Source organism: Bidens hawaiensis, unplaced genomic scaffold (genome assembly GCF_021521415.1).
Source record: "Bidens hawaiensis isolate Kalapana, Puna unplaced genomic scaffold, B.hawaiensis_p1.1 tig00026011_1, whole genome shotgun sequence".
Classification (NCBI taxonomy): domain Eukaryota; kingdom Viridiplantae; phylum Streptophyta; class Magnoliopsida; order Asterales; family Asteraceae; genus Bidens; species Bidens hawaiensis.
The window spans coordinates 65302-129512 of record NW_027494189.1 but is presented as its reverse complement, the minus strand read 5'-3'; the positions used below and the strand labels follow the sequence as shown (position 1 = coordinate 129512).

At 35.2% G+C, this 64211-nt stretch overlaps 4 protein-coding genes and 2 pseudogenes across 5 annotated transcripts; 3 read left to right on the top strand and 3 right to left on the bottom strand.

Annotated features, from left to right (window-relative positions):
* Positions 1 to 10523: 10523 nt before the first annotated feature.
* On the bottom strand, positions 10524 to 12345 carry LOC143572790 (uncharacterized; annotated as a pseudogene). The gene is made up of 3 exons (XR_013142323.1): positions 11998 to 12345; positions 10985 to 11214; positions 10524 to 10838 (listed from the first exon to the last, which is right to left on the bottom strand). The product of XR_013142323.1 is annotated as an uncharacterized LOC143572790 (transcript).
* A 3030-nt stretch (positions 12346 to 15375) lies between these two features.
* LOC143572789 (uncharacterized) lies at positions 15376 to 17972 on the bottom strand. The gene is made up of 3 exons (XM_077057846.1): positions 17612 to 17972; positions 15755 to 15984; positions 15376 to 15666 (listed from the first exon to the last, which is right to left on the bottom strand). The coding sequence occupies exons 1-3, from the start codon at positions 17970 to 17972 to the stop codon at positions 15388 to 15390; spliced, it is 870 nt and encodes a 289-aa protein (XP_076913961.1). The 3' UTR covers positions 15376 to 15387.
* A 2861-nt stretch (positions 17973 to 20833) lies between these two features.
* Positions 20834 to 22701, top strand: LOC143572800 (T-complex protein 1 subunit delta pseudogene; annotated as a pseudogene).
* Positions 22702 to 37128: 14427 nt separating this feature from the next.
* Positions 37129 to 41538, top strand: LOC143572798 (CDPK-related kinase 7-like). The gene is made up of 11 exons (XM_077057852.1): positions 37129 to 37752; positions 38566 to 38696; positions 38775 to 38816; positions 38892 to 39000; positions 39093 to 39171; positions 39269 to 39565; positions 40165 to 40277; positions 40385 to 40492; positions 40561 to 40623; positions 40715 to 40882; positions 41345 to 41538. Exons 1-11 carry the CDS (start codon positions 37264 to 37266, stop codon positions 41480 to 41482), a joined length of 1737 nt encoding a protein of 578 aa, XP_076913967.1. The 5' UTR covers positions 37129 to 37263; the 3' UTR covers positions 41483 to 41538.
* A 2739-nt stretch (positions 41539 to 44277) lies between these two features.
* Positions 44278 to 46847, top strand: LOC143572799 (uncharacterized protein C24B11.05-like). The gene is made up of 7 exons (XM_077057853.1): positions 44278 to 44520; positions 44685 to 44750; positions 45237 to 45334; positions 45630 to 45755; positions 45823 to 46068; positions 46241 to 46306; positions 46680 to 46847. Exons 1-7 carry the CDS (start codon positions 44469 to 44471, stop codon positions 46830 to 46832), a joined length of 807 nt encoding a protein of 268 aa, XP_076913968.1. The 5' UTR covers positions 44278 to 44468; the 3' UTR covers positions 46833 to 46847.
* A 1263-nt stretch (positions 46848 to 48110) lies between these two features.
* LOC143572788 (chaperone protein dnaJ 15-like) lies at positions 48111 to 54758 on the bottom strand. The gene is made up of 8 exons (XM_077057845.1): positions 54546 to 54758; positions 50106 to 50229; positions 49776 to 49858; positions 49593 to 49704; positions 49345 to 49500; positions 48788 to 48901; positions 48595 to 48703; positions 48111 to 48281 (listed from the first exon to the last, which is right to left on the bottom strand). The coding sequence occupies exons 1-8, from the start codon at positions 54701 to 54703 to the stop codon at positions 48115 to 48117; spliced, it is 1023 nt and encodes a 340-aa protein (XP_076913960.1). The 5' UTR covers positions 54704 to 54758; the 3' UTR covers positions 48111 to 48114.
* Positions 54759 to 64211: the final 9453 nt, after the last annotated feature.

Here is a 64211-nt window from a genome sequence, read left to right as displayed (position 1 = left end):
GGCTTAAGCCTTAAGTCGAGGATATACTCGATACCTCGATAAAAGAAAAGAAAAGAAAGATAACATAACAAAGAAATGAATAAAAGATTGTGTATTGAATATTGTGATTACATATATATGTGTGTAAGTATATATGTATATATAATATTTGTTATGAAAATATTATTTAATGAATAATGAGTATTCTTAAATAATAAAAGAAAATGATTACGTTTCTTGGAGAAGAAGAAACGTCGGGTTTTTAATATAAACTAAAGGTTTATAATTTTCTTTTAAACTAAAGGTTTTCAAGTAAATAAGAATTGAGCTAAAGGTTCAATAGAGGATTGAGATATAAGACTAAAGGTCTTAATCCGGATCGTGTATCCGACTAACAAAAGTTATACTCGTACTATAGGTGCGAGATAATAAAGAAGAGGGAAAGACCCTCGGACAGTGTATTGAAGCTGATCCAAAAGAGAAGGCTATACTCGTACTATAGGTGCGAGATAGCAAGGGAAAGACCCTTGGACGGTGAGTGAAGCCGATCCGGGGCGAGAAGGTGAATACGCCCCCAAACTTTTACTTAATTTAAAATGAGTCAACTTGTTTTGTGAAATCGTTTACAAGGAACTTTGTGTTCCTAAAACCGTTATAAATAAAGGGTATAAACCTAGCCCTCAGGCTGTGGTATACGTATGTATGGATCCTTACATAGGTGGTACTATGCGATGTATGGGCATGATCGCACCACCCTTGGTCGTAGGACGCTCTCCTGCAGGGAGTACGACCTTATGTGTATATTTACGGGTACTTAACTAAGTCGAACGCTGTTGTGTTTGCTGAGGTGACCTAGCGTAGAGGCTCATATTTATAATGTGTTATTTGACTTTGTTATTCCTAAGCCACGTTGGGCCGAGGCAGGCGTAGTCTCGAGGGGTAATAAAGTAAAAGAAATATTTTTTTTTGCGTCAGCGTGTTCACCAGCATTCGTTGCTGACGTATTTTATTACATTTTTGCAGGTGAACAAAGTTAGAGCTCGGAGATGACGAAGTACTAATATCCGATGGCTCGGATAAATTTTGTATAAGTTTAATATGGTGGTTTTGTAAACAAAAACAAATAATCTTTTGTTAACTTAAACGGATGTTTATAATTTCGTCTTTTATCTAAATATTATACTTTTGATCCTTACAGTTTTATAAGTCTTCCGCAAATTAACGTAACTCTGATTTATTTACAAACACGATACCAAACTTAAGTGTCGCACTCCTAGGCCCTAGATGGGGGTGTGACAGGCTTGGTATCAGAGCCATCGATCTTAGCGAATTGGGTATCATAAAACAATACCCAAGCTTCGATCCAAGTATAGGAAACTATTTGATTAATTGTTTTAAGGATAAGATAGGCTGGTAACCTTTCTATCCCTCTCTACATTCTAAACCAACCAAATTGATAGATGTCATTCAAAGCCCTTATGGAGAATTTTGTTCGCAAGGCTAAGGAAGCCGGTATAGCCGAACCGTACCCCAAAGACAACATGAGCGATGGATACTACGAAGCGTTCTTTGATCAAGACGTGGAACGAGACTTGTCCAAACCCCTGTACTATCCCGGAAGTAGGCACTACCCGATCGACATCCCCGATAGTCCACCGAATCCAAGTATTGAGGCACCGAGGCATTCAAGCTATCATCCACCGACTCTACCAATGTATCAACCGTCAGAAATACCAACATACCACCCAACGGAGATCCCAACCTATCAACCCACGGAGGTACCACAATATTTCCCAACTGGTTATGTACCGCCAAATCCACATCCGTCATACGCCTTTCTGTCAAACTTACCTATTAAGGAGGAACCACGAAGCCCATCCTCCGACTGGATGCAGTGTCATTCCGACCCATGTCGATGGTTTACCGGAAGCTCCACCATGAATGAAGTTAGCTCCCAACCAAAGAATAACGAAGGGTCGTCCCTCAAGCAAAAAATGAGGGTAATAATGCCCTACGAAACAATCAAGATGCCCTCAATGGAGTACGAAACTGTACAACCAATGGAGGAAGATGAACCAGAGGAAGAAGAACCGGAGGAAGAAGAACCCACCGAAGAGGAGGATCCCGATGAGGAAGAAGATGATGAGGACCCTGTAGAGGAGTCCGAGGAAGAAATGGAAGAAGAGCATCCTGAGAACCCGAACGAAATGACAAGCTCAATAAATGGATCACTCACTTCCAATTCAAGCTACGGTTCCGTCGATCCGTATATTCAATATTTGGAGCAACTAAGGAATCAAGCTTCGTCAAGCTTCCCGCCATTTCAAGGGAGGATTCCCTCGATTCAAGAACAAGCCGATGAAATTCGCGAGCAGAACCAAGCTGCCAAGACCTACCTCTACCTTGCATCTGATCAGACTTATGTGCCATATCCTGAACCGCGGAACCATTATGAGATGGTAACATTGGGTTATCGCGACCCACCTCCGCAGTACGGATATCCCAACATAGTCCCGCAATCGTACGAAATACATCTGGATTGTGCATTGCATGAGACCGACGACTGGAGGAAGAAGGTAGATGAGAAAGAGAAGGAAAAGTAGAAAGTTGGAAAAGCACTCCTTCGTAAATGCAAAAAACTCACGAAGGTTGTGAAGAAGTTCTTAAAGGACTGAAGACGGTGGTGTGGGATGTGAAGACTTTTACGTGTAAAATAGTCTGTGTATGCTATGTGTATAAATAAAGAACGTATGAAACGTTCTGATAGGACAAATTATATATATCGTTGTAACGATATATATAAGTATGTGTAATAGAAATGTAACATCCTAAAATATTATAATGCTAAATAAAGAAAGTTACGTTTAGTGATTTCGCGTTATTAATTAATATCGAGTAAAGAACGGATCATGGACTTAGATTAATTAAGGTGGGTTAAATGGGAATGGGCCTTAGGTCCATGGGCTTTAAGGGATATAAATATCCCCTAAACCAACCTAAAACCCTAAACCCTCATTCATTTCCATCTTAATCTCTACACACTCAAAAACACACACATACACTTACACCTATATACGGCCGAGAGCGAGAGTGAGATCCAAGGCCATGTAAACGAGATTCTTGATAGATCCTTCATTACGCAAGATAAACACAAGATCTATGGTCCGTGACTAAGCCAAACAAACACGAAAAGGTACGTTTTGATCTTAAAGTTTACGTTTTTATAAACGTTTAGCATTGAAACTTAGAACGAGAGTAGATCGGGTATAAACGAAACATAAAGTTGTAAACTTGATGATAAATACGAGTGTAATGAACCCTAAAATGGAAACAGCTCGGTTAATGAACCCTTAACACTAGTATTGAACGTTTTTGAACTTAAAGGTCCAAACTTTACGTGTTTTCGGGTCAAACCATATCCAAAAACGACCATAGGAATGACCGCGGGCTAGTCAAATACCATACCCATGGATTTCTCGGTAAAACGATGATGATTTTGGGGATTAAAGATGAACAGCGGCGGCTGCCGACAACTTCGCCTACAAGCGAACTTCGCCTGCAAGCAAGTTCGCTTGCAAGCAAGTTCGCCTAATTGATAGCTTCGCCTAAGGCTAAGTTCGCCTAATTGATAACTTCGCCTAAGGCTAAGTTCGCCTAATTGAAGCAACGGTTCCGTCGATCCGTATATTCAATATTTGGAGCAACTAAGGAATCAAGCTTCGTCAAGCTTCCCGCCATTTCAAGGGAGGATTCCCTCGATTCAAGAACAAGCCGATGAAATTCGCTAGCAGAACCAAGCTGCCAAGACCTACCTCTACCTTGCATCTGATCAGACTTATGTGCCATATCCTGAACCGTGGAACCATTATGAGATGGTAACACTGGGTTATCGCGACCCACCTCCGCAGTACGGATATCCCAACATAGTCCCGCAATCGTACGAAATACATCTGGATCGTGCATTGCATAAGACCGACGACTGGAGGAAGAAGGTAGATGAGAAAGAGAAGGAAAAGTAGAAAGTTGGAAAAGCACTCCTTCGTAAATGCAAAAAACTCACGAAGGTTGTGAAGAAGTTCTTAAAGGACTGAAGACGGTGGTGTGGGATGTGAAGACTTTTACGTGTAAAATAGTCTGTGTATGCTATGTGTATAAATAAAGAACGTATGAAACGTTATGATAGGACAAATTATATATATCGTTGTAACGATATATATAAGTATGTGTAATAGAAAATATATATATATATATATATATATATATCTTTTATGGTATATATATATGTATAATAAATAAAAGTGTGTTTTAAAGAAAAATATTGTTAAAATTTCAGACTGAATTGAAAAAGATAAAAGAAAATGTCTGAACAAAGCAATAATAACGAGAATGCTCGTAAATAAAAAGAAATAAAAGACAAGGGGAAAAGCCCCGAAAACGAGCAAGAGGAAGAAATCCCTGAAAAATACATGAATAAAATCCATAAGATGATTAAAGATGCTGTTAGGGAAGAATCCGCGTTTAGATCTCAATCTAGACAATCTCGACATTCTCGAACTGCAAATCCTTCCGTTCATCCCTCTCGAAAAATCGAAAAATCTCGTCCGAACCCGTCTCGAGTTGAAGAGAGTGTGCATGAGTCTAATGCCGATTGCGGAGTTAGACATGAGTTCAAGAAACTCAAGATAAGCGGTTGTTCGTTTAAAGATTTCAAGTACTATGGACCAAAAGAGTTCCATGGTGACAAGGGAGCCATTTCAACCGTGAGGTGGCTCGAGGAGATGGAAACAATCGTAATCACAAGTAAGTGTTCCGAGGTTGAGAAAATTCAGTATTCAACCCTTATGTTTAAGGGTGAAGTGTTGGAATGGTGGAATGCTCTATTAATGAGCAAAGGAATAGATGTTATGTATGGTTTGAGTTGGGAAGATTTTAAAGCCTTATTGATGGCTAAGTTCTGTCCCATGCATGAGACTGATCAGATTCAAACGAAATTTTTGAATCTCAAGGTCATTGGGACAAACCTCCGCGAATACAATACCAAGTTCCATGAGTATTGTCGCCTTGTTCCCCAGCTGGTCCGAACTGAAACGAACTGAAAAATTGCTTAAACGAGCTGTTACGCGCTGAAACGAACCGAAAAATCGCTTAAATGAGCTGTTACGCGCTGAAACGAACTGAAAAATCGATTAAACGAGCTGTTACGTGCTGAAACGAACTGAAAAATCGCTTAAACGAGCTGTTACGCGATGAAACGAACAGAAAAATCACTTAAACGAGCTGTTAAGAGCTGAAACGAACTGAAAAATCGCTTAAACGAGCTGTTACGCGCTGAAACGCACTGAAAAATCGCTTAAACGAGCTATTACGCGCTGAAACACACTGAAAAATCGCTTAAGCGAGCTGTTACGCACTGAAAAATCGCTTAAGTGAGCTGTTACACGCTGAAACGCACTGAAAAATCGCTTAAGCGAGCTGTTACGCGTTGAAACGAACTGAAAAATCGCTTAAACGAGCTGTTACGCGCTGAAACGAACTGAAAAATCGCTTAAACGAGCTGTTACTCGCGGAAACGAACTGAAAAATCGCTTAAACGAGCTGTTACGTGCTGAAAAGAACAGAAAAATCACTTAAAAGAGCTGTTACGCGCTAAAACGAACTGAAAAATTGCTTAAACGAGCTGTTACACGCTGAAACGCACTGAAAAATCGCTAAGCGAACTGTTACGCACTGAAAAATCGCTTAAACGAGCTTTTACGCGCTGAAACGAACTGAAAAATCGCTTAAATGAGTTGTTACACGCTGAAACGCACTGAAAAATCGCTTAAGCGAGCTGTTACGCGCTGAAACGCACTGAAAAATCGCTTAAGTGTACTGTTACGTGCTGAAACGAACAGAAAAATCGCTTAAACGAGCTGTTACTCGCTGAAACAAAATGAAAAATCGCTTAAACAAGTTGTTACGCGCTGAAACGAACTGAAAAATTGCTTAAACGAGCTGTTACACGCTGAAACGAACTGAAAAATCGCTTAAACGAGCTGTTACACGCTGAAACGCACTGAAAAATCGCTTAAGCGAGCTGTTACGCGCTGAAACGAACTAAAAAATTGCTTAAACGAGCTGTTACGCGATTAAACGAACTGAAAAATCGCTTAAACGAGCTGTTATGCGCTAAAACGAACTGAAAAATCGCTTAAACGAGCTGAAACGCACTGAAAAATCGCTTAAGCGAGCTGTTACGCGCTGAAACGGACTGAAAAATCGCTTAAACGAGTTGTTACGCGCTGAAACGAACTGAAAAATCGCTTAAACGAGCTGTTACTCGCTGAAACGAAGTGAAAAATCACTTAAACGTGTTTTGACCCAAACCCTTTTTGACCCGTTCCAACCTTGACCCGTTCTAACCCGAACCTGTTGACCCTAACCCGTTCCGACCCGAACCAAAACAACCATTTTTTTAAGTGACCCGTTTCGACCATAACCCGTTCCGACCCATGACCCGTTTCGACCCAACCCAACTCATTTACCACCTCTATTTTATGTCCACTAGTTATGGACTCCCATAACTCTTGTTCTAAGTCATATATATAGCTGATTTTGAAATTGATTAAATTTTCACGTATTACCTCTGAATAAAAGAACTAAAAGTTTATATAACTTGAATTTGAATAATCATGTCTATTCATTTCGAAAGTTGTATATTTAACTTTAATTTGGTTAAAGACTTGATTCAAATACTCAAAACCTAAATTACTTGAAGTAATTCGAGTCGGATATTTTCGAGTCTGACTCGAATAAAATTAACCACATAACATGCCAATTGGTTAGGTGCTATTGCGCTAAACTATTACTCATTATTAGTTTGGTGCATTTTTTATAGGCTCTAGCAAAGGTTTGGATTTTTCGAGTCTGATTCGAATAAAATTAACTACATAACATACCAATTAGTTAGGTGCTGTGAGATTTTATAGAAATTAACATATTTTAGTAAATACTTTTGAAATTTCAAAATCTATATTGGTAAATACTTTTTGTAGCAATCTCACTTAAAAAAAACTCTATATGCTATTTTGAATAGGTAGCATTCACAAGTTGCCAACCATATCACTTCAAAAATAGGTAAGTAGGTGAAGCCACCCTGTTTGAATGGAACTTTTATGAGCAATGCTTAGAAGGTCGAATCCTCCCAACCAGTTAAACCGAAAACTTTTGATGTCGCCTGCTCGGTTGTGAGATAATTGACCAGGTATAAATGAATCTAAGAGGTGCGAAACACCCTACCTCGCACTCGTATGTCAGTGCCACAGTTCTCCAGCAAAATGGGGTGCAACCTAATGTCCCGGATCGAATTAAACACGATAATATATTTGGCACAACTCACCAATTTTATTAATCAAGAAAATAACTCAAAACTTGATCAATTCTCTCTTAACCCTTACATGAATTCTTTGGGGTTATATAGAGGCTCGATTACAATTAGAGTAAAACACAAACTCCTATTTATCTATTAAATAAAATTCCATCTCTATATAATAAATAAAATAGATAATTATCTCTAATTGCAATAATTAAATAATTAATGAGATCGATCCATTGGCTCGAACCTCCCCACCATCCCGACCCATAACTCGGTTCGGGAATTAACTCCAACAATCACCCCCTTAATTTCCGAACCAAAATAGGCGGACCTTTAACCTCAAACATATCTCTTTTGTTCTGTTTAAGTTGACCCACGATCTTGACCTTCTCGGCTTTCACAACCATATTGGTCCTCATATTCTTGGTCTTCACTTCTTGGAACTTCTCTTGATCCATGACTTTGTTCTTTCGGCTCTCCCGAACTCGACCTCCTTTATGACCTTGTCCCCGACCATTCCCTCGGCCGCATGAACTCGCATAACCGCTCATTTGGTTGCGATTCTTGTCATCTAATCGAGCGAATAACAGTTTTCCTTGATCCCCTTTTGTTCCCAAATCTTTTAACTTAATTTGAATCGACGTGGATTTCTTAACATAACCCGGAACTCCCACGGTTAATTTAATCGTGTATAGCCGGCTTCTCGTTCGAAACGCCTTCATCATAAGTTTACCCTCGTTATCGTACAAGAGCAAATAATCTTCCTTCATATGAAGATTACACCCGTTCTCCGTTGCTTGACCGAGACTTATTATATTATCTTTCAAACTTGGTATAAAATAAACATCGGATAAAACCCGATCACCTCTGGTTTTCAATTTTAACAAAATATTTCCTTTACCGCATATATCAACACATGACCCATCCCCGAATTTTACCTTACCCGTTATATTTTTGTTGAGTTCGGAAAAATACGACCGGTTACCTGTCATGTGGTTCGACGCTCCGTTGTCGAGATACCAAGTGTCCTTTTCCACTTTCTCGGCTTCTAGCCTTTTCGGGTTAACTCGTTCTTCGTTTAAGTAAACCGTCTCATGAAGATTTAAATAACCTGCCAGATCACGATCAGCTGGTTCATTCGTTTGAGTGAGATTTGCTTCCTGATTTTCTCGTCTTCGTTCCGGACACGAGGACGCAAAGTGTCCTATCTTGTCACACCGAAAATATTTAATCTGGGAGCGGTCTTTCCTTTCTCTTACCCGTCCTTCGGTTTGGTACGATCCTTTTCCTCCGGTATCCCGACCTCTTCCACGTTCCCTTGAACTCGACCCACCTCTACCCCGGTTACCGGACTGATCATACGATTTACCTTTGTAACTACCTTCTAATCGATTGAAAAGTAACTGACTTTGAGACTCAGAAGCGCGCTCTCTTCCTCGTAAACGTTCCTCAAACGCTTTAAGTCTTCCTATAGCATCTTCAAACCTCATACTATCGAGATCAACCGTTTGCTCGATTGAAGCTACCAGATTGAAGTATTTGTCTGGAATCGCGTCGAGTAACTTTTTCACCAAAACATCTTGCTCGAATATGTGACCAAGACCCGTTGCCTTTGAAACCATACCGGTTATTTTTCCCGCAAACTGATCAACAGTCTCATCTTCCGCCATCTTGAGTTTCTCAAATTCACTTTTCAACGTTAGGAGTCGAGCCTTTTGGACTCGCTCGGCCCCAACAAACTGTGCCTTCAAAGCCGCCCATATTTCTCGAGCATTCTTGTATTGAGCAACCTAAAGAAGAATATTACCTTCCATAATTTGGAACAAAAACGACCTTGCCGTTTTATTCTTCTTCACATCAATAGCCGCGCCCTCTTCCGGTTGAACGACTTCCCATAATCCTTGATCGTCCAAAATCGCTTCCACCACAATCGCCCATGTGATGTAATTTGTTCCTTTCAGCTTTGTAACCTGCACTGATATCCCCCCATTCGCTTTGGGTGGGATTATCGGTCTTTCTTCAGCATCTGCCATTAACGCCTTTTTTCTCTTCCGTTGGTAAACACTTAACGGTGTCGAACTCCCTTGCTCCAGTCTGTTGGAACAAACACAAACAAATCAGTCCTGAACTACTTTTCAGAACCGAACTCGTTTTGCTCGAAAAACCTCAGACACGCTTACCTCTTGAAAAAGAACAAATCTTATGCAACAAAAATAATTGCACCAAAATATTATGTTCTTTATCTCGTGACCTCTGCAACCCAATTCAACAATAACCTTTGTTGACTTTACTTTGCATAAAACAAACAATTCACTTTTCTGTTTGAAGTTAGAACTCAACACAAAAGTCAAACAAAACCCCCGAACAAAAATAAAGCCTGTTGATCGGAAAATTGAACCGACAACTCAAAAGCACCAACCACGTATCGATGCTCCCGTTGACGAACACTCCTTAGCCTGTTGCAGAAACAAGCCCTCGTTCTTGAACAACAAATTTCAACGCCTTCCTTGCTTGAACAGGACCTGCAAAACCTGTTGGAACCACACAAACCCGAACAAATCCCTTCTGTTCGATCTACAACCCTCGTCTCGCCGCTCGAACACAAACCCGGTAGTTCTTGGTCTGCTCCTCCTGCGATCTTTAGGCTATTCAATCCTTGCTCTGATACCAATTAATGTCCCGGATCGAATTAAACACGATAATATATTTGGCACAACTCACCAATTTTATTAATCAAGAAAAATAACTCAAAACTTGATCAATTCTCTCTTAACCCTTACATGAATTCTTTGGGGTTATATAGAGGCTCGATTACAATTAGAGTAAAACACAAACTCCTATTTATCTATTAAATAAAATTCCATCTCTATCTAATAAATGAAATAGATAATTTATCTCTAATTGCAATAATTAAATAATTAATGAGATCGATCCATTGGCTCGAACCGCCCCACCATCCCGACCCATAACTCGGTTCGGGAATTAACTCCAACACAACCAGCAATTAGATTTACACAAAAACAAACCTTTTATTAATGAGCACATTGGAAGTCTAAAGTTCAAAACAAAATTTACAAGAGCTAAACTAATGGATTCCTACAATTTGTGTGAACTAACAACGAATAACGCAAATGATCAAATCGATTAAATAGGTTTAAATGTCTGAATGAGTCAAGAAATGACGATAAAGTGGTACATAAACAAACAACAAAAACTATAAATAACTTTAAAGTGACGAATAAAGTGGTACACCAGGTAAAGTATGTCCTGAATCAACAATAAAAATGTTACCCGTCACATAATTTGACGAGCAATGGATTAAGTACCTAACGAGTGAAGTCAAGGCCGGATCAGTGGTGCCAAAGTCTTGTAATGGCACTATTTTATAAGCCACATTCTTGAGCCATTTCTTTTGCATAATTTCACTGGTTATTTCGGATTTAAAAAGACTTGGGCATATTGAGTTTACCCTTATTTTGTGTTTTCCATGTTCCATTGCCATTACCTACGAGAGATTATTAAACAAATAAACAAATCATGTCAGTCATGTTTGCGGGCCCGAAAATTTGACACGAACTAAAAAAAATATGTCGAACAACTCGATTGGTTGACCCGAATAGTGAAAACCTTATCTGTTGTCTTTGTTGTTACCTTTGTCATGGTATTAAGAGCTGATTTTGAAGATGCATATGCAACAGCTCCATGTGGAATCATACGATTAAGACCTGCAATCGAAGATATGTTGATTATGGATCCTTGTAGATTAAAGTTAATCATGTGTTTGCTAACATGCTTTGATACCAACCATGTTCCTCGTACATTTGTATTAAATGTTTTATCCCATTCTTCTTCTTCCAAATCTAGTGATCTTTTATAAGGACCTAAATGCACAATTCAACATAAGAACAAATTCATATGCATATTGTAAAGCGCACATGGTAGGTGTAAACAAGTTGATCCGAGCCCCAAGTTCGCCTAAGCTTGAAGTCGGCTCGTTTCAAGTTATTTTTCTAAAGTTCGAGTTGAGCTTGGAATTATTATGTTTATTATTTTTTATACATAGTACTAAGTATTTATATACATATATGTTTAAAATTAATTATACCTTTTATTATAACTCCATATTATAAATTGTCTAGTAATTTGACTTATTTCTATTATAACTTTATATATAATAATAAATAAATATTATGTGTGTATACTTAATATTTAAAAAAATATATAAATGATATGCACATATAGTCTCGTGAACCTACCGAGCTCGATAAGTGAAACTTGAGACACGTTTAAGCTCAACTTAACTCGATAAGTGAAACTTGAGACACGTTTAAGCCTAAAAAAAAAAAACAAACAAACTTTATTTGTGGCTTAAAAGATTCAAACTTTAAACGAGCCGGTCTCACAAATCACTCACAAGCGAACTGGCTCGTTTATGCCCTCTATATGGGCTATATACCATGTAAGGAAAATTTGATAATATAGTAAAATGCACGGATAACCATACAAATGCGTGTAAAAGTTACAATATGTTAAAAAATTATATAAATAATAGGCTCGTTTCTTAATTAAACAGGCATATTTTTAAGCCCGGTCTCAATCTAAGAGGCGTTAAAGCTTGATTCGAACTTTTTAACACCCCAGACCATAGTTGATACAAAAACTACCTCTAACACCGGCATTATTAATTAAAGCATTGATACGGCCAAAGGCATGCCACGCCTTTCTCACCGAGTCTTCAACGACTGGACCGTCAGCGCTAACGTCAAGCTACACCGCCACCGCAATGACAGGACCATCACATTTCCTAGCATTGATAATTTCGTCACATAGGGACTTTAGCAGGTCGGTTTGACGCGCAGTGGCAATTATCCTGCAACCCGATTTGGCTAGGTCGATGCAAAACTCCCTGCCTATGCCCGAAGATGCACCCGTGACCATCACGACCGTCCCGGTTAGATCTTGCCACGGTTGCAACTGATGGTTTGTTGCTTGTTGAGTAGAAATAGTCATTTAAGTAATGTTAATGTTTGTTACTAGCTTAGTGTCACTTCATGTGCTCAGCAAGACCTTGGTATTTATGTTGGGTCACAATACATAGAATAATATTATAATTGAGAACGTCGGTCATACACAGATAAATTGATGTTCCTTTATGTACGCATACTTGGTTTGTATCCCTTGCTAAATATGTTCTTTGTACCTTTTTACTTTAATAATTTACTCTTGATACGTGGCTACTTGCTCTTGATACGTGGCTTACTATCAACTCTAAGCTCACCACATATGTTTCTCCTTCCCATTCCGGCAATATATCCCCACCACCCTAGGGCTATGTGTAGTGAAAGAGCTACAAAATAAGATGTTTTGTGTCATGTGACGTTCAATCAGTAAATTATGAGTTTTTGTTTTAAGGTTGTAGTGGTGTTGTAGCTCAATATATATAGATATATATCACACACACAAAATAATAATAATAATAATAATAATAAACCAACACCACTAGGCGACATGCAGTTGTGCCCCCCACCTCACACACACACACATTTCGCCCATTTGTAGCATGGGGATGGTGTTCTCGCCCCAAAACCACACTTGTCGCCCCACCCACTACATAAATCCTAAAGCCTAATATCCTTCATATAATAGGAAACTTAAGATGCTACAGTAGTAATTTCCTTTGTGCATATTTAGCCCACCTGAATGTATATGTTAGCATATTAGGTCTCTATAGTTTGCTTTTTCTTATCGGTGTATGCCAAGTGTTATCATAGTCTTATTTTTGGCTTTTACCACGTACAATATAGCTTTTAAGTTTCAAACTTGGAATCCCAATACACTTTTATGTTTCGATTTCACAGAGATTCCAACGAACAAACCAAGAAAAGGTTCTAATTCTTAACAATATTTTTTATCTGGTTGTAGTTGACTTATATCTTAACCTTCTAATTAGCTCAAAATACTTCTATAAACAAATAGCAACTTTAATCTGTTATGTTGTAATATCCTTACAACACGGCGCAACTTTAATCTGTCATCTCACCACAACAACTAGATCAGTTCGAAGCTCACCAAGAAGGCAATGGCGGTTTACTTTTTGAGGTATCGATCTATTTTGTTCTATATAAGTTCGAATGCAGTTGCAAATTAGTGTTATTGACCGTGTTTATAAGATTTCATTGTTTTAACTGTAATTCATGGTTGGTTAATTTCATTGTTTTTGTTTATGAAACTATGTGTTTGGTACCTTCCTTTCAATATTCTTGAAAACTTCACACGCATCATAACAAAATACACGTACATAAATTCTAACTTTCAACTTATGTGACAACATAACTTTACCATTTTGGATTAGTCAATAATAACTTGAAGTGAAAACACAATCTAAAAATCAATGGTGGCATCTTATCGACATAGAACTACATAGAGCTAAACTCATTTGTTGCGACGAGGTCTAAAAACTAGTTAAATTTATAATTTATAAATTATAAAAGTCACGTTATTTGCAATGTTTGACTCAGTCAAAAGAGGTGGATTTAGTGTTGCAAATATTGTGATTTGAGTAAAATGTGACTATTATGCAACCCTAAAGTGACAATTTAGCGGTAAAAGGCTTAAAAAGATAAAATTTTAGTGCTTGATCCTCCCTTGAACCGTACGGTGACACATCATTACGAATATTGTTACTTTAAATCAACTATTCGCAATCAGTGACGGATCCAGAATTTTTACCCAACCAAATATAAAATTAGATATAATTGAAACTGTAAACAACAAACGTCATTAAAATACATACCAAAACAAATGCTCTTAATTTCAATAGATTAGGGCCGGCCCATAGGGGTGGCGGGGTGGTCGACAGTCACAGGCCCGACACCCCGTTAGGCCCGATTTTTTTTAAATTATATTTATTTTTATTAAGAACAATATGTATATTTAATGTTTAAACTCAATTACATGACCACTAGTTTGGCCTAGTGGCAAAGTGGTATTACTCTTAACCAAAAGATTATGGTTTCTAGTAGACATTTTTAATCCTATTTTTATACAATTTTTTTACACAACCCAAATTATAACCAAGTAAACCCATATAAAAATTTAATTGTTTAAACTAATAAAATACGTCATTTTAAATTAAGGTCCAAAAAAAATTTCGCCTTCGGCCCAAAACTTTTTTTGCTTTCTCGGAGCCGGACCTGCAATAGATTATATCTTTTAACTACATACGGAAGTTAGCATATCTAAGTATCTAACATATAATTTACTATAAAACGATTACAATAAAGTGGCAGGCAAACGGGCAACAAGCTGCGCCGCAACCCCCTTTTGAACAGCAAAGCCAATCCTGCTAAAAACGAAGCTTTGAGACCTAGAAGCTGAAGAGGTTCCGTGTATGACGCGCTGAACCCTACTCAAAAATTTCACAGCCTCTGGAGCCAGAAAACCAAATGTATCAAAGGCAAATGGTAGAAAGACATGTTGATTATCAAAACAAGCTTTCTGGTGTTTAACAACTTTGCCCGATTCAGCCTTCAACGCAGCCTGACCCACAACAAACCCACGGTCCCTGAGCCCAACAAGAGGAGACACTCCTGTAAGATCCACACAGACGTGTTTCCCCCCTGCCCACCCGAACACAAGAATATCAGCTGGTCGTAAAGTAGACCTCCCTTCAATAGGATCCGTGAGAAAGTTAACAGGGGCCTCCTTTTTAGCAGAAATCCCTGCCCGTTTAAGAACATCACACAGAACATCCCTAACCAGATCATGTCTGTATTTAAAGCCAGGCAATTCTTTGCAATGCACCGCATGGTCACCAAAAGAATCCAAACAGACCTTGCGACAAATTGGGCAAGGTTCATCCGTCGGGAACATAGGGATCATTAACCGGTACTTAAGGATAGCCCGATACTCCAAACCCGACATACGTTGGCCTAATCCTTCAATGGGGATAGCCCGTTAGCATATATATGTCATGTATGGTAATATTACAAATAAGTTGGTAATTATTAGAGCATATAGTAGTTAGCATGCCATTACATAATTTGATAACAAGTTCAAAGTGAAGAATATAGTGGTACACCAGATAATGAACCTCCCGAGTCGACAATGAATATGTTACCCGTAACATAATTTGACGAGCCATGGATTAGAAATCTAACCAATGACGTTATGGCTGGATCAGTTTTCCCAAATTCCTTTAATGGAATCGTTTTCAAAGCCACATTCTTGAGCCATTTTTTTTGCATGAGTTCCTTTGTAATCTCAGATTTAAAAAGTCCGAGAGCTATTGAGTTCACTCTTATTTTATGTTTTCCTAGTTCCATTGCCATTACCTACACATGATTATTTTGCAAGTATATAACTATTAAAACCAAAAGCATAAGTTGTAACAACCAGTAAATGTAGGAAGTTTCGCTTTACTTTTGTTACGGTATCAAGGGCTGATTTCGATGAACAATATGCAACCTTTCGGTGTGGATGAACACGACCAAGACCAGCAACAGAAGAAATATTGATTATGGATCCTTCACAATTAAAAGCGCACATTCGATGGCAAACATACTTTGACACTAACCATGGTCCTCTTATATTGGTTTTGTAAGTTGTTTCCCAATCTTCTTGTGACAAATCCAATGAAATTTGTAGAGGACCTGCAAATTGGAGTTTCCGTTAAGTTTGTGATGTGTTGAGATATTTGTAAAGAAAAAAAAACAGGGTTATATCACTTTTCTAAAACTCTATGGAATATAGTTCGGCTAGTTTTTCACGTTACATTACGTATTTTAATCGAAATACTAGCTAAGACATTATTTAGAGATTGGAAACATGCATCATAAATTGTGGACACCCTAGGGTCAAATCATGACACCATGTATGTTGTCTACGATTTATATGATATATTCACAACGAACATTCACACACACACACACAACTATATATAATCTATAGTTGCATCTCCATCAGGTTCTCTATCTGACTTATATACATATATATATATATATATATATATATATATATATATATATATATGGTAGGGTTAATGTAAAAAACAATATTTTTGTGAGAAAAATAAGAATAGATCTAGGCCCTTGGATCTATGATTTAGTGGTTGAGATTAGTAGTTTCTAAATAATTGTATTGTTTCATATTTACATTGTATAGTGTCATATTTAGATGGTTTGTTTTATTTTAAAGTTCTTCTCACACTTCTCACAAAACACTTGTTTTTTTATTTGAACTCTTTTCTCTCTCTCTCTCTCTCTCTATATATATATATATATATATTATTGTTTAATGAATAGTAAATCTCTAAACAGAAAGATGTACTATTCATCACATTTATAAATATTTGTGAGTCTATAAGAATTAAGAAAGATAAAAAATAATAAATATAAGTGTTAAGTGAGATAAAATAAAGACACGTAGTGTAGCATGGTAAATAAAATTATTATATATATTAAAAAGAAGATTCAATTATACTCATAATTTCACTATTTAATTTACTATTTAATATTTTTAATATTTTATTAATTATAACAACTAAATTATTAGCCTTAATTCCATAGAAAAAATTAATGGTTTTTATTTTTTTTATTTTACTTTTTGTAAGTAAATGAAATATTTACAAATTATATTTTTAAACATTACACTAGTGCAAGTGTCGGCTTTACATGTTTTATTTGCCGGTTGGTTTAACGATGTTTTCAAACTTTGTTTTCCTATTATTCATAGTTCGTATTTAAAATGATCGAAACTTTTTTCATGATTTAAAAATATCCCATCGTCTCATGATTTTATAACCGCATTTCAACGTTTGATACCTCGCCTTAAACTATTTTTTTTGGCTTACTAATTTATGTTTACAAATTTATGTTGGTACCGCTGATACTAACCGAATTTGTGTTAGTTTACAGTTGTAACGTGTCAGTTTTTTTAGTTCTGCATATGATATAATTTGTTGTATTTTGGCATTGGATTTATTTCTTTTGTTTAGTTTCGATGTAGTAACTTGACACAGACTGACTTCGTGTCGACTTGCAACGAGTTTATAGTTTAACTCTTTTACTTATGGTTTTTTGTTCGACTTAACGGTCGCGTCGCGAAGCGTGGGGTCCTAAATCCTAGTTTAGAGATAAATTTAAAGAATTGTGGTATTTGATTCATATTGTATATTGTAGAGATGAAGATAAAGAAGTTGATGTGAATGTTCAAAGAACATTATTATTGTATTAAGGTGTTACTATACAATCATCTTAATGCGCACACTTAGTTATGTACCTGTAATACCAGCATTGTTGATTAAAGCATCTATGCGCCCAAAAGCACCCCAAGCCTTGTGAACGGATGCTTGAATGGTTTGGCTGTCAACACTGACATCAAGTTCCACCGCCACCACCAATATGTCGCTTTGATTCGCATGGCAACCGTGGATTTCCAAACTGTAGATTTCATCACACAGAGCCTTGAGGCGGTCCATTCGACGAGCTGCCTCAATGATCCTACAGCCAGATTTGGAAACGTCGATACACAATTCCCATCCAATGCCAGAAGATGCACCGGTAACCATCACGACCTTGCCTCTGAGGTCTCTCCATGGTTCGGGTTCAAGATTTGCTTTCTGTTTAGAAGAAACCATCATTGATGTTTTAGATTTTGATTACTAAAATTTCATACGAGTAATGAGATGTTGTTTTTAATAGGATGGGCAGCATAGCATGGAAAAGTCAATAATGGATGTTTATCTAATTTAGGTCCACAAACTCACGCCTAAGTGAGAACTATAGACAATAAATTATCACAAAGGTTTACTTAAATGTTCATTTTTACATAATTTAAAACTTAAAAGTAATAGTGTTTGACATGTGTATTTTTCAAGGATAACCCACGACTCTTTAATCAAACTTTTTACATTACACATTCTAAATGACCACATCATGAAAACACAAAGTCTTATCCAACTTTTTGATACCGTTACATCAAATACGTCTTAGGTAATAGTTTTTTATATTCATTCCATTTTCTAATTAATCCTTCTTGACAACCCCAATTCTCTTCATTTTTTTCCCACAAACCATAACTAGAATTATATGGTCATATATCCCATCAAAATAGATTAAAAAAAACGTAAATGTGTTGTATTGTCGTTTAATCAGGATTAGATCGAAAAAGGGTCAACTAAGGAGATGAGTGATTAAGCCTTTATGGGGAAGATCGTTGTTACACATCATCCAAACATTTTTCAGGGGAAAAATGGCCTAGCCCGAAAGTTTTCAGGGGAAAAATAACCTGTTGGGCTGTTGTGGGCCTAACCTTCTTCTTTTGTCTAAAAGTTAGTTACATTGTTGAGCTGGGGCACAGAAGATTTTTCACGATACAAGAAACAATAAGTAGTTAAGTACTTAAGTACACCAATTTAGTTAGTAACAAAGTACTTATTTATTGCAAACTGTTATATCAATTTTTTTATAACTAGTTTGATTTGTTATAAATATTATTTTAGTACGAAATATAACTTAAAAAGTGATATTATATGAAAGTATAAAGACTTGTAAAATTTTTTGTATGATTGAAAAGAAAATGTATGCCTTTTGAAGTATTAGTTACAAGAGTTCAAATGTAAGAAAAGAGGGGACATAGAATTAAGGAGAGAAAATAAAATGAGAGAAAGAGAAAATATATTGTGATTTTGTGTTATGAAGTTTGAAGAAAATAAAAAGAAATTAATGTTTTTATGTGTTCTCAAGTTGAAATAAAGAGAAAAGAATGAGTTTATGTGAGTTTTTAATAATTAGTTGATGATAATTTGAGAATTTTTAAAGAGTTTAAGTTTGATAAGTACTTGATCACTGTTTTAAGAATTTTCTAAGAGTTAAATTTTGTTGGATTCATTTTTTTCAAAATCTCTTCAAATTGAAAGAATGCATCGCTTAGAGCATGTATAGGCTCATTAATGTTAGACGCCAATAAGTTTTTAATTTCTTTAATATCTAATCTAACTATACTAATCAAAGAAAATAATGAGGATGATGTGATAATCACACATTCATTGTAGGCTTAATCTCTCTTCTCATTCATCCTATCTATTCATGGGTTATGGAGCAAAACTATATTGACAAATGAGTTATAATTTTCTTTCTAATTATCTAATTTATCATCTCATTCATCTCAACTATTCATTGGTCATGAGCCAAAATAACTTTGGCAAATAAGTTATAATTTCATTTCCAATTCTCTAATTTCTCAACTTATTTATCCTACATATCCATAAGTCATGAGACAAAACAGTTTTGATAAATGAGTTATAATTTCTCTTTATTTCTCTAATCTCTCATCTCATTTATCATAGTTATCCACGAGTAATTGGTCAAAACAATTTCTACAAATGTTGTATATAAAAAAATCAAATTTGTAAATTTGAGATTTTAGACTTCTTATTGTTTATATTATATATTTTATCTTCTTTTTATCTATAATTTTGTTTATTTCTTTTAGATAATGGATCTTTTTATTTTTATTATTTGACAAATCCCGTGTAATACACGGGTTCAAAAGCTAGTTTTTATATATTATATCAATGCATTACTTTATAAAATAGTAACAAAGTTTTGAAATTGTTCAAATCAGGTCACTTATAAAATTTATTTTTTTCCAATCATGTCACTAAAGTTTATTTTTTGTTATAATCTTAGATATTTTACCTGGATGGCAGGTTATGTATAAAAAAAAAGTTTGACATTGCAAAAGATTTTTTTAAAAATAGACAAAATAAGTAAATATTGAGAAAAAAAATTAAATTGTGAAAAAAAAAACTGAAAAATTGCAAAAAAAAAAATTAATAATAAGATTTTTTTTAATTATTTTTTTATTTTTCTATTGGCACTTTTCCGGATTTTTTTTGTATCATTTCGCAATTTAAAGATTATTTTTCTTAATTTTAAAAAAATATTTTGAAATATCAAACTATTTTAAAATAAAGAAACAACCTACATAACCTTCTATCTAGGTAAAATATGTAGGATCTAAGATTATAACAAAAAGAAAAGTTTAGTAACCTGATTGGAACAAAAAATTTTATGAGTGACTTAATTGGAAAATTTCAAAACTTGGTTACTCTTCTATAGAGTAATCATTTATATCAATTTCTTTTAATATACTTTGAGGTCATGTTCATAACTCGTGCAAGGCCTATAAAGACCGTCAAACTCTCGAGGACAGACTTGATTGAACTGATGCAAATAAATATAATTTTTCTTTCTTTTTCTCAGCTTATTTCGTTAAGAAAACTCGAAAACATGAGTTTTCTAGTTACTTCCTTCCACCCGATTCATTTGATTTTATTCCACTCGTTAAATTAAACTCGAGAACAAAGTGGGAGAGTGTGGTAAAGTTTTCTAAACTCGTTTCTTTGAGGTTGTTTTTAACATTTTCTTTTTTTGAAGAGAGATTTTTACAAAAGTGTTGTTCCGTGTTATTTAGATCTACACCTTCACTAGTCGCTTCTAGGGTTTCCACTCCCACTCAAATCTACGGGCTTTCAAACCCCCAAATCAATCTCAATGGCAGCCACCGCCGTCCAACCACCACGCTCCGGCAAGACCGAAAGCTACATCGACAACAAACGCAAAGACGACATCCGCACCGCCAACATCAAAGCCGCACGCTCCGTCGCCGACGCCGTCCGTACCAGCCTGGGCCCAAAAGGCATGGACAAAATGATCTCAACCGCCAACGGTGACGTCATCATCACCAACGACGGCGCCACCATCCTCAACAAGATGGACGTCATCCAACCCGCCGCCAAGATGCTCGTAGAACTCTCCAAATCACAAGACGTCGTCGCCGGTGACGGCACCACCACCGTCGTCGTCATCGCCGGCGCGTTTTTAAAACAATGTCAAATACTCCTCCACTCAGGTATCCACCCGACCGTGGTATCCGATTCGATTTATAAAGCATCAATAAAAGCTGTTGACGTTTTAACCGCTATGGCGGTCCCGGTCGAGCTTTCGGACCGGGAGTCGTTAATTAAGTCCGCCTCCACTTCACTTAATAGTAAAGTGGTATCACAATACTCTTCCCTTTTAGCTCCATTAGCCGTAGACTCTGTTTTATCTGTTGTCGACCCCGCCAAACCCGATTTAGTCGATTTACGTGACGTTAAGATAGTTAAGAAGCTAGGAGGGACGGTGGACGATACCGAGCTGGTTAAAGGGTTGGTGTTTGATAAGAAGGTTAGTCACGCTGCGGGCGGGCCTACGCATGTTGAGAATGCGAAGATTGCGGTGATTCAGTTTCAGATTTCGCCGCCCAAGACGGATATTGAGCAGTCGATTGTGGTCTCGGATTATACGCAGATGGATAGGATTTTGAAGGAGGAGAGGAATTATATTTTGGGGATGATTAAGAAGATTAAGGCTACCGGGTGTAATGTGTTGTTGATTCAGAAGAGTATTCTGCGTGACGCGGTTACGGATTTGTCTTTGCATTATCTTGCAAAGGCGAAGATTTTGGTGATTAAGGATGTGGAGCGGGATGATATCGAGTTTATTACCAAGACGTTGAATTGTTTACCGATTGCGAATATCGAGCATTTCCGTGCTGAGAAACTTGGGTTTGCGGATGTGGTTGAGGAAGTTTCGCTTGGGGATGGGAAGATTGTTAAGATTACCGGGATTAAGGATATGGGTAGGACCACGACTGTTCTTGTTCGCGGGTCGAACCAGCTGGTGCTTGATGAAGCAGAGAGGAGTCTGCATGATGCTTTATGTGTGGTCAGGTGTTTGGTAAACAAGCGGTTCTTGATTGCAGGCGGTGGTGCACCGGAAATTGAGCTCTCGAGGCAGCTTGGTGCGTGGTCCAAGGTTTTGAAGGGGATGGAGGGTTTTTGTGTTAAGGCTTTCGCAGAGGCACTTGAAGTTGTGCCGTACACTTTGGCTGAAAATGCGGGTTTGAATCCGATTAGTATTGTTACAGAGCTTAGAAACAGGCACGCGCAGGGTGAGATTAATGCTGGGATTAATGTGAGGAAGGGGCAGATTACTAACATTTTGGAGGAGAATGTGGTGCAGCCGTTGCTTGTGAGCACGAGTGCTATCACTTTGGCTACCGAGTGCGTGAGAATGATTTTGAAGATTGATGATATCGTTACAGTCAGGTAGATTGATGCAACTTCATCAGTTTGTTGGTGTTTTGAGGTATGTTTTTTCTTTTATGGTTTGAATTCTGTTTTGTTTTGATGGGATTTATGGTGTTTTATTTAGAACTCTATTTGTATGTTTTGACTTGGTGTTTTTGCTTATTATTTTATGAATGTTGGTCTATGAATTTTTGCTATCCAATATGTTCATCTATAGTTAGTAGAATTGGTTTGTAGTTTTGGTATTTCACTTCTTAGTTAATAGTTTCCCATCATTTTGGCTTGCTTCTTGAATTAGAGATTGGATCGATAAAAGCTTGAGCCAAGCCTTATCGAGCAAAGCCCGAGCCTCATTAAAGCTCATTTAGTTATCGAACCATGTATGGGATCATCTAGGTTCATCGAGCCAAAACGAGCCTGGTGTGTTTTTAAGTTTTAACCAATTATGTGTTAGTTCTGTATTCCACCTCCGAACTTGAGCCAATCTTTGGCTCATTTAACGTATGACGCACTAGCTCGAGTCGAATATAAATTTAAGTATTAAATAATAAACGAATTGTGCTTAAGTTGAGCACGAGCTTGAAAAAAGGAATCATGAACCGAGCTTGAGCTTTAGAAAAAGAGCTCGAGCTTGAGCTCTCATAAGTTTAAACGAATCGAGCTTGAGCTTAGTCAAGCTTGGGCTTGGCTCGTTCATAGTTCACACTCCCAAGGTTGATGTCATAAAATAAGTTGCTGTTTTTGTTAAATGTTTAATGTGTATTTTAAGTCACCTACATAGACATTTACGCAGCGTTGTAAAAATCGCTAGCCAGTTGGCGAGGTGGATTAACGATTAATCGGGATTAATCAATGATTATTGGCGCATAGTTGAGATTTTTACATCACTGCGTTTAGGGATTAGGGGTGTGTGGTTAAACTGGGGCCACTGTGCTGAACTCAAACTCGAAATTTCTTGAAAATCTTAATTGAAGAGAAGACTAGAGTCCTAGACTAGACTGGTACGTGATGGGCCGGTCTTTAGGGTTGGGTTGGTCTTGGGCTAAGCAAGGACTGTGTATGAATTTTCGATGATAAGATGTTTCATACAATCCCAATATAAAGCAAACATTGTTTGAGTGTTCCATTTTGTAATGCAAAACTGAACTTCAACTCTAGGGGTCTGTATTGTTGACATGAAAACATAACACAAACCTAACATGTAATTCAGTAATTCATGTCTTCGGGTCAGTTTTCATTTGTACCTACAAACACATTCAGCTAAAGGTGCAAGTCCATAAAAGTAATAAATAGATGTGCATCACACGTAGAGATGGGAGAGAAACGTGACGAAACAAAGATGAAAACTAGGGGTCGGGGGCTTGGGGCGGTGTTAGGCTCGTTTTTTGAGTCCTAAACGAGCCCACTATGTATGGCCTAAATTGACAATAAAAAATGTGTTGAGAATTTACCTGTACGTAAAAGCTATTTTGCAAAGGTTAAGTCTTAAATTAATGTATATACAATCATTTGAAATTATTATATGTTTAAATTAATGTGTATACAATCATTTGAAATTATTATATGTCATTATATATTGGGAATTAAAATAGAATACTAATGTGTGATAAGGCTGTTTATTTACGAAGTTCCCTTCATTCCAACGGAGAATCATCTGTAAACCATGTTCTTGCATGTTCATGGCACATGTTATTTGTGTCAATGTGTGCGTACCAACTTTATTTTATACAATACATTGTTTATTACGGTATCAAAAACTATTGTGTGGATGTGTGGGGGTGATAATTTTCGACGAATACATCAAACAAGACACGAAAATAATTAGGTATTGGGTTGTCATATCTAATTCGTTTAATAAAGGGGTCGTGTTTGGATTGGCCTTTTAATTAATATAGTCAAACGAGTTGACCCACTAACCCATTTAGGCCCCTTTAACCCATTTTTTGTGACAAGTCAATCGATTAATTTGTTTACAACTTGATTCGTATAAGTCATATCATAAACATGTTTAGATAAATAAGTTAAATTAATCATTTGTGTTCACGCTACGCGATAAAAAGTGTGTACTTCCTTGGTGATCTCCAATACATATCATACACATCCTTCACATCTTCTAAACTACGCACATGAACTTTATGTGTTGAAACTCACCTTACATATAAATAAACTTCATATTTTGTCCTACACATATGAAGAACATCATAGTAAACCAGACATGAGCAAAAATCTTTCAATCAATTCATAAGACCTACTAAACATTACATAAATTTTAAAGCATAAGCAAGAAGATAATACACTAGAAAATTATATAAAAGAAAATTTATGATCTTTTCCTGTTATCTCGCTCATCTCTCTTTAATTTAAAAAGAAGAATTTGATAATTTATCTTGTTAATATAACTTATGCATGTGGATGTGATGTGTATATTACATAATCTATACATTTGTAGATCAACTAAATAAATAAATTTAAAAAGACATTTCAACAATATTATATATATATTAAAAACCACTTTTTCATATGCTCACTAAATCAACTATTCATCAACTTTGAATATTAACCACATCAACTTTGAATATTAACCACATGTTTCTAACTTTTTTTTTTATTTTGCTTCATTTGGTGAATATGAACCACACATTTCTAACTTTGTTTTCTTATTTTGCTAGGTATGTATAGATTTTTTTGTGCTTTAGAGAGGTTTAATATATAAGCTTGCGTGTGATATTTGTTCCATATATTAAACATGTTGCTAAATACATTATCACAAAGTTTGTACTTTAACATGTAACTCTTCAAAGATCTCTAAGCTTTTCAAAATTTATAAAAAATATAAAATTTTCTTACTTTTGATAGTCACTAGATGTGTTTTGTGTCAAAACTTTTATAAATAGTCTATCGTTAATGATATCAAGCGACTATAATTGTGTACTTTTGTTATATATTCAAATTATGTGTCATGAACTATAAGACAACACGTATGTCCACCATTAGGCTATGTGTAGTGGAAGGGCTACAAATGGGGGCGAATTATGACACGTGGCGCCCAGTCAGCAAAATGGGCGAATTTTTTTTTGGGGTGTAATGGTGTATTGGCTACAAATTGGGCCCACAGTATCTTTTTTTATTATTTTCTTTTTATAATTAAACTAATCAAATAAAAAAAATTTCTTCAAATAATTAAATAAAAATGCATTAAAATTTAAAAAAAATACATAACTAAAAATATAAAAAAAACATATAGCTCGGTTGGCGTCATGTTTAGGTTCTGGTCGGGAAATTGAAACGGATAGCTCGGTTGGTTTAGGTCATCGGGTTCCATTGTAAGTTCACGTTCGATTGGTTTTGCGAACCATGGTGTTGACCGAAAGGACGGAATGGGTGGTTCGGTTGGTTCGGATTGTTTCTAGGATTCATTTTGCATATACATATATACACACACACACACACAACATATATACATATACATATACATATATATATATCACACACAACATACATACATATACAACATATATATACAATAGTAATATAATAATAATATATAATATAATAATAATAACCTTCATCTCCTCAAGGCGATAATTAAACCCCGCCCCCGTCCCAAATCGCCCAGATATCTCCCGGGGGCGGTGTTCGCGCCCAAATTCGCCCCTTTTCGCCCCTAACTCACGCCCACTACAGATAGCCTTAGTTAACTCACTAGCATGCCCGCACGCCGCAACGCGCGGGTAAAAAAACTTGTTAGTATCATGATTGTTTTTATTTATACATTATTATACATATTAAAAGTATAAATCGTTGATAAAAGACATAAAGTTTGATTTATTATTTATGTTATCGGAGTAATTTATTATTCTATAAAATTATCAGCCTAAAATATAAAATGGTAAAATAGTGTTTACAGGAATAAAGTGGTAAAGATGGAATAAAGGGAAATTGTTTCCACTGCAGCGCTCAGTTTTGTTTTTCATTAAGATTTTAAGATTTTAATACTTTTTATTTCAAAATGATTTACAGAAGAAATTATTATTCTTCTGATAAAGTTTCAAAAATGATTATAATTTCTCTTTTTTAAAATAATTTTTTTGTTTCATTTATTTGAGCTCGTGTATAACTAACATCCACTTTTTTTAATTTTTTTTTTGTGTTTATTCTATCAAAATTATTGTTACAAAATTTCTCATAGTAAGTTATTAAACAAGTTGAGATAACACAAAATGCATTATATACAATTTCTTAACTTTCTCTTATTTTACTTGAACGACGAAAGCCCCAGTATAACCAAAGCCAGTGCTTTGTAATCTCATCATCTTTTAGATAAAATCTAGAGTTTTCTTCGCCTTGAATCAAACTTAAGACATCCGGAACAGAAACCTAGCATAAGTGAGTAAACCCTTTTCCAGTTTCCACTTCTGATCAATTAGACTCGCCATCATTGGGTCTTAACTTTCTCTTATTACAATGGATTTTAGAGGTTGCTTTTACCCTAGTGAATGAATGATATCATTCCATGTTACCTTTATGATTTAATTTTTTAAAAAATTATTAAGTCAAGAGTGAAAATGTAAAAATGATACAATGTTCTATTCACATTATATATGTTACAAACGAGCTTCGATGAAGAGTTTTTTTCTCTTTCTAAACTTCAATTTAACCTATTAACGATGAGCAATATACTTTTTAATATAATTAATTTTCACTAAGAGTTTTTAATAACTTTTTTCCTTAATCTTTTAAAGTTATCTAAATATACAGTTATCTTTAATTTTATTTCTCAACATTCTTATATAAGTTTAACTGAAAATGAAGATGCATTCAATATTAAGTATTTTTTTGGTATTATATGCGACTTTCACGTGCTTTGATATGTGATAGAGTAATTCTCCTAAGGTTTTTATGTTTTTAAAACAATTAATGTGATATATTATTCTTCATAATTTTCCACTCTAATTATATTTATAAAATTATGTTTACAAATTCAACCACTCCAAGAGGGTAGTAATAACAAATAAAATCTATTTAAGGGAAAATTACTTTATTCTTTTACATATAAATCATTTGCTTTAGTAAGAGAATATGTTATATCGAGATATAAAGATTTGCCTTTTGTTGCCTTTATTGGAAGAATTTATTCGGTGTCGTAAATCATTATGCCCTGCTAATATGCATGGAATGGAACTAGTCTCACGTTATTTAAAAGGTAAAAAAAAAATAAGTATCGTCATACGACTTATTATCGACTGATATTGTCCATCAATAATTAGTATTAGATTATCTGCCCGGTAATCTCTCGTTAGCTACAAAATGGCCTAAATTCCAAGTGAATGTCGTGCCACGTTTTTTCCCGTATAGTTTCACTGACTAAACATGTCTTTAAAGGATTTTTAATTTTTTTTTTAACCCAATACTTTACTTCATAGAAACATCCAAACGATTTACAATGAAGTGGCAGGTAAGCGGGCAACAAGCTGCGCCGCAACCCCGTTTTGGATAGCAAAAATTGAAAGTGCAAAATTTGTAGGTTTTATCTGGTTAGTTCAAAGCCAATTACTTAGTACGGTCAAAACTATACGTAAACAATGATATCAAATATTTTCTTATATTTATACTTTTTTCATTACCTACCGTTTGACATAACTTACACAAGAGTCACCATTTCAAATGGATAGAGTTAGTTTAAGGAGTCAAAACTGTAAATAAATTTTAACGTAAGATGTTTATCTGTCTAAAAATTTTATTTTAAGCTGAAAGTGCTATGTGAAATAAACAACAAGGTTTAAAAAAGCAATTTACTCGTTACAATAATAATAGAATTAATATATCAGTTTTGGTCCTTTGCTTTTACTTAAGTACGACGTGACCTTAATTAATTTATATGGTACAATAGTGGACCTTTGACATTAAAGGAATTCATGTGCTATTTATTCTACTTATGTTACAACTGAACCGTTATTAAAATAAGTTGACGGTTTATCACACCTATATGAATTTAGTGTACTTGTAAGTCGTTTTCGTTTATAGAACTAAACGAACTTTAATCATGAGCTTTGTTGTTTAAAAATCTAAAATAAAAAACAATTTGTTCAATAAACGATTAGTAAATAAGAGGGGAATGATCATGAGAAATTCACTGATATCGAAAAACATCTTCGTTCAATACATTGTTACATACATTATTTAGTACAAGACATTAGGTTTTCTTCGGAATGTTTGATACTTGAAAATTCCAACTACTGAAAGTTTCGTTTAAGAGTAAAAGTCCGTCTCGGGATACATATCATATATATCATAAATGAAGAAAAAATTTCTTATTGATTTATCTAGTATCGAAAATGTTTTATTGATTTATTTAGTATACACACCCAAATACTTCATTTCAAAAATTGAGTTCAAGTCCCACACATGATAAAAAAAAATATATGAGTTTCCGGTTGAGTAAATGATAGGCATAGCCCTCCTGAAGACCCGATTCATGTACCAGATCCATACCCACTCCAAGAGTCAAGTCAAGTCAAGTGAAGTGGGACATGGTTGGGTCAGTTTCATTCAGTCAAATACCACCTGATCGTACCTCCATGTTTGCTACATACAGTCAACTTTAATTCCCAGTCAATTTTTAATTCCATGTCATTTTTATTTGACAGTTTCAAAGCAGTTTGTATTTTCCCTAAATTGTAGCTACGTGGGTGGTTGGTATTCCCCTTTCTCTCGTATGTAATGCAAACTTGATGAATGAGAAAGGCAGTTCATGATTTTCATTATCTCTTTGTTTAGAGATTGTTATTTCCATTGCTATCCTAGTTTTTGGCAGAATTAGGAGGTGATCTTGGAAGCTGATTTGGAAACTCGTGGCGTATCTGTATCTCAGAGGTGGGTTTTCTTCTGAAGATGGTCACTAGGTCGGGACTGATGTGAGAGCTCCCTTTGGCCCTTTGAGGACGTGCCAGCCTGACACCCATACGGTCCCATACTACAGAAATAGAGATAACCAAATGAGTTAGTGATCTATCAGTTATTCAAATCACCGTAGTTCGTTAGTTATCCATCCAAATCACCATTTAAAGAAAAAATTGAAATGGTTATTATTTGGATGGTAGCATGGTACTCTTTACAACTAAAGTGTGATATGTGGTTGAACAAAAATCCAAAAAATTAATTTCTTCCAAATTTCACTTCTGCAACAAAATTAAAATTTAATGTCACCATCAATTATCACAATTATTGCTCAAGTATGCACCGTTTGGTGGAATTCGTACACGTATATTAATTCTTAATTTTAGAAGAAATATTGTTTATATTTTGATAATGACAGAGTTACTACTACTATAGAAATTGAGTTGCTTTTGTGGATTGAAATTGTAAATCAAAACCGGGTTGAAACACTGCTACATAAAAATTTTACTTTTCAAGACCAACAAGTCAAATTTTATTTATTTATTTAGCGTGTTGCTAAACGTGATCCTTTAAACTATTTTTACTGATTACTAATTTTTCATTTAAATTACTGTTTATATAATAATAACAAAAAACACTAAAAAAATATAACTCAATAGTTTTTGTTTGATATTTTGAAAACACAATGAAAAGAAAAGAAATTGTTAAGTAGCTAATTTGTCAATAAAAAATTAAAGTTTAGAAAGAAATACGTACGTTAATAATAACTCAAAAGTCAAAAGGTTTATAATATATAACTCAGATCATATTTTCCTTTTAACATAAAAATAGTAGTTTTCAATATTTTTTTTCTTAGTATTATGTTATCGTCGAAAATATTATTGTTTTGCATGCAGATATATTAAGAGTCAAAAACAGGTTTGACAGGTACAGACTCAATTGGTCAAACATAAAAACATTATCCTCTTTATCCAAATATATACAATAAAACACTTGGATTTTTGTTTTGTATAAATTTCCTTTTTGAGTAACTTTTATGATCACTTAATTTTAATCCACTGCTAACCATCATATAATAATATGATGCTGATAACTTCAAATAACATTATAGAGGTAGGGTACCAAAAAGACCCAGATACCCTTGAGTAACACCCGCGGGTTAATCAGAAGTCCCTCATAGGGCACCCACGGGACATACAAATCATCCGCATAACCATGGGCGGAAGAAACACTTCCATAGGGCATGCGGAAGCATCCTGGCTCCTTCAGAAGTTGTCCGCATGACAGAAAGACCGTCCGCACAAACAACTACGAGGTAATGCCCCGGGACAGCTGTCAGTGTGTAGTAACTAAAAGATTTACCAAGATGCTCTCTTAAGTAATACGTGATGTATCAACCAATTATTGAAGGACACCGGAGGGTGGTTACGGGAAGACCCCCCACCTCATCCTTCCCTTAACGAGCTCACGGTGTTCTGTTTTGAAGGATTCACGTCATTGGACTTTAGGAATTATGTTCATATCGTATTGGCAGTTAACCGTATCCTACCATGTAGACTCATCAGATCTAAGACCCATTAGTAAAGAGTAGATCCGTGTTTCTTCATGCATGTTTTTATTCATGAATGATATATTTTTTTACTCACTTATTTTGTTCAAGTTTGTACAATTTAAAGCATTTTTGGTGAAAAGGTTAAAATAATGAAAGATTGGTCAAAGCTTAAAGTCTAAAACTGTTGGTTAGCAAATGTTTAGTACTTCACTCTAGTAATAACAGCCTGGCAAGCATCCAAAGAACCAACCCCACTCGATACAAGTTATAAGTACACCTCATTAATAATTGGGTCCGCTAATAAGTTAAGTCTTAACAAAACTGATTATTTTTTGTATGAACATTTTATATTTTAAATTCCTAATTAATTTATAAGCCTTAAAACATGATGGTGATTTCCGATAAATTATGAAACACATGGGAATAATTAGGTTTTACATTGTCATATCTAACCTGAAGAAACACTAACCAGCCCCGGGCAGATTACGGATAATCTGGGGGTTAGATAGTTGTTTCCCACGAGGGGTTAGATCCGGCAAAGATGGTTCTTCCGATAACCTGCAAAACAGACACCGTGAGCTCGTCACTGAGAATGAGGGGGTACCTCCTTGTGACCACCCTCCGGCGTGAGAATCAGACTAGATTGCTCTTGAATATAAGTGTATATTAAGAGAATGCTAGAGCAGTTATCAGGTATAATATGTAAGATACAAGATAAGATATGATGTATGTGATAAGATGAGATGATCATACCATTTGGGGTATTTATAGCCGAAGGTAGGTTTCCAAGAGGGTATAGCCGGCTGAATAGTATTCCTGTTCATCCAACTGTGGCCTACGCACGTGCCATGCTGGTAGTTGGTGGGTAGGTAGCGGCTGACAGTGACCAGGCCTGCTGTGTACTATTCCTTTTCCACCAACTACAGGCTAAGCACGTGGTATGGCAGGAGTTGGTGAGTAGGTAGCGGCTTGTGACACCCGGTAAATTCCCAACCCCTTAAACTAAGTAATCAACCTAATAATTAGGTGATTGTAAATATTATGCGCGCCATGTTAGCGCATGCATTTGTTATGAGCGCCCTGCGCGAGCGCGCTATGTTAAGAAATCAGCGCGGGCACATTATGTGCGCCCGGCGCGAGCGTATGTTAGAATCAGCGCGGGCATTTGTTATGTTTGCCCTGCGCGAGCGCGCCATGTTAGTCAGCGCGTGCATGTGTTATGTGCGCCCTACGCGAGCGCACCATGTTAAGAACCAGCGTGAGCATATGTTATATGCGCCATGCGTGAATGATTTGGCTTTATGTTTTCATGTAACTTAAACGTTATGTTGTCTATGGGTTGACCATCCCGCATGATGCTAAGGCGGGTGCATCCTACATCGTTTAAGCGCGTGCGGAAGGGAACTAACCTACCCGCATGGCGGGAACTTTGAGAGCTAGTTTGTCTGAAGCTCCAAGATGGAATTGACTTCAACATGACTGATCACTATGTTGAAATACCAAGACCACCTGGAGAATCTACAAATGAAACTCAATGTCCCTAACTGCGAGAAGGTTATGCACCTACCCGCAGCAAAGAAATGTCCTACACGCTGAAAGCTATGCGCACCAAGTTATACGCGCAGAACACTTAGTCAAAATGATCAGATTTAAGGAAATTGTCCCCGCCCAAAAGAGGGCGGTAGCGTGTTTCAGAAAACTTCTACTTTTTACTGTACACTGACAAAAGTACCTGAAAAAGCACACTGTAACATGAAAAGTCAACTGTCAGCCACCCTATTCTCACCAACCCCAGACCTGCATGTTCCGTCCAAATCAAATCAAAATCTTTTATCCACCACTCCACTCTTAAGTAAATAATAATAACTTCCATACTTTATCATCATTACACCTAGATATGAAAAGATTTCAATCCCCTAAAGCAAGGGATTGTGTTCCCTTGAGTTTGCCTATAAATTTGTAGCCTAAATTATCACCCAAAACACACTTCAAAGAACTACAAACTTGCACTAATCTTTTCCCAAGCATCCGTTGTTTCCAGCTCCGATCCTGTTACTAGGTAAGCCGAGAATATAACCTTGAGACCTACTATCCAACCCTTATATTCTCCTATTACTTGATCTTAATATATATACTTGTTATTTAATCGTATTCTAGACCTTCGATTCCGAGGCCAACACCAAGAAAACCCGAATCTCGATTAATCTCTTAACAAAGAACCACAGGTGAGTCTCACAGCCCCTATTTTCACTGTTTTCACTATTTTTAAACTGTTTTCGGGGCGAGGGACACGTACTTAAATAATGATTTATCATGGTATACTTACAAGCTATGCAAGCGATTATGTGTTTAAGTTATGTTTCATGATGAGCAATGCGAACAGTTATCTATGGTTTTTTTTTCGATTGTTAGTGCACCAGATTCGAGTAAGTGATCACTTTACCATTGGAACTCTAAGGGTAGGGACTGCTGGTTTGATCCACCCACTCGTAGGGGTCGCACCTCTTTGCATGGACGAGTGCCTAGTATGGTCATGGGGCAGTACTATGGGTTTGAGCCCGCTCGTAGGGGTCGCGCCTCTTTGCATGGACGAGCACGGTTTTTCAGAAATGTCCACGCGTAAACCGCGGGACGATAATACATTATTTCAGCTCGTAGTGGCAGCGCCACTTTGCATGGACGAGCACATGTTCCTGAAACGTTCGCGCGTAACCCGCGGGACGGTATTACTTGTTTCGCTCGTAGTGGCAGCGCCACTTTGCATAGACGAGCACAGTTCCCAGAAATGTTCGCGCGTAACCCGCGGAACGATTTTATCAGAATATGTTGATAGAGCTATGTTTTACCAAGCATGTGTTTTAATGATGCTAACAGAATTATGTTTCAGAATGATTATGATGCAATACGATTTATCAAGTTACTAAAACTTGTGAACTCACTCAGTTTATACTGATTCAAATGTTTTTACGTGTCTTTCAGGAGATAACTAGGTAGCGCATGGAGTCACACTTAGAGCACCACACGCTGAACATCTAAAACAAGCTTTTTGGAAGATTTTGGTTTTATCCCCTCGATGCGCACGGTTACCCGCCGCGCAAGGGGATATGGCGAGGAAATCTTCAGTTTTATACTTGGATAATGTAATGTGTTTGTACTAAACTTCTCATGCGCAATAAAAATCTTTGAATGTTTTGCAATGGCCCGTGCTTAATTATCAATCCCCACTCGTGCGCGCCCGGCTGTTTCCGCCGCTCAGGGCCGGGTGTGACACGGCTAATAGTGACATACAGTACAGGAGCATGCTGCTCGCCATACTGTTGTCAGTGAGCCGTCGTATCTTTGGCCAGATCTTTTGCCCTTACCTCGTCAGGTACAGTACAAAAGATCCTTCAGTATTGTACGGACTGGCTCATTTGGGCGGGAGTATTCCCCCTCCCGCCTTTGTGCGGGAGTGATCCCGGCTTTGCTCATTCCTTCTTCAGGTGACTACTGAATTATTATTGAGAGTTAAGCCTTGTGCGTGTAGCCTTGCTGCGCGGGTGGCCTTCCCTGATGGCTTGTATCCGCAGCTGCGGGAACAGGCGGAGTACTTCACCATTGGGAGGCATTTCCTGCGGGAACAGCTTGCGTACAACGTGTGAGGACGTCACGTCTCTGAGCGTGGTGGGTCCTGCGGATCCAGTTGGTCTCTGCGCAGACGTCCCTTTAAGTTAAGTCTTGCGGGTTCAACCGCGCAGACGTCCGTTAAGGAGTCTGCGGGTTCAACTGCGCAGACGTCCCTTTTAAGTTAAGTCTTGCGGGTTCAACCGCGCAGACGTCCGTTAAGGAGCCTTGCGGGTTCAACTGCGCAGACGTCCCTTTTCAAGGTGAGTCCTGCGGGTTCAACTGGGCTCTGCTGGGACCTACCTCTTCATAACCGGTTTAATAAATAGATTGTGCACGAATTAACAACTTGACTACTATCTACCAACCCATCAACCCATTTGACTTGTTCAAACAAACGGCTCATGTTCGATAACACAATATTAAGTGTGTGCGGAGTAGGGTATATGCAATATGTGACATTATTTATGATGAAAGTCATATTGCATCAATCTTTCATCCGACACGAGTGATACCTCTGCTTAGAGATGGCCAAAAAAACCGGTTGGGGAACCGGTTTACCGGTTTAAACCGGAAACCGGTTTTTACGAAAACCGGTTTTTTTAAAACCGGTTTGACCGGTTTATAAACCGCCGGTTCGTATATCGGTTACAAGTTCTAGAGAAAAAAACCGGTTACTGAACCGGTTATGGAAAAAACCGGTTAATTTTAAAACCGGTTATTATGAAAAAAACCGGTTATTAACCGGTTATTTTAAAAAAAAAACCGGTTAATTAAAAAAACCGGTTCTAACCGGTTTCTAAACCGGTCCTAACCGGTTAGACCGGTCCGAGTTTTGCACCAAAAAAACCGGTTAATAAACCGGTCCGGTTATTTAAAAACCGGTTTTTTTCCAGGCCAAGAAAAACCGGTCCGGTTATTAACCGAAACGGTTTTTTTAAAAAAACCGATTTGTGCACCTCTACCTCTGCTTATAGCACCACAATACATAGCGTTAGTCAACGACATATGTCATATTGCATTAGTCATTCATGGACAAAAAATCGTGTCTCTGTACACATATGGATATACAAGGCCCCGCCCTCTCCTAATATAACATGTATGATCTTTAACGTAAGTGAAAATATTTCTTCTATTGTAAGAATATCAATAGAAGACTTGCATGATTAATAGTAAATAAATAGAGTTTTATTTAAAGCATATGTCTCTATATCTTATTATCGAAATTCTAATCAAGAGATACTCGATCCAAAGATGATATTGGAAAACATGTTTTATTACAAATAATCATTTAAGATAAGTTTAAAGTGTAGTTTTATTTTCAATTCGACAAGGGGTTTAAATCAAGGGTGTTTACCGTCCGATTTTTTCCAATTTAACGAAAATCAATTAACCACTAACAAGAGATGTAGGAAACGACTAAACAAAATGCCTTGGTTGGGCGGGCTAATTGGACGAACTGATTTTATAGATTTAACAATTTAATGATTATTTGCGTATATACAAACTACACGTTCTGCCCAACTTGCTTCAGTTTAAACGGTTCGGTATATTTTCCAAACACCTAAATTCAAATTCAAGCTTTTAAAAAAAATAAAATTAAAATAAAAAGAAAAAAGAAGAAGCTTAAAAAAGCATAATGGTTGGTTTTAATTGCATATATATTTTTTAAGCATCTTCTTTGCTTTACAATTTATGGGTTCCTTTATTTCCACTCTCAACTCTCAACCCCCCACACTTTACCTCTAGTGTTTCTCAACCTCATATAATTATTATTATTATTATTATTATTATTATTATTATTATTATCACTCAACTACTATATTCATCATGATCTTTCTTTCAGCTGTAAACTCTTGCTTCAATTCTCAATTTCTGTAAGTTTCCATCTTTCTATCATTATTATTAATAATAATTAATAACATTTTAGTTTCTTTAATCAGAAAGTTTATAGGTTTTCAAGAATCAAGCTTTAGTTATTTTCAAGAATTCTGGCTAGTGGGTTGTATTAAGAAAGTATATTAAGAAAATAAACCATTGCAATTTTCTATTTTTTTTGTAAAATTGTAAGAATTCTATTTTATTTATTTATTTATTCATTATTATTATTTTTTGGTTGTAAAATTTTAAGATTTTTTTTTGCTAGCATTGTTATTAACAGAATGTATTTATAAAAATATTTCATTTATATTATTGAGTTTCCTTAGTTATCTTATAAGAAATTGGAGGTTAAATTCCGTTATTTTGCTCAATGATTTAGCCCTGTTCTTGATTTTCTTGAAATTTAATAAAAAGCCTCTTGCTTTATCCTCTTTTTTGCAGGAATTATTTGGGATTTTCAAGAATTCTGTACTTGTTCTCAAGTAGGTTGTATTAAGAAATTGGATTTTTGCAAAATTTCAAGATATTGATTTCATGTAAAATTCAAGAAATTTGTTTGTTTTTTTTTTTTGTAAAATTTCAAGAAATTGGGATTTTATAAAAAAATCAAGATTTTGGGTTTTTTCTAAAATTTTATGAAATTTGGTTTCTTTATAAAGAAGAAATTGGGCTTTTATAAATTTTCAAGATTTTGGAATTTTTGTAAAATTTCATCAAATTTGGTTTCTTTTATAAAATTTTAAGAAATTGGAGGTTAAATTTCTTGAAGCTTTTAATGATTTAGCCCTGTTCTTGATTTTCTTGAAGTTTTATATATATATTAAAAAAAGCTCCTTGCTTTAATCTCTAATTTATAAACCCATGGGACTTTGTCATGGAAAACCCAGTCAAACCCTCGAAAGTCAACTCGAAAACACCGATTTCCCGTCCGAAACCGAACAGACAACACATAGTTCAACTGGGAAATCATCAAACTTCCCGTATTACAGCCCGAGCCCGTTTCACAACAGCTCTGCATTCAAGAACTCACCTGCAAACTCTAGTGTTAGTTCAACGCCTTTACGCATATTTAAACGTTCGTTCGCACCACCATCGCCTGCAAAACATATTAGATCTTTGCTTGCTAGAAGACACGGGTCCGTTAAGCCTAATGAAGCTTCAATCCCTGAAGGGAGTGAGTTTGTGGTTGGATTGGATAAGAATTTTGGGTATTCTAAACAGTTATTAACTTATTATGAGCTCGGTGAAGAAGTCGGCCGGGGGCATTTTGGGTATACTTGTGTTGCAAAGGGGAAGAAAGGGAGTATGAAGGGTCAAGATGTTGCGGTTAAAGTCATCCCCAAATCAAAGGTTTGATTTTATCTGTTTTTTTGCTAATAAACATTATATGGGCTGTGTACTTGTGTTTGGCATTTTGTTTTGAAATTCGTACCTGTTTAGGTTGACTTGATAGTTGAGATTAGGCCTCTAAATGAACCGAACGTTTAGTAAACTGTTCGTGAACCGTCCGGCGGGAAGTTCATTAATTTATCAAACGAACATACATGAACATTTTTTTGTTAAAATAGTTAAACGAACGAATATGAACACATGTCTTATTCGTTCCGTTATCTTCGTGGGCATTCGTTTAGTTCATTCATTTATGTCAGTTTGTTTATTTTTATTTATGGTTGTTAGTTTATGTTTGTTTAAGCTCGTTCAATTGCATATTCATTTAAAATCTTTAGGACCATTAAAGTCTAGTCTAGTTTTATGATTGTCATTACAGTTTATTCCAGTTTTAATAAATTTTTATGCCCGACACATTTATTTTCTTGTTTACTTTTATTTGGCATTCGCTCAGTTATGTTCTTCATCTATGTTTGTTTGTTTACTCTCATGAACCGTTTGGTTATACTATTAACGAACGAATACTCATTTTCTTAACGAACGATCACGAACAAGATTAATTGTTCATGTTTGATCATATTCAATTACAGTTAAAAGAACTAACATGAACATGTTCTGTCCTTGTTCGTTCAATTTGTTTACATGCTTACTGCTTAGTTGAAATAAAGACTTAAACTTGTATTACATTAAACTTAATTAAATCCACTAAAACAATAAACCCTTTGCAGTCTATGTTTTTTTTCTTTTTCTAATAACATTCTTGGTTTTGTTAAGATGACAACAGTAATTGCCATTGAAGACGCACGGAGAGAAGTGAAAATATTAAGGGCTTTAACAGGTCATGACAATCTAGTTCAATTTTATGATGTTTTCGAGGATCAAGATAATGTTTATATAGTTATGGAGTAAGTATAGACCCTTCATAAATTATTACTATTGGAGGCTATTTTAGACCTTCCACATTACATGTTTTACTTTTGTAGGTTATGTAAAGGTGGTGAACTATTAGACCGGATACTTGCAAGGTACGCTGTTAATCATATAGAATGTCAACCATGGTCAACCTTTTCAGTCAGTTTGTAAATACTTGTTTTTTTTAGGGGTGGTAAATACTCTGAAGAAGATGCTAAGGCCATTATGGTCCAAATTTTAAGAGTCACCGCGTATTGTCATCTTCAAGGGGTGGCCCATCGTGATCTCAAGCCAGAGGTAAATAGTTATGTATATATATATATATATAGGTATTTTTGACCATTATAAATCCCAAATTATTTGCTAATTATTTTGATATGTTGTTCCAGAACTTTTTGTTTATATCGAAGGATGAGCATTCGCTTCTTAGAGCCATTGACTTTGGACTCTCTGACTATGTAAAGCCAGGTCAAAGTCTTACATACTTGAATCTTGCCTTCATTATTATATCTAACCGACTGTAGTTATCTTTGACCATGTTTGACCGATCGTTAACTTTGCGTAGATGAAAGATTGAATGATATTGTTGGAAGTGCATACTATGTAGCTCCCGAGGTTCTACATAGATCATATGGAACCGAAGCTGACATGTGGAGTATCGGTGTTATTGCTTATATTCTTTTATGTGGAAGTCGGCCGTTTTGGGCCCGCACAGAGTCCGGAATCTTCAGGGCCGTGTTGAAGGCGGATCCGAGTTTTGATGAAGCCCCATGGCCTTCTTTGTCAACCGAGGCGGTTGACTTTGTCAAAAGGTTGTTGAACAAAGACTACCGAAAAAGACTAACCGCTTCACAAGCTCTAAGTAAGTTTCAATGCCTTTAAAGGAATCTTGTGAAACCGAATCAATGCTATCAGCCTACTTGTCAAATGTCTAAAACACTCTTTTTATAAAATAAAGGAATCTTGTGAAACCAAATCATAGTGATCAACCTACTCGACAAATGACCGAAATAACCTTTTCTATAGGATAAAGGCATCTTATGAAACCAAATCGTGAATGTCTGAAATACCCTTTTTACAGAACAAAAGAATCTTGTGAAAGCAGGTTGATACCTAGTTTCCGAATGTCCAAAATACACTTTTTCATAGAACGAAAGAATCCCGTGAAAGCAAATTGATGCTATCAACCTACTTGCCAAATGTCTAAAATACCCTTTTTTATAGAATAAAAGAATCTTGAGAAACCGAAATGTCTAAAAGTACCCCTTTTTAAAGTTTAGAAGAATCTTGTGAAACCAAATCGATGCGCTCAACCTACTTGCAAAATGTCTGAAATACCCTTCGATATAGAGTAAAAGAATCTTGTCGAACCAAAATAATTTTCGCGCCTAAATGTCTATAGTACCCTTTAGCACATGTATACCTAGTATTATACTAACGTTTTTACGTTTTCTTGATTAGGTCATCCATGGCTGGCCAATTATCATGATGTGAGAATACCTTTGGATATGATAATTTACAAGACTGTTAAAGCATATATATATTCATCTCCATTAAGAAAAGCCGCTTTAGGGGTATACACACCTTTTAATTAAAATGTTTGGACTCCTTGACTTTCCGGGTCAACCCAAATATTAATATTAAGTCAACTTATAGTTAAACTTATTATCCTACTTGGCAGGCTGTTGCAAAGACTTTGACAGTTACAGATCTAGGTTATCTTCGTGACCAATTCGCGTCATTAGGGCCGAATAAAAACGGATTCATATTCATGCAAAATTTCAAATCGGTACGTCCTTTTTTTTCTAAAAATTTGTGTCACGAATGATAATTTGTTTTCTTGTTAAAAATCTGCAGGCTTTATTGAAGAATTGTACCGAGGCAGTGAAGGATTCACGCGTGCTCGAATTTGTCCATATGGTTATTTACTAAAATACCCTTTTAGTGGTCAAGGTTAATAAGTAACTGAAATAAAGGAAGCTTTATGTGAACATTTTTATTTTATCTGTAGGTGAGTTCTCTTCAATATAAAAAAATGGATTTTGAGGAATTTGGATCAGCAGCCATTAACATTCATCAGTTAGAAGCAATGGAAAATTGGGAGCAAGTTGCGCGTCGTGCGTATGAGCTCTTTGAGAAAGATGGAAATCGCCCTATCATGATTGAAGAACTTGCCTCGGTATGTATCTAACTAGGGATGTAAGCGAGTTGAGTCCGAGCTTGTTTAGACTCAAACTCAGCTCATTTAATTTACAAGAGCTTGATCTCGGTTTGTCAGTAGTTTTTCAAGCTCGAGCTCGGCTCGTTTATATATTGCTTAATTATTTTAATAATAATTTAATATATAATAATAATTATTATAAATATATATTAATAAATAATATATAAACAATAGGCTTGTTCAGGCTCGTTTAAGCTTGGGCTTGTTTATCAAACAAGATTATTTTTAGGCTTGGGCTCGTTTAAGCTTGGCTCAATACAAACTTTTCCCAAAACACTTTTTTGTAGTTACAAATTTTAAAATAATTAAAAGAAATCAATTTGCCTTGTCCAAAACTATGAAACCGCCACTGTTTTTGCACATATCGTTCTTGGATATTACATATCAAATTTATTTTGTTTTTTTTCCCTGTAAATGTAGGAACTTGGGCTTAGCCCGTCGATACCGGTTCATGTGGTTCTTCAAGACTGGATTAGACACGCAGATGGGAAGCTCAGTTTCCTAGGGTTCGTTCGGCTTCTGCATGGAGCCTCGTCACGCGCATTCCAAAAAGCTTGAAAGATATATATAAAAAAAGATAATAAAATTATCACTACACCATCTGAACACAGGCTTGTACATAATGTAGGCCTCAGCTTGTTTAGTTTGCTAATTCACAAATTTGTGGTTTTTTTTGGTTATTTTCCGGTTAAGTTTCTTTTGAAGTTATGTAACTTAAACACATTTTATGTTATCTTAATAATGGTCTAAACAACTTGGTTGAGTGAAATTGTGTCTTTTTGAATACAACGAAATTCAGGGATAAACGACGAAAGTGTATGATGAACAGTGCTTTCTGGCGATGCACAATATTAGCAACGTGACGAACAGTTGTTTTTTTTACGTGAACACGCGATGGACAAATGTTTTCGATGAACTGTAAACGTCAACACTACGTATAACAATACTAGGAACATATTGTGAACATAAGCGCGACAATGAATAGGGTTTGTACTAGGAGCGTTAGCTCGGACACTTTGTCATAATATACAAGTAACGGGCTACAATTTAACTGAATTTTCAATCTATAGGATTAGGATCCGATGATAAGTACATTTAATGGAAAAAAAACTTTTTTTAAACGACTGACGAGTAAAGCCTGGCTACCCAGGCTAAACCAATGCAAAAGGCGACCTCATACGCCTGTGGCCGTAGACAACGTTGGATAACTCAAGCACACCATCTCCTGTTCTGGAGAAAACCAGTCGCTTAAAAGCCTACTGCGGTGAATCCCATTTGTGATAGGATTCAAACTTGAGACCTTACGACATCCAGCTTGAATCTTAACTTCCACTTCATTACCAGCTAAGCTAAAACTCATTTGTATTTAATGGAAAAACCAAATTATCTATTTTAATTAGTGACTTAATAATGACTCTGATTTTTTATAAAATGAATGACTCGCAATTAACTTATGTTCTCCTTTTAATAAAAAGAAAACATTTATAACTTTTTTCACAACTTTATTATTATAAAAATCACACCATAAAATAGATAAAAGTGTTATTACATATGTGTAATGAACAATTACATATACATAATATGAACATGTTGAATTCTTTTCTCGACCGTGAGATCCGACTCTTAAATAGCTTAAATTTTACAAAGAAAGATCACACGAGTTTCAGTATCCGATGCAAAATTCTTAAGAAGCTTATAGCTTGAAATCGGTGAAAGTGTTAATAGCAAGATGCTGTTTGAAGCATAATAAAGATTAAAGATGTTGGTGGGTGTAATGTCACGTAAAGAGACTAGAGTGATTGAAGCATATTATATGTTTGGTGTCGTAAGAAATCCAATTATGGTTAATAATAATAATATATGCTATTGTTTATGGACATACTTTTATTCCTATTCACATTATCCCATTAATAAATAATATTGCTAGGTGCGAAGCATACTAGGATCACATATTCGACACGCATATTATATGCTTGGTACACTCGTGTCCTATCTTACATCAAATGTAAAATAAATCCCAAAACATCGTATTTATTTATACCCTCGTCTATTTATGCTAAACATATATCTTGCAAAACGAGTTAACTTATTATAAGACACTAAATTATCTTTAATATTATTACTATACTAAAGAAACGTACCAAAATAGACATACTAATACAATTTCACTTAGCCCCCTCAACTTTCTCGATGACCTATTTCAAGATTAACTTTCACATTTTATTTCTATCAAAATATTATAAATTGATTTGAAAACAAAATAAAAGAAAGTTATAAACAAATAAAGCTACTTCTTTAACTGATATCGGCTTTAACTAAATGTACCCCTCTCCCTTGCTAACCATAGCCCCCCCCCCCCCCCCCTCCCGGAACTTTCATTTCTCCTTAACATTTGTAATTGACATATTAATCTCTCTTATTTTATTTTATAATTCCCTCAAATATCAAATAAAAAACTATTAAGTTTTTATTTTTGTTTTACAGTTTTTTTTATATTTTTGTTATTGATTTTATTATTTTATTTCTTTAAGATCTTATTAAAAGTTTGTTTATTTTTTTGCATGTATTAAAACGTTTTGTATGCTTTCCCTAGCTAGTTTTTTTAATTTATTTTTTATTTTTTTTATAAAATGTATTCAAAACAATTTGATTTTATTGTTAGGTTTAGATACATGAGATTAATGTTACCTTAGAAAAGAGCCAAATTTGTTTATCAAGTTGTATGTTATTTAACCCTTTTATTTATAAAAAAAAAATATGATTTTTTATAAAATAATGTAAACTATCTCTTAATTTAAAAAAAAAACGCGCTCCAAAAAATTTAAACAAGTATTGAAAAAAAAACATTTTTTAAAACAAGAAAACAGCGTTTTTTAGATAAGAAAAAAAGCGTTTTTCTAAGTAAGAAAAATGTTTTTGTTTTTTTAAAGGCTTTTAAATATACATAAAAAGATAATTAGAAAAAAAATATTAAATAAAAATAGAAAAAAATGCTTTTATAAAAATAAAAATGATAATAAAAGATAACAAAATGACAAAAGTAACAACAAAAATGTTTAAATCGTATTAATGTAAAACTTGAGGGGGGGTATGTTTAGTTAAAATGGACGGGTATGACCCTTTGTTAACGGTCAATGAGTCGTACAATGATTACTAAAATCTAGTATTCCAATAATTATAGATTTAATAAAGATGTAAAAATAATCAGTAAAATTTTATGTTATAATAAAAATGTAGAATAGCATATGAAGCTACAAATTGGTCGATTCGAAAACTTGGAATAAATAGTTGATTAAAAGTAGGGTACATAACAAAAAGTCTTCTTAATATACCAATGGTGGAATAGCAACGTAAACTTGCAATAACACTTATAACGACATCACTTACGTTATAACTTCTTAGAGTATCTATAAATAATCTAGCTTGGTGTGTGCTCAAATTCATTCCATTGAGTGGTTATTCAGGAGTCTTACATAATAATATTCTCTCTTTAGAGTAAAACCGACACATATTTCCCCGTAGATTAAAATCTTTGTCGTCGATAATGGATGTTGGATCAACCCGACCACTACTCAAGTACGAGTGCTTGCTTTTTGGTACGTTTATAAAAATCTTTATGTTTATTTGTATCGTTTTCTGCAGTTTGTGACCTTCCCAACGACCATAATTTCTACTTATAACGTATTAAATTGTGATAGTTTTTTTTTATGTAGTTTGACTTCTTAAGTTGTTGTGACTCATTTTTGTTCGTCTTTCTTAGATATGGACGATACGCTATACCCCATGAGTGTGGGTCTTAATTATGCTTACCGCAAGAACATTGAAGGTACTCGAGTGAGACCACATTTATTCTATTAATATACCTGACACATCATCCAAATACCACTATCCTGGTAGTATGGTCGTCATATGAGGGCCAAATCAGATAATACGTATGACCATTTTTGGTCAATGATATGGTGCATATGGTGTGACAGTCTATGACGTGCAGACTTGTTTTGATATCATACGAGTATACAACTCGTATGATATGATAGGCATATTAGTAAACACTTTTTAAGGTGGCTTTTGTACATCATCACACTTTTGATAGTCCCTAAAGAAAATTGTAAAACGTTTAATTTTTGCCAAATATTTTTTAAAAAGTATAAAAAAAAGTTGTTGTCAGTCTATGTCACTCTCCCTAAAACACTAAAATTACAAAGAAACTGTGATTTTGTGTAGCTTCAAATTTATCTTTTGATCCATGTGATAAATAAATCTAGTTGTAACTTATAATAAGTTACATAACACACTACCTTTTTTGATCCAGAATTCATGTTGAGACACTTGAACATAGAAGAATCTCAAGTCCCTGATATGTGCTTGGACTTGTACCGAGAACACGGGACAACAATGGCTGGTCTAAAGGTATATACATTAACATGTTAATTTAATAATTGATGTGTTGGAGAAAAATAAATCTTTGGCTTATCTTTGTATTAAAAATAGGCCGCCTTTTAATTCGATGTCTAATGATTGGTGTAATTTCTCATTATAATCGTTTGTTGTTGTTTTGGCCTCTAGTGGCTTGCTTGATAAGCCGTTTTAAGGAAAGTTGTTCGAAAAAAGTTATTATATAATCGACGAATGAGGCTGGTTTTGGTCACTATTGTACATCAATATATATCATCTCTAATGTGAATTCATGGTTTGTTTGTTACAGGCTCTTGGTTATAAGTTTGATAATGATGCATTTCATGCTTTAGTTCATGGAACCTTACCCTACCATGCTCTCAAACCTGATTTGGTGCTAAGAAACCTTTTGTTGTGTATGCCGCAACGAAAAATTGTATGTCAAATAAGCTACAAAGACGTTTAATTATATATCGTTTAATTGTGTACTATGTCGGTTTCAGATATTCACGAACGCAGATAAAGCACATGCCGCTCGAGTCTTGAGCAGGTTGGGCTTGGAAGACTGTTTTGAAGGTGTTATATGTTTTGAGACGCTTAATGTTCATCCGGTAAAAGGACTCGAAAATAGTAATGTTGGTGGTGTGAACAAATGTAGCGTTGAATCTTATACAAGAATCATATGCAAGCCCGTCCTTGAATCGTTTCAAGCGGCTATGGTCATTGCTAATATGGATCCGAAGAAAACAGTAATTTCAGATCTTATAAGCTAAATTACAATGCTATATATTTTTTTTGATAATATTACATAATACGTGTCAATCATGCTGGGTTGACGGGTTGAATTTTCATTTTTCAACTCATATTCTTATTTTTATATTTCTTGATAATGAATAATATTCATCATTTGTTTCCCCTCAGATCTTCTTTGACGACAGCGTTAGAAACATTGCTACCGCAAAGACAGCCGGATTTCATACCGTCATTGTATGTTCTCAAATACTTATCTTACTAAACATTAAAAGTATCACACACGAAAAAATGTAACACCAAACCTTGAAAAATGCCGCAAATTCTTTGTCTTGAAACCTTTAAGGGGTGGTGCATTGGTAAGCACCGTCATTGTAAGTTCTCAAATATTTTTCTTACTAAACATTAAAAGTGTCGAATATATGCCAACAATCATTTTTTCTTGAAACCTTTAAGGGGTACCGGTGCAGTGGTAAGCACATGATTCCCCTCTAGTAGAGGTCACAGACTTACAGACTTGCTTCCACTAGTTTCCTACCATAAACTTTTGAAAGTCACATGCTAGTCACGTCATTTACCTATCACAAGCTAATCCTATACTTGTATACAGGTGGGAAGGTCGGGTCTTGTACCGGGAGCGGATCATGCTTTAAGCAGTATCCATAATATTAGAGAAGCATTGTCTGAATTATGGGAGGATGAGGGTGAACACTTGGAACAAGTTTTTTTCCAGTCTGCGGTGGAAACCGTTGTCAATGCATAGGATACGATGTATTTAACAAGCCTGCGGTGCTTGTGGGATGGCATAGGGTGTCCTGGCTGACGTTTGTGGAGTCCGCATTGCGGATGGTTTAAATACATATGTATTAATCACATTTCATATGTGATACAAATGATATATGTAAGAATAAAGTTTGATAATATAGGTTCAAGCAAGTTTAAATATCTCAATCATTTCTGATTAGTAGATTGCTCTTTTTATGTGAATTGAGGATGGAGTTTGTTCTCCATAGGATGGTCTTTTTATGGTTTGGAAAACTGGTTCCGGCGATTCGGCCCACGGTTTTCGGCTTAAAACTGACCGTGTAAAACCAGGGGTGCAAACAAGCCGAGCTACTCAAGCTCGGATCGATAAAAAACTCGAAACGAGTCGAGTTTTTTTCGAGTTCGATCCCAAGCCTCAAATAAAGCTCGTTTAGTTATTGAGCTCGAGCCTTGTATGGGAAGCTTGTTGAGGCTCGTCGAGCCTTAACGAGCCTTGTATGTTTTTAAGTTTTACCTCTTTTAGACTTCTATGTAGGGATGACCTCGGGATGGTATCGGTACCGATCCCGAATATTTTGATCCCGAAAATTCGAAATATTTGGTACCGGTACCGAAATATTCAGTTCGGTACCGGTACGGTACCGGTATTTCGTGCAAAATTCAAAAATACCGGTACCGTATCGATACCGAAAACTAAAAACCTGGTACCGATTCGGTATGCTCATCCCTACTTCTATGTATTGGTTTTACATTACCTAGTCGGGCTCAAGCCTTGCCTTATTTAAGGTACTACACGAGCTCGAGCCAAGATTAGGCTCGTTTATAAATTAATTAATAGATTATAAACGGGATCAAGCCCAAGCTTGAGAAACAACTGACGAACGAGCCGAGCCAGGTTGGGCTCGAGCTCGGGCTCAAGATCGAAATTAAACAAGCCAAATCAGCTCAGGTCGTTTATTTTAACTAGCTAACATGTTGAGCTTAAGCTCGGCTCGTATAAAGCTTGAGCCAGATAATTTTATATTCAAAAAATTAGCTTTTTTTTAAAAAAAAAATTACGCCTGTTAGTATATTGTAAAAACAAAATAAAATATATTTAGTCATTTTACTTGAAAATTTCTTTATTTGACTTTGTATACGAGTCAATTTCGAGAAAGTTGATAGCTTTTTGAACAGCCTTACTTGAGCGCAACTTTCAACTGTTCGGGCGTTTGACCCGTTGGTCTTTTATCATTTTTTTTATTGACCCGATTGACCTGACCTATCTATAACTAAACAGGTCAAAACTCGAAACACACCTGTCTGTATTCCGTCTCAAACTGACGAAGCTCGGTTCTTTTTCTCAAAATCTGCTGCTCAATATCCTTGAGTTTATGAGTCGAGTCCTCATATGTAGTGGCACAAATAGCCTCGATCGTATAAGATGCTGTTTTAAAAAAGTTATCACCTGCAATAAAACAAAAGTTCATATTCTGCATAAAATTAAAATCCCTAAAAAAATAAAAAATAAAATAAAAATCAAATCGAAGTTTTATATAATTTACTATAAAACGATTACAATAAAGTGGCAGGCAAACGGGCAACAAGCTGCGCCGCAACCCCCTTTTGAACAGCAAAGCCAATCCTGCTAAAAACGAAGCTTTGGGACCTAGAAGCTGAAGAGGTTCCGTGTACGACGCGCTGAACCCTACTCAAAAATTTCACAGCCTCTGGAGCCAGAAACCCAAATGTATCAAAGGCAAAGATGAAAAGATTCTAACCGTAAACCGCAAATATGTGAGTGCCTGACCTCAGTTCCGAGACCTCACACGGTTGAAGACCTTCTAACCGCTTAAAGAAAACAGCTTCGGGGTCTTTAGCCATAGCTAACTGTAAAATTAACTAAAATACATTAATAACCGAAAATGATTTTTTTTAAAGTGGAAAGCTTTTAAGTTGTTGGTAAATGCTTACGGCTTTGACAGTTGAATCCATTCTGTATACTTGAAAATGCAAGAAATACATCCCGGCTGATGTCACCTTACCTGTCTTCCTGCACGAGATGATGTCATAAATTAGAAATTTGAACTTTCATAGTGCCATTTGTAATCTAGAACATTCACGAAAAGAAAACCCAAAAACAACTAAAAACGTGCTTCGTTAGCTGCCACGTCATAAGAACATCATTCTTCAAGAACAAGAAAATCCCACCAAAAATGCATGGCACTTCATCACCATCTTTCACATTTATTTTTAATTACCGATCTTTTTATTTTAGTTATATATAAACAAATATTTAAATATTTTAAATATTTTTAGTCAGGGAAACTTTAAAATTCGCAAAAACATTCAAATTTTACAAAATTAAAACTTAGTTAATATTATAGATTATAAAATTTAATATTGACAAACTTTTAAATTTATAATATTTAAAATTTATAAGTTTATAAATACAATTATTCATTATTCATTTATAACTATATATGATATTATTTTGATAAAAAAAAGCAAAATACAATAAAATGAATTACCTGTAATGCGAGACTATAACCGCCACCATTATCTTGCTCAAAATAAAGTAGTTTAAATTTGCTTTGTGCGGTTGAAGTGACTCTAATAACAATTCCTGACTTAGCTTGTTCATCACTTATTGTAACACTAAAGAAATGTGCACATTGTTTCTCAACCTGCAAATTTAGTTATAAATTATTTTTTTATTTCAAATAACAAATTTACTAAAATAAAGATTTTGTAGCACGTAAATATAAAAAAAATGCACCTTTCCAGTAACTGATGATCCTATCGGAAGGGGTCTAACGGTGACGGTTCCGTTTAATGCTTCTTCGAGAACATTGGCGGAAATAGTCGTCTTAATAGGAACTCCAAGCTTGCTTAAAAATATTAAAATAAAAATGAGGAAATAATGTAATTAATAAAAAAATGTTTTTTTATTAATAATTACCTGAATAGTGCTGCAAACATTGTGTTCACGGTTCCGAGGTTTGATAAGTCGATTTCCATGTCCACGCCTTCCGCGTCAATAGCCTAATTCGATTGATAAAAATGCTTGGATATAAAAATAAAAATTTTAAAAGAAATCGAAATTGCATGTTCGTGTTCGTTTGTTTAACTTCAACCAGATAAACGATCAACATGAACATAAATGAACGAATGAGACGTGTTCATGTTCGTTTATTAAATAAACGAACTTCCCGCCAAAAGATTCACAAACAGTTCACTAAACGTTCGGTTCGTTTACAGGCCTAATAATCATTAAAAAGAAAACGAGTACCTCAAACCCTGAACTGTCATATTGTCTTCTTTTTTCTGGATCGGACAATATGCTGTAAGAATATGCAACCTCTTTAAATAGTTCCGAGGCTTCGGGATTACTAGCATTTTTGTCAGGGTGATACCTGCGTATGAACGATATCTGATATATAAGAGACCGATAACACAAATAATAACCAATTTTAAAGGTTTAACAATTTAGTCGGTTTTTATCATTTATTTTAATTAAAGATTAAAATGTTAGCTACTTCAACCATTTTTTGTATTGTTTTAAGACTATGATATAAACTTTCTCTTATTGACATTTTATATAAACATTTTTTTGGAACGTATCTAGCACTTTTTTCGCTTCTGCTCTGCATTAATATTAACAAATTTAAATAAACTTTTATCATAGAAGGTTATTATTTCTTCAAGAACACATAGCAGAATACATTTAAACAACTTATTTGCTTATTAAGTACTTTAAAAGCAGACAAGAATATTCAATTGTTTGCTTATCTGTGTCCAATGAGCATAGTCTGTTTATGGAAACAGTTTACTTCAAACTCATTATTCTTGGTGAATTCAAAATTACAAGTCTGCCCTTAGGGTGATATAACTTGTTTTTAAAAAGCTGATTATCTGCTTATGCTTAAGTATAAGTGGTAAAAATAAGCAAAAATTATAAACACCTCATAAACCTAACATATAAGAGTTCCAAATTAAACCGAAGAATTCCCTAAAAAAATAAAAACTTTGCAAATTGACAATAATAAATCAATGAATATGAACAATAAGCCAGTAGCATAATGTCAAGTAGAACTTCATCAAGTTGCAAGTGCGGATATCGCTTATCGCACGTCACAAACAATCCAGGATCAAATTTATTAACAATAAATGCAGCCATACACAAAGAACTAAAATTCCAAAAGCTAAACAAAATTGAAACATTCCCAAAAAAAATTGTAAACTTTGCAAATTGAGAATAATAAACTAATGCATATGAGCAATAACCTAATGACAAGCATAAATTCATCAAATTTCCAAGTGTTGGTATCAGTAAGGGGTGTAAACGAGCCGAGCCGAGCTTCAACTTAAGAGAGCTCGACCTCGGCTTGATTCGACTTACGAGAGCTCAAGCTCGGCTTGTTTCGAGCGCTCTTTGTAAAGCTCAGCTCGTGAATCGTTTTTTCACAAGCTCAGCTCGTTTACTATTTATTAATTGATTTATATACGTTTTATTTTTTTCTTTTTTACATATTTTGAGAAAAACCTTAGAACGAGCCTAAGCTCGGTTCGAGCTCGGCCATGTGAAATTAATATATAGAAGGCCAAAAGAGGTAAAACTTAATAATACACAAGGCTCGTTAAGGCTCAACAAGGCTAAGCAAGCTTTCTATACAAGGCTCAAGCTCAGGCTCGATAACTAAACAAGCTTTATTCGAGGCCCAGGCTCGGCTCGAGCTTTTTATCGAGCTGATCTCAAGTAGCTCGCTAATCCCAATTCACAACTCACACAAGATCAAATCCATCATCAAGAAACAAACTCAAACACAAAGTAAACCTAAAACCAATACAAATTGTGAATCATAAATCAACAAAAACAATTAACAACCTATAACCAGCAAAAAAAGAAGCAAGAGACAAACTTTAGCACAAATTAAAACCTAAAAAACAGCACTTGACAGAAACAATTAATTATCTAAAAACCAACAAAAGTGGAGCAAGAAAGAAACTAATTAATTTATATACGTTTCTATTTTTATTTTTTTTTGATATTTTGAGAAAAACCATAAACGAGCCTATGCTCGGCTCGAGCTCGTGTAGTTCCTTAAACGAGCAAGTGTAAAACTCTTACATAGAAGTCCAAAATAGGTCAAACTTAAAAATACAGCCTCAACGAGCTTCCCATACAAGGCCAGGCTCAGGCTCAGGCTCGATAACTAAACGAGCTTTATTTGAGGCGATCTTAAATAGCTCGCGAGCGCCTCGGGTCATTTGTCAAATTAATTATCAAGAAACAAACTCATACACAAATTAAACAACTTTCTTAAAACCTAAAAACAATTACAACTCACAACCCACCCAAATAAAAATCAAATTTAGTATCAAGAACCAAACTTTAACACAAACTAACACCTAAAACCAATCAATAACAATTAAAAACCTAAAAACCAGCAATTAATAACCCAAAAATTAACAAAGAGATACCAACTTGAGAGCAAGTTTCCTGTAAGCAGACTTAATCCCCTGATCAGAACAGTCTTTCGAAACACTCAGGGTGTGTTTGGGATTCCTTATTTTAGTTGAAAAGGACTTATGAATTTATAATAAGGAGTTTCTAAAAAAGTGTTTGAATTAATAAAAGTCAACAAGTTGTTTTTTAAAAAGTGTTTATTTAACTTATTGATGGAAAATGACCAAAAAGGACACTTTTATATAAGTGAATAAGTTGTTTTTAAAAAGTGTTTGGGTAGAATGAAAGGGTGGAATGGGTATTTTAAACATATAAGGAGATAAGTTACTATATTCCAACTTATTCAAAACCCATTTTTTAGCCTATGAATAAGGAGAAAGGAAAAAGGCCTTAATGATTCCCAAACACTATATAAACATAAAAATAACTTATTTATCCTATATAAGTTATAAGGAGAGAAAAATAAGGAATCCCAAACACACCCTCAGAACCTAATTACGGTATTACCCCCAACAACTTTCCTAAAAACTCCGCAAACTAATAACCATAAACAAGCTTTATTTGAGGCTCATCTCGAGCTCGAAAAAGCTCGTCTTTTTTCGACGATCCGATCTCAACGGGTCATTTAGGTATCACTAATCACAACTCTCAACCCACCCGAAATCAAATTCAGTATCAAGAACAAACTTTAACACAAATTAACACCTAAAAAAAATTAATGACCTAATAATTCCCAACAAATTCATGAAAACTTTGCAAATTGAGAGTAATAAATCAATGTATGCAATAAATAACCTAACTGCAACCAGAATCTAATCGAATTACAAGTCTTGATATCCCTAACTACAACCCACCCGAAAGCAAATTCAGTGTCAAGAAACAAACTTACACCTAAAAACACTTAATAACCATTATAACCAAAATCCCAACAAAAAGAAACAAGAAAGCAACTAACTTTAGAGCAAGTTTTCTGTAAGCAGATTTAATAACCTCACAACAACAACCAAATTATAATTCTTGGTATCACTAATCACAACTCTCAAGAAATCAAATTCAGTATCAAGAACCAAACTTTAACACAAACTAACACCTAAAAACAATCAAAAACAATTAATAACCTAAAAAACAGCAATTAATAAACTAAAAATAACACCCAAAATCAAATTCAGTATCAAGAACCAAACTTTTAACACATAAAAACAATCAAAAACAAAACCTAAAAAACAATCAATTGATAACTAAAAAATTAACAAAAAGATACTAACTTGAGAGCAAGTTTCCTGTAAGCAGATTTAAACTCCTGATCAGAACAATCTTTCAAAACACTTAAAACCAAATTACGAAATTACACCCCCCCCCCTCTCCCGCCCCAACAACTTTCTTAAAACCTACGCAAACTAATAACCATAAACAAGCTTTATTTGAGACTCGGGCTCAGCTGGAGCTTGAAGAAGCTCGTTTTTTTTCAAACGTGTTATCGATTCGATCTCAACGGGTCGTTTAGGTATCACTAATCACGTCCATGGCTTTATAGCCTAGTGGCATCTTGGTGGTGGGATAAGGCTTAGGGACCATAAGGTCCTGGGTTCAAATCTTACAAGGGGGTTTTTCCAAGATTTATTGGGTTTCCTCCTAAATTGGTGGTTAGGCATCATTGCCTAGTAGACATGGATATGATCGCGTGGTTCTGCTGGTGACACGATGATACTCCAGTGGTCCGTGAGTGATCCTAATTTGCCGTTCAAAAAAAAAAAAAAAAAAGGTATCACTAATCACAACTCTCAACCCACCCGAAATCAAATTCAGCATCAAGAACCAAACTTTAACACAAATTAACACCCAAACACAATCAATAACAATTAATAACTTAAAAAACAGCAATCAATAAACTAAAAATTAACACCCGAAATCAAATTCAGTGTCAAGAAACAAACTTTTAACACAAATTAACACCAAAAAACATCAATAACAATAAATAACTTCCAAAACAGCATTTAATAAACTAAAAATTAGCAAATAGATACTAACTTATAGCAAGTTTCCTGTAAGCAGATTTAATAACCTCACAACAACAAGAATTTTAATAACCTCACAACAACAAGAAAAAGAATTTTACCAAATTATAATTCTTGATATTACTAATCACAACTCTCAAGAAATCAAATTGAGTATCAAGAAACAAACTTTAACACAGAGTAGCACCTAAAAACAATTAATAACCAAAAACCCAACATAAAAAAAAAAAAAAAAAAAAAGACTAACTTGAGAGCAAGTTTCCTGTAAGCAGATTTAATCTCTCGATCAGAAGAATCTTTAGAAACACTCAAAACCTCATAAGGGTCTCTTCGATTAGCAATCACAGGCACTGTTGCTGTTGTTGAAGAAGAAGATGTACCTCCTTCAGTTTTTGACCCACCCATCTCAAATCTCAAACCCTAAAACCCAAATGGACACAATTGGCTGTCAATTTTCAAGAATTGAAAACAGGGGTAAAATAAAAGAGGGGTGGATCAGAGGGTAGATTTGAAGAATTGATGATTTGGGTATTTTGAATTGGTAAAGAATCTTGTTGCTTTCACTGTGGTTATGGATTTTGTTGTTTTCACCAATGCGGGTGTTTTGGATTTTTATTTTGTCTTCTTATAACTTTTTATTAAGTTAATAAGTTATAAAAATGTAACTTATTAAATTTTTCCTCACACAATGTAAGCAATCCCAAATACCTTATTACTTTTTAAAAAGTTTATAAGTTATAAGTTGATGAAAATAAGCAATCCCAAACACCCCATAATTTGGTTTTGATGAAGAATGTTAGCTAAATTACAAAAGCCCGCCGCAAAAAATTGGATAGCTTGTCATATGGGCTAACTAAATAAATAATTTTATTTTAAATGTTTTATAGCATTAAAACAAAAAGAAAATAATAATAATAATAAAAAATTATTAATTATTATTATTATAATTTTAATGTCATGTTATTAAAAAGTTGCTCACACACAAGTTGGCACCAGGGCTATTATGTGTTGGTAAAACTCATGCATTGTTTCCATAAGTTGGCAGGAATTCGGTTGGTATTGGTTGCGTTTTTTAAGGTACCAAAATTAAACCCAGAATAATTCCTTAAACTAACGTGTTTATAACAAATTAAAAAACGACTAAAAGAATGGACGTTGCGGTGGCGATTCGACATAAATTTAGTAGGTATTGATTAGGTTCATTACGATACGGGCAGGAAAAAATAACAAAATCAATTTGTAGTTTGTTTAAAATAACTTTGACGTATGTTTGATTTGTTGATTTATTTTATTATTTACCTAAGATACAGTTGTTATTTAAAATTTATAAACTTTAAATACGAACATAAAAAGTGATTTAGAGTTATTTAGCAATAAAAAGGTAATCTACTCAAATAAGAAAATAACTGGACAAAGCAAAATATAAAATGAAGAATAGAGTTATTTAGCAATAAAAAGGTAATCTACTCAAATAAGAAAATAACTGGACAAAGCAAAATATAAAATGAAGAAAAACTGTTTTTCTCAAGAATCCTACCAATGAAGAACACTTGAAACGAATTCCTTTCCTATCGATCCTTTTCGAAAGGCATGGCAAAAATCAAAATACAAATCCTATATGTGGCCTAACTTTCTTCAGACATATGTGTTAGGTATTAAACAGAGTCGGTACGCAGCAGAAACACCAACACACACGCACAAACGAAAGCAATAAATAAGAGACACGAGATTTTACGTGGTTCGGTCAAGGCGACCTACGTCCGCGGGCTGCAACTAGGGTATTTTTATTAAGCGCGGTACAAAAGATTACAATACATGACAATGGTATATATAGAGAACAATTAGGTTAAATGGCTTAGGGACCAAGAAAACTCCAAACGGGCCATCCTCCATAATTAAACGGGCCGCCCCCTTTATCTTCTAATTGTCAACCAACGAACCCAGCCCAAAGGCCTTCACTAATCCTAACAATCTCCCACTTGAAAGCCTTGCGATAAACTCTAGCCCGCCATTCAAGTACAAAGCAACCCAGTCATCAGTAATATCAGTAATCTTTATTAACAAGTCTTCCAAGCTTTCAGTTCCCATAAACAAGCTGAGACTTACCACCTAGTTGCAGCACCCCCTTCAACATCAAGTACCAGAAGGGCCAGTTGAAGCTCCGCCGAGCCCCAACTCATCAGCCGAAACTGATCTGTCCTCTATCTCAACTGATACGCATGATCCACCAGATCCAGAGATAACCCGAGAACCACTACCACTCTCCTCTTTTAGCAAGAGTTCCCCAGGAGAGATTTTATCAATCGGAATAACGGTATTCAAAACCCAACGTTGTTTTGTAACTGCTCCCGGAACACAACCCGTGCTCCCACTGTCACCAAACCCCTGACCTTTTTTAGACCTCCGACCCCGCTCAGCTTGAATCACCTTAGCACCAGGCCCTACTCTTGCAAATTGAACCTTATTTTGCCCCTTCGACTCAGCGAACCCGACTTTGTTTTGAGGGACGGTCATACTTCCCTCAGTAGGCACATGCACCATGTATAATGACTTCCACGAGCAATAACCATATTACCTTTAGTTACCTTCCATTTACCTCCACCAAACTTTACTTCCATGCCTAGTTCGTCCAGTTGACTAACAGAGATAAGCCTCTCTTCAACGATGGAATAACCCTAACATTCTTCAAGTTCCAAACGGTTCCCAATGGAGTTACCAAATTAACATCCCCCATGCCTGTAACATTAAGAACATCACCATTAGCAATACGTACCTTCCCAAAGTTACCAACTTTTAGATTCACCATCGTCTCCCCGCTATGCGTAGCGTGAAACGAAGAACCGGAATCCATGACCCAAGAGTCCACCATGCTATCCACACTACAAAATAATGCCTCGTCATCACTGACGCCGTCATTAACCTGTTCAGCAGTGTTCACCTCAGCAGCCTTTCCCTGTAATTTGTTTGGACAATCACTCTTAACATGTCCAACTTCATTACACCTCCAACACTTCACATTCTTCCGGGTTCTAGACGAACTCCTCCCCCGACTCCCACTGCTTCTGTTATTTTCCCTTCCCCTGCCAGCATAAAACATACCAGAAGATGATCCTCCACTCGTGCTTTTCTGGCGAACGTCTTCACCCAACACAATGTGTCGGACCCCCTCAAATGTCAAACCATCGGCCCCCGTGGAACTAGTAATGGCCGTTACAGTCCCATACCAACTCTCAGGCAAAGAAGATAACAATATAATAGCTTGAGTCTCATTATCCAACTTCATGCCCACAGAAGCTAACCTTGACATGATCGAGTTGAAATCGTTAATATGACTCGTGACTGAACTTCCCTCGTGCATCCTTGTCATAAACAATTCTCTCATCAAGAACACCTTATTGGTTGCAGACGGTTTTTCATACATATTTGACAGAGCTGCCATCATACCACGAGCCATGGTTTCTTTCATAATATTAAATGCAACGCTCCTCGTCAAAGCCAATGTAATTTTACCTCTAGCCTTCTTGTTCTTTGAGTTCCAATTTACTTCTTCGGCTTTATCCATTCTATCCGGCTTTTCTTCCAATACCATATCCAAATCATGTTCCACAAGTAACGCATCTATTTGCATCTTCCACCATGCAAAATCAGTCCCGTCAAACTTTTCGATTCGAACCTTCCCGTCTTCAGACATTGCAAACGAGAAAACAGAGAAAAAACCAATAAACAAAACTCTAACCCAAAACCCAAAACCTTTCTTGCACCCCGAAACTTCTGTCAACAAATAACCAACCCACACAATCAAAACAAACCCGAATAACAAACCGAATCTTAGCAACCAACCCGAGTCAAACAATCTCAAAAAACAAGCAAACGCTAATCAGACCTGTGATATTCGACAATTTCGGGTCTCGTTTGTATTCGTTTTTGTATTCGTTTATCATGTAAACCGACCCATTTTGTAAACCAAAGCTTATGATATAATCAAAATGATGGATTTTATGTTACAATATTTTTTTACACTTGTTGGGTCTTGAAAACATTCTTTTTGGTCCTTAAAACTCCTTAAAATGACTTAAACCAAACTTTGTGGACTATTATTGCCATTTACCAAAAACTTGTTTGACCATTTCAACCATCACATGCATCTTTACCCTATTTGTATGAACCATACTCTTATCATTATAAAAGCAAGGCTCCATACACCATTTTGGTTGTTCATCTTCTCCAAATCTCTCTCAAATCCAAGTATTCATCTTCAACATTTTGTTATTTTGATTTCTTAAGGTCAACTAACTATAGTCTTTCATTTTAACTTGTTCATCTAATATTACTAACACTTGAATATGGTGGTACAACATATATATAATACACACCCCTTGTTTCCTTTATTTGTTACTTCACCGACTCCGGTTGGTTAAGTTTCAAATGTCATAAGGCAAGGCTTCATGGAGGACTTCGTGTTCTTGATATATATTTACACACACATAACTTATTATACATATCACTTATGACTAACTTCTAACCCTTTTTAGTTTGTTCATCTTATTTACAAGTTCCATAGTGTGGGTTTGTATAAGACTAACCTCGGTTTAACCGAAACTAGTCCAAACCGGAAACCGAACTTTTGTTTACTAGTTTTGTTAAAATAGTTGTTTAAACATGTTTATTGCTAGATTTGAGTTTCAAAAATCATTTTTACAAGTTCTTTGATATTAAGCATATGGAATCCATCTATGAACTCGTTGGGAGATGGAAACCGAACTAAACCGAAACTTTTGCTTAAAAGACTTGTAGTTAACTTTTTAGTTGTAAAATTTAAGTTTTCTTCATTTATAAACCAATATACAAGTTCTATGATATTTGGGCATGTAGAAACCATCTATGAACTATTTGTGAGATGGAGACCGAACCAAACCGAACTATACCGACTTTTACTCGCTTAAGACACACAAGTGTGTTTTTAGCTATCAAGACTTGTATATTTATTTAAAAATAGTTTACAAACTGATTTTAATTATTTTCTTAAGTACTTGGAATTGTTGGATCCAACTTGATCTCATCACATAGTTTGGACCGACAAAACCGAACACTCGCTTAACGTGCGTTGTTAGTTCTAAACAATAGATCTACATACTTGGTTAAGTGTTAGTATATTTTAATGAGTTATCTCATAACAATTAATATGTTGGAAAGTTGACTTTGGGTTTGACCATTTGTCAAGACCCGAATCGACAACCCGAACACTCGTTAAAAACCCATTTTAGTATCTTTGTCCTACAGGAACTTGCATTTTAGCATTTTTCCCACCTTATTACTTAACATTGGTTAAGTAGATATTAAGGTTAGATAATTTAACCGGGTTTCGAGCAAACTTACATTTTTAAAGGATTGTTATTATAAATTCTTAAATAGTTACATTTTAAACCTTGAACTTTAATTGTTTACTTTTTGCAACAATTATTTTATTTAAAGATCTTCAAGACAACCATTCTAAATCCAAGATTTTATTGTCATTTAGGCATTGCTCGTTAAACTTCATCCATCCGGTTATTCATCTTTTACCGATCAAGTTTTATACTTGAACGTGAGTAACTTCATACCCCGTTTTCTATCTTTTGTTTTGGGGTGACATTTCATACTTATTCAAATCAAATGCTTTATACTTGAGTCTTAAACCACAAACGTTGTTGTATACTTTACTTGAATAATTGCTCGATTTGGTGTTCTATGCTTATATGCCTATGTGTTTATCGCTTTCGGTTGGTGGAATCTATAAATCCTAGACTACTTGGCATCCCCTTGTAGCAAGGTGTCGTTAACGTAATGCAATTAACGATATTCTATTAAATCCTAGACTACTTGGCAATCCCTTGTAGCTAGGTGGCGCTAACGTAATTCTATTAGCGATTGTCAATTTATCCAAGTTTATAGCTATTATTTATGGTTTTGTATAATAGTTTTGTGGCTTTTCATACTATATATCTATTGTTCAAACTTATGAATTGCTCACCAACCTTTGTGTTGACAACTTTATTTTATGAAATGTTACAGGTTTGCATCTAGGCTGATTATGGAGTTCGGTGAAGAAAATGACACAAATACCGTTAGGATATTAGCAAAAATGAACAATATTTGGTTTGCTATATTTTGTTGTATTTGACTTATGAATATTTGGTTATGTTACATTTTCGATGTTGTAAAATGAAATGAGTTTGTTTAATATTGTCGCTTTAAATAGTGTCATGCGCTTATGGGCAATCGTTACACCTCGGCATGTTCCGCCGCCTTTGGTCGGGGTGTGAAAAGACCAAGAAACGATTAAACCTGATTTCTCCTGATTAGTAGTTGAAATAGAGGCTATAGACAACGGTTTCCGGTGAACGACCTTCGATTCTAGTCCGGCAACAAGAAGCAGCCGGCAATGCTTCTTCTTTGTTTAACAGTCACAATATAATGCAGAATAGCGGCACACCAAAGAGTTTCCTTTTTAAAACAAAGTCAAACCTAATTGCAATAAAGGACGAACAACTTTCTTTTCTTTTGGTGCAAGTCACGACAAAACAAAAGAACAAAAAAAGGGAATTTTTACCACCTCCTTTGACCAGCAATTTAATTAACCAAAAGGAACCTCTCCTTGATGTTCGAGCCACACCAAACCCAAAAAAAAACTTCCAAGGGTTTTACGAATAAGACTTACAAACCGGAAATAATTCTTCCGTCTCAGTGCATCGTGTGTTCAACAAACCTTCAGCTCTGATGCCACTTGTTAGGTATTAAACAGAGTCGGTACACAGCGGAAACACCAACACACACGCACAAACGAAAGCAATAAATAAGAGACACGAGATTTTACGTGGTTCGGTCAAGGCGACCTACGTCCACGGGCTGCAACTAGGGTATTTTTATTAAGCGCGGTACAAAAGATTACAATACATGACAATGGTATATATAGAGAACAATTAGGTTAAATGGCTTAGGGACCAAGAAAACTCCAAACGGGCCATCCTCCATAATTAAACGGGCCGCCCCCTTTATCTTCTAATTGTCAACCAACGAACCCAGCCCAAAGGCCTTCACTAATCCTAACAATATGTTACTATAGTAATTTAGGTTTCCAATTATATATAGATAATGTTAATGTAGCTGTAAGAAAACTTTACGAGATGAGAGAGAGGAGGTATGCTTTGTTTGTCGTAAGGTATGTTTGGATTCAAATAGGGAACATGCAGTAATTTTAAAGAGCTCTCGAAGTTTGAGTACCAACACGATTTTGTTGTTATGGGTGATCTTTTTGACATATGTAGGCGCAACATAACTTCTGTTAAAAAATATGCAATTGTGGCTATGAACAAACACGATAAAGCTATTTTCATGGTAGATCATGTTGTGTTAAGGACTACTTCATGCTAGGGGTGTTTAAAGTCGGATATCTGGACTTTCGAATATCCGAACTTCAGATATCCAGACCTTTCGGATAGTGATTTTCACAATCCGAATCTGAATTCGAAATTTCAGATATCCAAAATTTCGAATATACGGTCGGATGGTGAACCGGATAACCGAAAAGTCCGAAAAAAATAATAGTTATAAAAAACTTTAAATAAGAACTTTTAAAAATATTTTGGATATCCGAAATATCTGAAAATTTGTCCGAAATGTCCAAAAGTTTATCCGAAGTATGCAAAATATCCAAAAATTATCCAAAATTTATAAATAATACTTATTATTGAATAATTAAAAAATATTCTGGATAGTTCGGATTTCGGATATCCGAACTATCTGAAAATTTCAAAATCACTATTTGAATCCAAAAATTCGGATATCCGATATTTCGGATAATTCGTATTCGGATACAAATATGGATTCTTTGTACTTAAGATTGTAGAGCTACTTAATCGATTCCAGCAGGTCATGGAAAGTAATGTTATGACTCCGTCGTCTATGAAACTAGGTTGGCCCTTATGGCACAACCGACAACCTGAAGACGTGAAACACGTTGAATTTTGAACCTAATATTGATTAGTCGCAATTGATTCATAAATGAACTAGGCTGTGTTTAGGTGAGCTTTTAAAAACTGCTTATTTGATTTTGAAAAGTAAAAGTTGTTTGACAAGCTTCAGGAAAAGCTTGTAATTGAAGCTTTTCATAATTGTTTTTGCTTCTCAAAAAGCAAATAAACAAATAAGCAGTTTTAAAAAGCTCAGCCAAACACCCCCTACGTAACGTTATGTAAATTACTAAATTCATTATGGTTGTTTATAGTTTCAAATCCAAAACTTTTGATCTAAAAGGATAACATGGTGTTTATCTTGAAGTAAAGAACTAAGGAGCTGTCTGGAAAGTGCTAAATCATTAAGAGGTCTGAATGATTAAGGGGCTCTGAGCCAGTAAGTGTGAAAATTCAAAAGCATCGGAGTTTTACTTGAATATCTAACTAGACTATTCGAATTTGAAATAGATTTATAATCATGGAAGTCGGTCGAATTCTTAGTTAAGATAAAGTATCCGACCACTTACAGGCTTTCTAAGAGATTATAGGAGAGAAATACAACAATGAAACCATACCCAGTAGGATCAATGGATCGTGGATGTATGCAAACCGTACTTTTACCCCAAAGGATCACGGAGAACCCCAACTAGAGGGGAGCAAACATCGGTTCGTTTATGTTTTTAAACATAACTGCAACGGTAATCGATAATCGGTTTTTGGAAAACCTATAATCGAAACCGGTTTGGTTATTTCGGTTAGTATATCGGTTTTTTGTCGGTTTGGTTTCGGTTAATAGATTGTTTATAAACCAAAACTAACCTTAGCTAAAAATTTAAGCTTAGCATAATGACGAAACCAACTCTTTTGCTTAGTAATACATGAAATAGATGCATATAAATACATGAAATATAGTTATAAAACCTGACATGTACATGAAACGAATGTATCAAAATCATAAATATATGAAAATAGAGGTATAAAAGCTAGAAATATATGAAAAATGAACTATTCGATTTGGTATCGGTTGATTTACGGACTACGGCACACACAAAAAAAATAAAACTTTAACCAATTTTCGCGGTTTTCTGTTAATCGATTTATGGGAATTCGGTTTTCTATCAATCGATTTTTTTTCAGTTTTCGGTTAAATTCAGCTTGATGTAAATACTAAAAGTGTGTACCACAACGTTACTCTTTAAAGGTTCACATGCATTACTTAGCTTATGAATGATAGTAAGTTGATAAGAAATTAAGGATGACTGTTATGCTAACAACTTTTTGTATAATGAATGATCATTGTGACACATTAATCTTATATCATACATTACATATATTAAGGTTAAAGAAACAAGATTAATCATAGTAACATTAAGATTTGCGTGAAAGTTTCATGTTACATCATGTGTAGTAATCACACCATTCCTACATACCAAGAAAAAGCACTTGTTTTGTACTTTTATCAGTTCATACAAATTTAATTACAAATGCATGGATTTTTAAGATACCGATTTCATTGAACAATTATAGAATATTGGTTATTTTTTAGCATTTTTTCGTCAATATTACCTCCTACTTTAAGCTAAACAAAAGAAAAAAAATTAACATTAACCAACATTCATATATGTTTTGTTAAGATTACTGAATTTTTATTTTGAAATAATATTTTATTAAAAAAATTCATTCACAAAACTGTAACATAGTGAAAGTTTGTTGACTAAACTGGATAATCTCTTGGGAGTACTTAAACAAAACACTTTGAGAAATTTAGCTATTGTTAAACCCTTAAAATTATCAACATGATCAAGCTATTTATTATATCATATAATCTAATGTTTATGTAACATATTGACATGTTATTATTATATTATATGTTATAAATATACTTCTTCAGAAATGATGAGTTTGTCCAAAGTGTCCATAGT

What these genes read in the sequence shown, in the direction of transcription:
- LOC143572789 (XM_077057846.1), bottom strand. Translation starts at nt 17,972, where the DNA reads ATGATGGTTTCTTCTAAACAGAAAGCAAATCTTGAACCCGAACCATGG. An exon ending in CAACAATGCTGGTATTACAG is followed by an intron (nt 15,985 to 17,611) that starts GTACATAACTAA and finishes TCCAATTTGCAG; the next exon opens with GTCCTCTACAAATTTCATTG. An exon ending in CCCTTGATACCGTAACAAAA is followed by an intron (nt 15,667 to 15,754) that starts GTAAAGCGAAAC and finishes AATCATGTGTAG; the next exon opens with GTAATGGCAATGGAACTAGG.
- LOC143572798 (XM_077057852.1), top strand. Translation starts at nt 37,264, where the DNA reads ATGGGACTTTGTCATGGAAAACCCAGTCAAACCCTCGAAAGTCAACTC. An exon ending in TTAGACCGGATACTTGCAAG is followed by an intron (nt 38,817 to 38,891) that starts GTACGCTGTTAA and finishes TGTTTTTTTTAG; the next exon opens with GGGTGGTAAATACTCTGAAG. An exon ending in TCATGCAAAATTTCAAATCG is followed by an intron (nt 40,493 to 40,560) that starts GTACGTCCTTTT and finishes AAAAATCTGCAG; the next exon opens with GCTTTATTGAAGAATTGTAC.
- LOC143572799 (XM_077057853.1), top strand. Translation starts at nt 44,469, where the DNA reads ATGGATGTTGGATCAACCCGACCACTACTCAAGTACGAGTGCTTGCTT. An exon ending in GTACGAGTGCTTGCTTTTTG is followed by an intron (nt 44,521 to 44,684) that starts GTACGTTTATAA and finishes CGTCTTTCTTAG; the next exon opens with ATATGGACGATACGCTATAC. An exon ending in CAACAATGGCTGGTCTAAAG is followed by an intron (nt 45,335 to 45,629) that starts GTATATACATTA and finishes TGTTTGTTACAG; the next exon opens with GCTCTTGGTTATAAGTTTGA.
- LOC143572788 (XM_077057845.1), bottom strand. Translation starts at nt 54,703, where the DNA reads ATGGGTGGGTCAAAAACTGAAGGAGGTACATCTTCTTCTTCAACAACA. An exon ending in ATGACAGTTCAGGGTTTGAG is followed by an intron (nt 49,859 to 50,105) that starts GTACTCGTTTTC and finishes CAATCGAATTAG; the next exon opens with GCTATTGACGCGGAAGGCGT. An exon ending in GATCATCAGTTACTGGAAAG is followed by an intron (nt 49,501 to 49,592) that starts GTGCATTTTTTT and finishes CTAAATTTGCAG; the next exon opens with GTTGAGAAACAATGTGCACA.